The following is a 71,936-nucleotide window of genomic DNA, read 5'->3' as shown; positions in this document are numbered from 1 at the left end:
AAGAAGGTTCAGAACATCAACCCTGATGACACAGGTGACAACACTGTGGTTAGCGTTCGGTGGGGTGTAGGGGAGGCAGAGCCCCAAGAAAAAGGAACAATGGGAACGACCAAAGGAAGGCATCAGGGGAGGCAGGACCAAACAGTGTCCTCCCGATACAAACATAACCATCATCAAAGACGTGGCAGGCGAGGCCCCTGGGGAACTGACCCAAAGTCACCCCAATAACCAGGCTGTTCCACCCAACCAGCCATGGCAAGGTTCGAGAAGAACCCACATGCATGACAGTCAGCGGAAAGACACAGGAGATTACAATCTGTTTACATTTTTATATTATACATTACTAAATGCTCCAGTCAGGCTGTGCACTGGAAAAATACTACGATCACCCTGTCTAGAAACATTCTGAAGCAGGACAAGCCATAATGAGTAGATGTAAAAACCAAAAGGAGAGCTGGAAGGCAAGCATTATAATGACAGTATCACATGATTATTTAAGTAATTTAAACTGTAAATTAGGTAGAGTTATTCTTATAAAGATGCATAGCAGAGAGATGTCAACAATATTCTTATCAGCCACATACTTAACCATGTAACTGTGTAAGGGTAAAACATTTATTAACTTAAATTAATAAAACTGTCTATATCCAACCCCTACAAAACCCAGGATTCACACAAATTTCAATTTATATCTTGACTATACAAACACCCTATATCACAATCCTCAAACTGAGACATCTAGGTAATGAATACTTCCAAATGGCCCTAAGTCTGTCCTTTTCCCAAATGGAACATGAAAAAAGGTTTGCTCTTTTTACATCAAGTACCTCTGCTTACCATAAGTGTGGTAATAAAGTACAACAACAGATGTGCTCTCTCAGATAACCCAGACTTAAAGTATTTAGGACTTAAAAATAAATTCCACCTGCAAGGCCACAAGAGGCAAGTGTAACTCAGAACTGACATTACATTTTCTCAATGTAAAGCTGTGTAATATGCTATATTAATGCTGTGTAATAATTTGGATGTATGCATTTACCCTGATAAGTAACCTACCATATTTTGCTGTTGCTATGTTCTCTGAATGCTTTCATAGTATAGTCCTGCATGTTGTAGGACTCCAATTTTGAGGAGCATATTTTAGGTAAGGGCAATAGTAAGAAAAATGTGAAAAAGCAAGTTTGCCGTTTTTTAAGCATGGATGAAAGAAAACAGTCCATCTTTGGTACTAATTAGGCATCTCTTAACAATTTTGTTTTATAATTAAAGACCCCTGGGGTTGTAAAACCAATTCATAATTTTTGCTATGCCATTAGTTAGCAGTCCTTATAAAAATCTAACCAATGTTTTGTTGTGTCTCCACATTTGCTGTTATTACTTCTCATATCTGGACTGACCCTTAACCAGCCTTCCTTCATCACAGTTCCTGCAGATGTTGGCTCATCCATTCTGCCACCACAATCAGACATAAAACCATATAGCTAGATGCCACCTGTATAATATGGACACCATAACTCATACCTCTGCTAACTCTTCTCACAGCCAACTTCACAAATTGAGTAAAACAGGGGTTCTCTGGGGGTACATGGAAGGATACTAGGGAGCACACGCAGGCAGGCAGGGAGAGAGCGCTGCCACCTCCCAGAAGCAGGGCCAGGTGGGGTGCAGGCGAGGGCAGCAGCACATCTGTAGGCCATGCAGGCACTGCCTGGTTAGCTGGACACAGGGGGAAAGGGAAGTTCACATGCTGACGCTGCTTCCTACCACCCTGCGCAGCCACCAATCTGCCTGTGGCTGCACGCCACCCCTTCCCCCCACTCCGCATCTGGCCACTGGGGGTACACTTACTAAAAGAGGTTGAAAACCCCTGGAGTAAGATACACAGAGTACCTAGTTTGTTGTTCTCTGTATGAGAATCTATGAGATGGACAAACAATTGCCCATAATCAACACCTTGGGCCTTCGACTTCAAAAAAGTGCAGTGGTCCGCAACATTCTTGGCTGAAGTGCCAAAATCAGCCCAACCTCCGGCAATGTCACGAATGGAAGTGCCAGAGATGGGGGAGCCTCAAGGGCCTGATCCTCATTGCTGGCAGTGCCTGCATATATGCCTCCTGGTGGACAGCAGGGCAGGGGCCAGGTTTGCACTGCCCCAGCCCCTTCCCCACCATGTGCTGTGAGCCATGAGTGCACTCACCACTGCCACAGAGCTGGTGTTAGGGCTCCAGAGCCCAGTGCAGCTGTTTGCAGCCAGCCAGGGCTCTGGACAGCTGTACCAGGTGGCTGGGAGGCTGCAGACAATTGTGCCAGGCTTTGCAGCCCTGGCACCAGCTCCATGGCAGCTGTGCATGTGCTTCCAGGTGGGGAGGGACCAAACCAGGGTTCTGCTGCCCCAGCCCCTTGCCTGCAGCACAGAGCCAGTGCCAGGGCTCTGGAGCCCAGCACAGCTGTTTGCAGCCTCCTGGCTGCCTTCCACAGCTGGCCCGGACTCTGGGCAGCTGTAGCAGGCAACTGGAAGGCTGCAAACAGTTGTGTTGGCCTCCACAGCTCCAGCACCTGCTCCACAGTGAAAACATTTAAACACGTGTCTATGGGCAAACAGTGGGGGAGGAGCCAGGGTTGCACTACCCCAGGTCCCTTCCCAGCCATGCACCCAGAGTTGTACACCCAGCTGCTGCAGCCACATAACTGATGCTGGGGCCATGGAGCTCCCACGCAGCCGTTTGCAGCCTTCTGGCTGCAGCTGGCCCAGGGTCTGGGCAGCTGCTGGCAGAAGTTGCTCAGAGTCTGGATCAGCTGTGGTATACTGAGGAAAATGGCCTTTGTGTGAGAGTGGTTGGTATAGTGTTATCATAATCTGTAGGCCTTAGAAGTATTGACATTACTTCATGAGCAACTGACATATGCATCAAGATCAGCATATAATAAGTTGCCTTTAACCAAAGTCAAAAGGAGATGCAATACCTGCTGTTTAACAGAATCACACTGGGAAAGGGACTTCTGTTTCTAACACCCATGGATTTTAATAAGCAGTGGCAATGTAAAATGCCCATGCAAAATCCCATCAATAAACTTTGTGTTGTTTCAGCACATCATTGCATTTTATTCACTTTTTACAATGAGCTTAGAATAAACTTTCAATTTAGTTGTGTAAGGAAAATATGTGCAAGTGTGCAGACTGTGAACTGAAGCAGGCCTGATTCTAAAAGAGTTATATGCAGAGATCATCATTTAAGATAATTTTATTTCTAGTAAGTAGCAAATTCCATAAAGTGAGATCCCAATAAAGTAGTAGAAACTGCATGTAGTACAATGCTTTTAGCATTTGGTTTCCATTCTTATATGTGGTTGTTTCTATTATGTGAGCTTCTAGTAAGCAGTAGACACTGTAGAGCTCTGCTTCCAATGGCACTCATTAATTTCTTTTCTGCGTAAATTTCACATTTGTTCCCAAATGGTTGGAGGTAAAGGAAATAATGAAGACTAAGAATATTGCCAGAGCCGTTTTGTCACATCCTTAACAATCTTTCTTAAAAATGGAACATCTGATACTACTCCTAGATTTTAAAAAAATGCTATCGCTACCAGGTGAGTTCTTAAAAGGAAATTTCATTAGTGTTTCTTTTATTTATTTTTTTAAAAACTTTATTTACCACATGTACCCAAATCAAAGAAAACCTCAAATATAAGATGACCCCCCCAATAATTAGACTTCACATAGATTTTTCACCTTTAAAGGAGAAAAACGCAGATTTCCTACTTTAAAGGAGAAAATCCTGATTTTCTTCTTTAAAAAAAAAAAAAGAAGGAATTCACAGGTTTTCCTTTGCAGGCTGGAAGAGTTCCAGCCTGCAAGGGGCTGAGGGGAGCAGGAGAAGGCCAATCGGATGTAGTGGGCACCAAGTGCATGTGTGGGCATATACATGCACATGGCCGGCAATACAGCTAGGCAGCAGTGGAGATCAGTTACCACAGTTGCCTGCAAGTAAATCTAAGAGGAAAATGAGGTGTCCACGGTGAGAGACACAGTAGGGCAGGATTAGTGCCTGGGGCTACTGCCTAGCTGGGGGGGAGGGGTGAACCCAGAGCCCAGTGCTGGGGCAGGAATGCATGGCTGTGGGGCCCAGCATGGTGCCCAGCCACGAATGCAAGGCTAGGGGAGCAGGATGGAGATGTGGGCAGCTCATCCAGAGGGCTGGCGGTGGAGCTTGCTCTTTGTTGCTGCATGCATTCGTGGGGAGGGGTCAGGTACTAGAGGTGACAGGTTAAGGAGAACCTGAGGGGCATGTGTCCCCACAGATTTCTGCACAGGGCAAGGGAAGATGTAGGCTGCAGAGCTCCCTGCCCTGCTGTCCTCCCCACTGGGGCCTCTGCAGCCCAGTGGGTGGGAACCAGGGCAGGAGGACAGAGAGGGCCAGGGAGGCTTGGGACCCCTGAGCCAGCCATGCTGTCAAGGTGAGGCACCCCCTGCCTCCCAGCAGCAGCAGGGGGACACAACTCTGTGCTGCTGCTGCCCCTGCTGTTGCCTGGTGGCAATGGGTGCCCCGCCAAGTGGTGGCACCAAGTCTCCCCATCCCGCTATGCCCTTGTACACCGGGTCCCATCTGCTGAGCCATGGAGGCCCCCAGAGGAAGGGCAGCAGGGTGGGGAGCCCCAAGCCCCACAGTGGGCAGCCCACATCTGCCCCCACTGGCTCTGCTTGGGAGCAGGTAGCCAGGCTCCCCACTCTGCCCGGCCGCAGAATGTGCTGCCTCCCATGCATAGCATCCAGGGCTTAGGTGCTGCTCACCAGCTGCAGCTGGCACCAGTAGAGCAGAATGGCAGCATTCAGCCACCAGGTCCTGTAGCCCTGGTACTAGGAGCCCCCCTCTGGTAGGGCTGGTGGGGGCAGGGAGCTGCAGGTGAGGAGTGAGGGGCCCTGGTGGAGACAGGGGAGCTGGGGTTGGGAGTGAGGGGCACCTGCAGGGGTGGGGGGCTGTGGGTTGGGAGTGAGGGACAACGGCATGGGCAGGACACTGGCACATAAGGGCTGCTCAGCACCACATAGCAGCCAGGGAGGACAGCTGCAGCTGAACCTGCATCCTGGTGAACCAAGGAGGGGGGGACCAATTCTTTTCTATGATAAAAAACTCCAAATCAAATGCCAAAATATACACATATACAGCATTTATTTTATTATAATGATTGATGCACTGGTAGGCTTCCAAACTGCTTTAAAATTCTAACTATATCAACAAAACATGGTTTTCAACTAATAACTATATATAACACTGTGTTTCATTTTAATCATGGAAAAACACAGATTTTGGGTTTTTTAAACATAGAATTTTGGATTTTTTTTTAATCTAAGTGGAACAAAGAGCCTGAGGCTCTCTGTTCCTCTAAGAAAGAAACAACCCAGCCAAGGAGCTCTACAGACTACACAGGGGGCAGCAGCTGCCAGTTACCAAGATAAGAGGGTCGATGAGGCAATTAGCAGACTCTTACAATCAGCCTACTAATCGGAAATGGGCAGGGCCCCTGAGAAGATAAAAGACCAGGGCTTGGGCTGGCAAGCTAATGTAGCCCTACCAGCCACAGGGTTAGGAGCTCCTGCCCAGGGACGATAGACTGCCTGCTTGGCTGTCTGCAGGAACAGTGAGGCTTGGGGAGAGCACAAAGAGCCCAGGCTAGGAGGTATAGCCAGGGCAAGGGGTGAAGGAAGATTTGCCCTCTTACAGGGGTAGATGGCTGCTTCAATTGTTGTTATTTATGTTACAGCCCAGAAGCTTAGTGCTTATGTTACAGTAAGCAGTGGTTTGGGTTGGGACTGTAAGGGGTGATTTACAAAGGTCCTATTGGTGCCCGAGGGCCACGTGATCGCCTTGAGACCTGCCAGGGGCAAGCTCAAGGCTTCAGGTCACTACTGAGCCCGGAGCAGACTGTGCTACATTAAGGCCAAAGGATGATACAGGGGCCAGGGACTCAGCGACTAGAAAGGCACCCTACTGGTTTTCACTGTTCCCCTAGGCACCTCACTGGGCCCAGGCCCCTCACTGATCCTCAGGCCCCTCATTGGGCTGCCTAGGGGAACAGTGAGAACCAGTACTGTGCCCAGGAACTGTAATGGGGTTCAGTCAGACTGAAGCCATGCAAAGGCCTGTGGGCAGCCTCCCTATTTATTATATTTTCAACAAGGCATGGGAGGAGAGAAGGGAGGGTACCCTAGGGATGGAGCAGGGCAGCTGCGGAGCCACCAGAGGGTATCACAGCCACCCCTGGGACCCCAACTTTGCAACACAGAGAATGTGAGATTTTTAAAGAGAGAAAACTAGGATCCCCAATATATAAGTAGACCTAATAGCAAAAGCTAGCAAGTCATAAATTCAACATACATTACTTTAATCTATATTAGGTTCTGTGCAGAAAATCCCGGTAAGTTCTATTTCTTTTTTTAGATCCTGCCACTTAAAACTGGGTCATTTTCACATGCATCATCACTTCCCTGCTCTTACCTTCTCCCTCATCTTCCCCCAAAACATCATCTTCAGTTTCAACCATGACACTGGATATACAGCACTTCTTGAGGCATTTAATGATTGCCTCTGAAGATACCATTTCCCAAGAAGTCAGAATCCATTGGCAAAGCAAAGCTATAGTTGTCTTCTTAACCTTTCCATTAGGTATAAGTGCCTGGTTCCTTGGCAAGAGCCAGTCCGAGTGTGCCACCAGGCATGACTACATGATGACACTTCACTGATTGAATTTTTACTTTCACATCTGGTGTTACATGCCCCTTGAATACATCTAACATTAACATTCCTCTTTTCTTCAGCAGTGCCCGATGCAGATACCATAGCTGAATCTCATTCTTGACAGTGTCTTCACTTGGGCACAACTGCTTCCTCTTTGTTTTTTTACATGATCTGCCATGACAATGCTGAGGGTTTCCCTGCAGTCACTTGCCCTACAGAATTTTCGGTACATTTTTAAAGTTTAGTTAGTCATTGGTGACCAGCAGGTATCCTGGTTTTCTCTGATTTAAAAAAATTCCCAATTTTCTGTTTAAAAAAAGATAACTCCAAATCCAAACTTCTCCGTGATTTAAATGAAACCCCCCCCAATATATAGCTATATATAAGTGGTGTTTCATTTTAATAATAGAAAAATGTGGATTTGGAGTTACCTTTTTTTAAACAGAAAATTGGGGTTTTTTTTAAAATCAGAGAAAACCAAGATCCCTAGTGATCAGGTTCTGTATTCACCTTTTTTCTCTGCCACTGCTTGCTTTCCCTCTCCCCCACGCTGCTGCTCTCTGCCCACAGCACCAGGAAGACAAATGGCAGTGCAGAAAGAATCGGATTCTGAGGCCTGATCACTAGGGCTGTACAAAGCTTCAAGTGCTGATTTAATTTGAAGGAGATTCGGCCTGATTCAGCAGCTGAATCTGCAAATCCAAATCGAATCAGGAGACCAATAAAAAGGTTGAAATCGATTCAGAGATTTGGGCAGTCTCCGCTTGCTGCTGCAGGGAGCTGGACCCAGGCTCTGTGCCAGTAAGTAGGTGGGGGCTGGAAGAGGGAGGAAGGCACCATGGGGGGACCCCCGCCAGGCCCCATTCCCAGCCCTCCTGAATGCTTCTCCACCCACTCTCCCTGCCCTGTCAATGGCTGTCCCACCCAGCCCCAGCATCCTGACTCTTTAAAAAAAAGAAAAAAGAAAAGAAAAAAAGCCCTGTACTCACCGGCTGCTGCAGTGGCTGTCAGGGCTTCTGGGGGCTCGTGGCAGAGCCCCCCGACACAGGGTGGAGCAGTGGGGGGCAGCAGGCATCACCCATCTGTCTGGCAGCAGCCAGTGGGTGCAGGGGTTTTTTTGTTTGATTGTTTTGTTTTGTTATTTTAAAGAGCCGGGATGCTGAGGCCAGGCAGGGCAGCCATTGACGGGGCTGGGAGAGCAGGCGGGAGATGAAGCCTGTTTGATTCAGAGATTTGGCTGATTCGGCAGCGGTCAAATCTCCAAATCAGATTTGGCCAAATCAATTTGGGACAGTGATCTGAATCACCAAATCAAATCACTGTGCCCCGAATCAGCTGAATTCAAAGCGAATACTAGCTGCTTCACACAGGACTACTGATCACCACTGTCCAAAATTTGTGTCACTGACTGTTCCTCTGTCATATACCAGTAGATGTTTCACACGCTTCACCACCTTCTGGTCCCCAGAAGGAGTTAAGCCAGGGGAAGTTTACAGATATTAACTCCCCCAGGAGCAACTTAAACCTGGTTGTTTCTGAGTTGTTTTTCTTCCAGAGTGGTCACTTTTGCTCAGGAAGGAAAAGCTTGCATATCTGTACGCTAGTAAACTAAGCAGAAGGATTAAGCCCAAGGAGGATATCACATAATGTAAGCATAAATATTTAGTATCACAGTATCAATATTGGGTGAAAAAATGGAAAAGCTGCTACAGGAGTCAACTGACAACAAATTCAAGGTTAGGAATATAATAAATTCTAATCAACACTGTCATATGGAAAATAGGTCTTGTCAAACATACCTTTTAACATTTTTTAAGATTACATCTTTGATTGATAAAGATAATTACACAATATGACATACTTTGGTCTTTAAAGGCTATTAGAATTTTCTGAAATATTAAATAAAAAACAGCATTCTGTAACAGCAATAAAGCACATCTTAAATGGATGAGGAACAAACTGACATAGCCACAACAGTTGTTAAAGAGAAATCATCACTGAATAAGGGTGTCATTGAGATTGATACAATGATACTAGCAGATAACACAATCAGAAGAGCAAAAACATTCTGATTAGGGCTGGACAGTCTTACAGAACTATCTTGATTGTCCAAGTGCAAAGCTATTTGCCTAGATTAGAACAGCAAGCCTTAAACACAGAATGGGAGAGCGTACTCTGGACAATTGAGAGACTGAAAAGAATCTTGGGGTCACAATGGACAAGCAACTCAATAAAAATACAAGTACAGTGCTGCAGCAAAAAAAAAGGGCTAATGTGCTCCTATATGTACAAACTGAGGAGCAGTGCACGGAAAGGAGATATTTTTTAATCTCTGTATATGGCACTGGTAAGACTGATAATAAACTACTATGTAATATGCTGATGTCAACATATTAAAAGTCAAAAAATGAGAGCGGGTACAGCAGCCAGAAAAAAGATTTAAGGACTGGAGACAATGCCTTGAAGTCAGACTTAAAGAAAACAGAAGCAACTTGATTACAAGGTTCAAGTATTTTAAGGGAGAGAGCATGTGGGATACAAAAGGGCTCTTCAATTTATCAGAGAAAAGCATAAAACCCCCAAATTGTCAGGATCCAAAAAACAGACAAATTTAAAAGTATCTAAGAACAAAATTAAGTGACAGTGATTTAAAAAATGGAACAAATCATGTCTAGATGTCTTCAAACAGAGATTAGGTGTCTTGTTGGAATATAGGTTTGGATAAAATTATTGGACTCCACAGAAGGATAACTGGTTGAAATCTAATGGCTTAAGATACGCTGGAGTTTAATCTAGATGACCTAATAATCAAACATGCTGCTCTATTTCAGAGAATAGAACAATTAAACATTTTTGCACTGGAAGTGAAATCTTTGAGCCAGAAACTTTGGCTGTTCAAAAAACACATCTCCAAATAGACAAAATTGGTATGGGGACACTGTTCTAACACTATTTAGTATTCTTTACATTCCAACCCAAAGTCACAAGAAAATCTTTCAAATCCCTTCTCAAAATCTGATTTGAGTGGACCTATTTCTATAGCTAACTTGTGAATTATTTTACCCAAGGCCACTTCGTATTTTGTCTGATCAGTATTCAATACATCTCTATATTACCTTGCTTATTTTTGTACTGTAGCTGTAATACATGCTATGTAAACAGATTAAAAAAAAAAGAAAGAAAAAGAAACTACTATTAGCAAATGTAGTATGGCAGCTCCACCTACAGGGTGAAAAATGTTGTCTACAAAAAATATTTTCAATGAATTACTACCCTAAAAGACTATTAAATTACAAGTTGATCTCCTTTTTAAAAAAAAAAACCCCTCCATTTGATTGTCTCAGTCCACTGACAAGTAGGAGCCTGACATTTTTATGGCCACTTTAATAGATTTCTAACACAAAACTTGATTCCCTACTTACAAAATATACAAGATTGCCTTTATCTTCAAGCAGTCTTTTGAGGTAACCTATCTAGTCTGAACTTACAAGCTTAAATATGACAGTCATAAACTATGGGCAGACCAAAATAATTATACTGTTATAAAGAGGGAGACTTATTTTTCATGAATGTATATCAACTGACCTGTTGCAATTTTTGTGCATTTGCTCCAATCCAAATAGTAAAGAAAGCTAAACCCATGCAACTTACACAATAATGAAACAGCTGTTATATTACCTTTGTTCAGCTTCCACATACAGCAGATAAAGTGGACACATGAACTGCTACAAGGGACTATCTGGAAACATTCTGAAAATATTATTTGAAAAATTCAACCACTAGGCTTCTCTGGCTTTGAATGTCTGAGGAGATGAACAACTGTGATAGAGAGCAGACATTCTTTGATTAACTGGGACTCTATTAGAAATTCCCACTGAAGTCACACACTGATTCCCATTCCCTGTCTTATAAGCACAAATTTGGACTAACACAGAAGGTGAAATCTTATGCAAATATCATCACTCATTTTCAGCATATTTATGGGAAGAATTCATTCTTGAAGACAGCAAAATATGAGGTCCAAATTTCATCATAATGGGACCCAAGATTAAGACAACCCTATTTGGATCAAACAGTGGCATAGCTTTAATTTTCATGCCAAAATGTTGTCACACTATTGTTGAAAACAACTTATTCTAGAAGTTTCTGTAATCAAGACTGTAGTGAAAACTTTAGGTACATATCCATGGCTACTAAATGCTTAAACTGATTACCCTCAGTGTGTAAAGCACCCCTCTGAGGCATAGCAAATAGTCATACTAATGTCTTTCGTTTCAACTTTTCTGTTGCTTTAATTAGAGAACCAAGACAACCTATTTTGTTTTTGCTTCCAGCTCTCTGGAATGGCTACTTAAGGCCAGACTTTACATATCCAGTGCAACAAATTCTTTTTTTTGCCTTTAGGCACTACGATAATAGATATGATTAGCAAGAGAAAAGTAGCAGGATGGAGAGCTTAATTATTAAGCAGCACTTAATAAGCATAAATGTATCAAGATTTCTGAGAAGAATTTAGCATTTATATCTTGAAAGTAATATACAATAAATTCTGAGTAGTGCTATAGATTCATTATGTATTCACTCTGAGCAGAAGGGACTTTATTTAGAGAACTAGTAATATTATGATTAGTCTTAAACACTCACTTCATACAAATATCCTGTCTCAAGAATTGTAGATAATCTGCCCTTTTTATTTTATGAGAAGGGAAGAGCACACGAGAACGACACGAGAGCTCCTTTCTTTCCCTTTTAGGTTAAGTTAAAAAGCTCCAACACAAAATGTTTGGCAACCGTTAAGCCTTCTGGATCATGGCATATGTATGAGAGGTCACCCAGACCTTTAATGCATATGCCTAGGCAGGAGGGTTTTGGAGAAGTGAAGGCTGCCCAGACCTTTCATCTCCCCTTTGGGGCACTGAGACAGAATCCAAAGGCCAGCCTGGGTCCAGATGTTTGGTACCTCCTTGTTCTGTCATCTGCCAAGGCAGAACAATTTAGCTCTATCTGCTTTGTAACCCCCTTGCAAGTAACTGAAGGCTGCTATTAAATCCCCCATCAGTTTTCTCTTCTCTAGACTAAATACGCCCAGTTTCCTCAGCCTCTCCTCAGAAGTCACATGCCTCAGCCCTCTCACCATTTTTGTTGCCCTCTGCTAGACTCTCCAATTTGTCTACATCCTTTGTGTAGCAGGGGTGCAAGCCTGAACACAGCACTCCAAATGTGGCCTCCCCAGTGCTGAATAGAGGGGAAATAACAGGTACTATTTTAATCCACTGTAATCGGCACTACTGTACAGTAGCACCAGCACACATCTTTTACGTGATACTAATGCACATTAGATTAATTAGGACAGCTTTCAGCATAACACGCTAACGTGCAGTAGAATTAGACTACTGCACTTTTAGTATCTCATGTAAATGCCCCCAGTGTTCAGCAAATCAGCATATAAACAATTTGCAAATCTGCAAATGAACACCATTTTAAACTTCTGAAAACAATAAAATACAATAGTTAAGTAAATATTTATGTCAAACTAGTTAAACTACTGTATTTTCTCATACACAGCATGCACTCTTTCCCGTCTCTCCAAAAACAGTCATTGAAAATTGCACTGTGTAGCATGTGAGATAAATAGAATGGTTTCTGCCAACTAATACCAGTAAAATGAAACTTAATTCTGCACACAACTCACAGGGAGCAGAACAATGAGCAGGCTCTGCTCCTGAGCTGCTGCTACTTTGTTACTTTCTACAAGGAAAAAATCATTTTTTCATTTTGTCTTTAAAAAAAAAATGCATATATTACATTCTAGGGCATTCTGTATGTGAGAAAATATAGTTTATTACCCTTGAGCCTATTTTCTAAAGTTCAGACTTTTCATTCAAAATGAATGCTGGGTTTATTTGATAGCAAAGAAATCAATGATGCTTCATGCCTATAACTGAACAAAAAAAGCCAACATACCAATGCATAAATAATTCTACTGTTTTTTAAAATGATTTTTGTTATATCATGGAGCATAACCTGCTATGAAAAAAGTTTCATAAACATTTAAGACCAAATAAAGAGAACATTCTCTTTTTTTGGCAATTTTCTTTACAGACTAAATTAATTCTAACGTCATGCTTCTTGAGTATTTCCTATATTCTCCCAAGGGACTGGCACTTTATATCCCCCATGAATAGACTGCAACCTCTGAAGACAGAAGTTCCCTCCTGACCTAATCAGTGCCATTCAAAATGAAAACTGCCTATTGTGGGAAGGGATGGTTTTTTAACTGCTTCTTTCTCATCCTTGTGATCCCCTCCTTCTGAAAGTGCAATATTATTCCATCAATAAGTTTGAAACTCCTGTTGTCTAAGTTATTTTAATAGCTATTTGTGGCAGTGCACCTTTGGGTGCCTGCCACTTGAAGGGCTCAGTCAGGCAACTAGCAGGAGCCTGATGGCGGTGACCATTCGAGATCTAGGTATATAGAGGCTGCAGTTTGCTGCTGCTGCCAGCCTAGGCGGAAACATCGCCTGGCTAAGCTGCAGCAGGAACACCAGGGGTAAGGGCAAGGGGCTCCTGGTGGCACGGGAGCCTCCACAAAATGCCAAGCCAGTTACCATCCCGGTGAAAGGCGGGTTGAGGCCCCTTAATAACCCCAGCTTCCACAACTGGGTCTGTAACCCCGAGAAGGTGGACCCATATAAAAGAGTGTGAGCTAGCTGCTCAGAAGCCTGACTTGAGGCACCCTTGACTGGTCAATGCTGAGGTCAGGGCCAGAAGGGTCAGGGGCCCACTGCGAGGGATGCCCAGATCTGTGCGCCTGGAGTTCCAACTGGCCGTGGAGGTGAGGCCAGGGCCTGTGTGGCCAAAGGTCCCGGGGCGAGAGAGGGAAGACTGTAGGGAGCTTGGCAGCCCAGAATGAGGGCAGAATAGTCTGCCTGATGGGAAGGGATCTATTTGGGGTCCAGACCAGAGTGGGGCCAGAGATGTTAAGAACTTAGATGCCATCGGTGAGGCATGGGATGAGGTGTAGGGAAGGTTTCAGAGCTGCAGATAACATGCTCTGGCATTGAGGCAGGAAACTGGCAGCCTCCCGCCAGGTTAATATCTTAATCATTTTCCACCAAGGTGTGGCAGGTGAGAGAGGTGGGCAGTTAGCCCAGAAACAGGTGGGCAGGCCAGGGTCTAACTGGCCCCGGGGAGGCCCCCTGTTACACTATTCTTGAGTCTTAATACAATGCTTATTTCGACAGATAATATTTTTCTGACTGGCTCCACCACTTATGAAACACTCATAACTAGGGTTGGTAAGCTGGTCAATTGACCAGTCAAATATTGTCAATTGACTGGTCAATTGTCTGCATATTTTTTAAGCGGACAACAATTATAGCAATTTTACAAAAAATCCTACTTTTTTTTGTAGTTTTCTTGACAGGAATATTAATTTTTATTGTTTTTGACATGTTTCTTAATGGAAATTTGTGCTTTGTATGTATTTTATTTGGACCTATTAGCAATTTTTTACTGATATTTGACCAGCCAATTGACTGAGCTTTATCTGAGTGGTCAACTACCCAAACCCAACTCATGACAACTAGGTAAACAGGGTAGATGGTTAGACAACACAGGGTATGTGCAGATGTTTACTGCATCTGATTTACAATCACACAGCTTGCTTTAAGCCATGTGACTGTAGACAGGAGCAGCTTGTGCACATATTCAAAGGCTGGGAACCCAATTTTAGTAACCGGGGGGCGGAGAGGAAAAGCAGGTGGGAATCTGGGTAGGGGAGAGGGGGAGGACAGCAGGTCTGTCAGGGGGGTTTGTGGGATTGGAGGAGAGCTAATAATAACCCTATCAGGCTCTAGGGGGTAGGAAGAGCACACTCATGGGGCTGTGACAAGCAGCTAGATTTTTCCAGCTCTTGGGCTGTGCTCTGAATATGTGTACATGTTTGGTAGATGAGGCTAATCTATTCCCAATACACCTTAGTTCATCTCCTCAGGTGAAATAATTTAGATTGGGTTGTCCATTTTTTGCCCATTTTAACTTCCCCAAACATCTGTACAGATTAGCACTTAGATCAACCCAACCCTAGTTAGGGAGATCTAAACATAATATCTCCAGTACCCACTGTGGTTCTCAGTTTGGCTACTCAAGAACCAGTGTTAAGCATGGCAGGTAAATCTGATATAGAAAGGATTCAACAGCTATCTGTATACATAAAACAATTTGCAGGCAACAGGTTTAGCCAAGATTAAATTTCACATAAGCAGCTAAATTCCCTTTAAAACAGTGATATTAGAGACATTTTAAATGAAACTTACATTTCTTGCATTTCCATTTTTGTAGTCAGTCTTATTACATAAATATAGTTATTTGATTATAGTTGATTAGGTCCCCTCTACGTTACATATATTATACAGCTACCTGGTTTACTGTGCAATTAATTAAGATTCCTGCATGTACCAATTAAGTATGGTGCCTTCAAAAGGTCCAACCAGCTATAAAGTTATTGCTAGAAAATGTGTAATAACTTAAAGCTGGATGGGAACCAGCTATGAATTTGCATGTGTAGCCTGTGCCCTGACAGCTGGGAACTCTGATCAGCTGATAGGGCTTCCAACTGTGGGGCTCACGTGCATTTCCAAGCCTGAGAGCTCTCAGCTGATAGGGACCCCCATGTGGTGTACCCCTGCGGCTGGGAGATTGCATCAGCTGTAAGGGCATGTAGTAAAATATTGTGAAACAATTCCTAATAAGTCTGGTATCAACCCATATCACTCCTTGTGATAATAACCACTATATTACAGGCATGTCTGCTGTACACATTTATTTCTACTATGCTAGAACAAGCTAATATACGACTGAAAGGCTTTCAGTAATTTGTCCCTATATTTCTGAACAAAGAAACAGTGTCCACCATTTAAAGCAGGGGTGTCAACTCACTTCAATCCTGGGTCAGATCCAAGGGGATCCACGTGGGCTGGATCTGGACCATGTGGGCTCTTCCCAGGCTGGATCACAGCAGCTGCAGTGGGCCTGGGGCTAACAGTCTGGGTTCCCACTCAGGCGGTGCCGTAAGTCAGGGAGCAGGTGGCAGTGTGAGGTCCAGAGGCAGGCAGGGAGGAGCACAGGTCAGGGATTGGATGGTAGTGAGGCAAGGGAGGGCTGAATCTGCAGAGCTCCTGATCACCCCCCTGCTGCCAATGGCCATGTCCACTGGGGTTGAGGAGCCCTGAATTTTGCAGCAGGCCACGTCCCTAACTTCTAGCAGTCTGCTAGGCAATGGGCAGGCCTGCTAGAAGGGTTCTGTAGGCCAGATCTGCCCAGAGGCTCTATGTTTGACATCCTAGATTAAAGTACAGTAAAATCCCTGTTATTTGGGATTTTACTAACCAGCACATTCTAGTAAATGGAATTTCCAGCTGGCTGGCTGGACGTTGGGGGGGTAGGGGGGAAAGCTCACAGGTGGGTGCTGCTGCCCACCACGCTGTGTTGCATGTGTAACCTGTGCCCCGACAGCTGGGAACCCTGATCAGCTGACAGGGCACCCAGCTGTGGGGACTATGTGCATTTCCAAGCCTGGGAGCTCCCAGCTGATGCTCTGCATGCAGACACCACTACCCCAGCCCCTGCACTGCATGTAGCTGCTGCCACCCCTCCCCCACCCCATGCTCTGCATGTGGCTGCCACCCCGACTGCATCCAGCTGGAAACCCTGTGCCCTCAGGTAACCAGCATTTTTACATTACCGGCACCCTCCATTCCCCACTCATGCCGGATTATCAAGGATTTTACTGTAATTAGCAATTTATTCTAATAGGGGCAAAAATCAAAGAAACATATCAAAATGTAAGATGTACCCTTCCAAATAGTAAGCTATAATGATAAAAACTGAACAGACATACATAAATTAAAATAAAATAAAATCTTTAAATCAGAAAAAATTGTATGCTGCATACCTGCGGGTAGTAGTTTTCTTTTCTGCTTTTATTTCTTCTTCCTTGAATGGTAGTTTTTCATTTTCACTTGAATCTTTTTTCAGCTTTTTAGCTATGCGATTCTTTACTTCATTTTCTTCATTAGTATCAACTTTATTTTCATCCTCTTCATCATTACCTTCCTTCTACATTGATTTAAAATAAGTGCTTCAAATTTTAGCACTAATTTACTACATGATTTTTAAACATAGAAATGTTATCTCATCAGAAGAACTTATACAATACTTAAAAATGTAAATGCACATATAGACATATGTACATTAGGGCTGTGCAAATTTTGGCAGCCATTATGTTCTGGAGGTGTTTCAGGCTGTTTTGGCACCCAGAACACCAAATCTGAATCGAATCCATGATGCAGGGCTACACGGGGCAGACAGTGGCAGTGAGGAGACCCTGGCACGGATCTCTGCTCCCTCTGGAGCCAGGTTGCAGGGCAGCGCAGCGCTGGTCCCTGCTGCGCGACCTGGCTCTGCAGGGAGCAGAGACCTGGGGAAGCATGAGGCAGGTTTGGGGTGGTGAGGAGACCCCCAGCACAGATCTCTGCTCCCTGTAGAGCCAGGCTGCATGGCAGGGCAGTGCTGGCCCCTGCCGTGTGACCTGGCTCTGCAGGGAGAAGAGATCCATGTCGGGGGTCTCTTCACCACCGCCACCCACCTCACACAGCCCCCTATCGCTGGGGCGGCACGGGGCGGGCAGTGGCAGTGAGAAGACTGCCTAGCGCAGATCTCTGCTTCCTGTGGAGCCAAGTCGCGCAATAGGAACCAGCAGGCTTCCTTGCTGCTCTGCACTGCTTCCCTGCCCCGTGACCTGGCGTGACAGGGATCAGAGATCTACACAGACAGCAGCAGCCCTCCTGCAGACGAGCCACCTATGGCCCTATCCTGCTCCTCTCTGAGGCCCCAAGCCCCCGACCCCAAGTCCTGCCTGGCCGGGCAGTAGGGCTGTGCAAAGCTTACAGCCCGTTCGAAACAGATTTGGCAAAAACCAAACAGGACAGCGAGCGATCTGAAACATAATGAATCACAAAATGACCGAATCCCAAACCGAACTGAAATACAGCCATTTCGCACAACCCTAATGTATTTTGTAATGGTGTCCATATACATGAATTATTTAAGACTCAGAAATTTATGCTCTATGGCTTACACTCATGTGTTACTCTGCTGTGACTGCTCCAAATGGACCAGTTTTAGAGCTTTGGGAATTTCACTGGTTTTTAGCTGGGAATCTGATACTTACTAACAAAATCTTGTGGAGTATGTTTTTATGCAGTGTTATATTCCTCCTAAGAAAAATTTAATTCACAGGACATATGGAATGGAGTATCTCTAAGAAGTCCAAGTTTTGTTTGTGGAAGTGCTACTCACCTCACTTGAATCCCCTACTTCATTTGTTTTTTCACTAAAAGGAAAAAAAAAGACATAAAAGAGTTATTTTTCTCTATAAAGCATTTGGAATCAATCATTTTAAATGCAGAGCAGAATTTTAGAACAGCAGTATCTCTGTTAAGAATTTGATTAAGTTACCTTCTGAAACCAGAGTCAGAACTCTACCTGACAAGCCATTTATACCACACTTACCATAATGACATAAGCTGATTGCAACTTTCTACCACATGCTCATCATCATCTACTCTGGCTAAAAACATTTAAGAATGTAGGACAGAACAACAGAAACAAAGCACTGCCATGCAGAGGACAAATTCTATTAGTGAGTCCATCTCAAGTTATCCAGACAAACCATTATGGCTCTAAAAGACCACTTTTTTTGCTCTTAAACCAAGCAGCTCTGGTCCAAGTAAAAAGTACAATGAGCAATCAAAAAGAAGTTGTAGTCAATATAAACCCTTAGATGTTGGCCTATGGATCCAATATGTATAGGGCTGCAAAAGGTCAAGTACACGTATATATAATTTGACTAAATAAGGACTAGAAGTCAAGTTACAAACTGGAAAAAAAAACCAACACAGAAAGCAAAACATATGACATCCTTGTATACGGTTGTAAGAAAAGCTAGTTGTACTATACTACTGACTCATATTCAGCTTGTAGTCAGGTATAACCCCCAGGTCTTTTTCTTAAATAGTACAGCCTAGGCATTTTACCCTATCTGCATATTTGATTGTTCTGTCCTAATCCCAGTCCTATTGTCCAAAGTATCTGCTGTCCCACCAATATAAATGAAAGCAAAGCAGTTCCGTAGATTAAAAGTGGTATAGTAACCTTTTGACAGCAGGAACTGAACTTAGATGTGGATCATCTTTCAGCAAGTCATGGCTACTTTTACTTTTCCCCTTCATACTCTGTAAAATTAACAATAAAATATTTGTTACAGCAATGTTTATGTGAATATGGAGTCAGGACAACTGATACAGTAGAATAAACAATAATTTCTTTCCTGTCATGTTTAAGCCAAGCACTGGCCATATATGCATCTAATCACAAAAAGAAAAAGAAAATTCTCTTGACATTGCTCCTGTTACAGTGACTATTTATCTGATTCGTCAAATTTTAAAAGCTCTTTGAACAATAACAACGAAGAAAAAGAAAAAAGAATACAACACGAACGTTTCAGAGGAACAGCCCTGTGGCCAGCAATGCAATATAACATAAGGGTGAAATACTTAGATTGGGTATAAACAATACTGGATAAACAGGTAAGGAATTCTGACTTTCTTACATCTATCTAAGCTAATTCAGACAGCTGGTATGTACAGCAATGGTATCACTCTACAGAACAGACAGAGTAGATTCACAGAAAAACAAAAATTAATAACCCATATATTAGCATGCAGTAAACAACTGCCAAAAGTACCACTCACACAACTTGACAGAATGAATCTAAGGACCTGAAAACACACAACACCCCATGACAGGGATTCTAATGAAGGGGTGTAGGGTCAGGGGAGGGAGTGGATTAGATCTTAGTCAAAGAGGCAGGTGAATACAAACTAAGTCTGGACAGATACTGAAGCCTTTATGAACCAGAAAGCATAAGTTTCTATGCAGGATCTTAAGTGCCTCCATAGTAGATACTTGAACACTAAGTACTTTACTGAGGCCATTCTATATTACGTAGAAGATTAACACACTTAACAGTGTGAAAAATTTCAACACTGACTTCTTCATATGTTCAAGAACCAAACTAGACATGGCATGGGTAGCTGTAGGCTTTGCCAATTGCCTAGACAGGGATGGCCAACCTCTGACACAATAGCCTCTGTCTGGCACACAGTAGATCAGGTAAGGAACAAATAGCACAATAGCAGAAAGAGCAGGAATAGAGAACAGAGGAGCAGATCAAGCCTAGAGCAAAAAGCAGAGCAGCAGGGAAAGGGGATCAGCGGAGCACTTGGAGAAAATGCAGTGTTAATTTGTGGCACACCTGCCAATAAAAGGTTGGCTCCCACTAGTCTAGAAGATTCTGCAAGAGGGGGAAGATGGAGATGTGAACTTAGAAGAGAGATAACCAGAGACAACCAGAAAACCAGGAACAGTAAAATGTAAACAAACTCTATGTTTTTGGTGATAAATACTATTAGGAAATATCCGAAATTCATCCAACACATGGTGTTTTTATTTATTTTTAAGAACAAATTTATTAGCTTGACAGTAATTAAGGAGGGGAACATCTTCCATATAATCATATAGCGATGGTTCTCAGTTCTGCAGACATTCTCTCTTACATCACTGGCCCTCTCAGGCCTCAACTATCTACCTTTGTAAAGCTATTAACATCCACCTTATCTAACTATATATAATGCTGCACTTCTTCACAGTGTTTCATAATTCTGTCATGTTCATCTCTAATCTCATTATTTTCTACGAGATCCAAGAGAGGTAGTTAGCTGGGTAGTTTAAAGCCCGGCAGAAGGCAGGGCAGGGTGGCAACTTAGAAATTAAATGGTTCAGGGAGGCATACACTTTCATAGACAGTGCACCTGACAAAATATGCTGTTGCCAGATAGGCTTATGCCTCTGAATCAGTTAGTCTCTAAAGGTGCAACCTGGCCCTCCCTGCTCTCTACCTAAAAGAACTCTAGTTATCAAGGGCAGGGTAAGAAAGGTAAGTGCTACCAAGAGTGAAGGAATATTCATTTTTAGAGCTGTAGACATGCAGACATAGAAAACAAGTCACTGAACTGATAGGCAGTCACCTACATCTGTGTCCCAGGGGAATAAGAATGGAGGCGCCAGAATGGCCTCCCACGGCAGGACCCAAGGCAGGGGTAACATGCCCGAAGAAAGGGGGAAAGAGCCCTGAAAGGAAGAAATACTTACCTCACACAGGGAAGAGCGAGCCACATTGAGAAGGGCCACTGGCGCGGTTTATCAGCTGCTTTTATTGCCGGCTGGCGGCAGCACTGGCAGATGACGTCATGAAGAACCACTGCCCGGCAGATTTAAAGGCCGGGGGCAGAGACATGGCAGGGGAAGCAGCAGGGACACTGGAGGGCGAGAGTGCTCTCCAGACAACGTCCCAGGGAGGTCTGCAGCCCCAGTAGGGGCAAGACAGAGATCCCTTAAGAGGGGCTCACCCCCACGCTCGTGGGGCCCACCACCTTGATCAGCAGGACAGCCGAGGAAGAGAGGGACGACATCGGGGGACCAGAGAAGGTCTAAGACGGTGGACCCGTGAGTGGGGTGGGCAAAAGCCCACACCCAGACCCTTTTGTTATTTTTTTATTTTCCCTGACCTCCTCTATCTTGGAGGGCGTACAGGGTGGTGACCCAGGAAAGACCCTCTATGGGTCCAGGGTCATGGAGAAAGATTTGAGGCAAGATTGGGAAAGAACCTCAGAGGAGGGGCGGGTGCAAAGGCGGAGATAATTGTACACCCCACGGTCGACAGGAACAGGCAAGCCGAGGAGCAGGCCGAAGATCCACCATCCAGCGGCCCGGAAGGTTGGTGCTTGGTTGGGGTATCGAGGAGGTAGAGCCCCAAGAACATCTCCGATGGGTGATGCCAAGAGTAGCAAGAAACCCCAGGAGGGAGCCTCAATATGGGAACACAGAAGATGAAACCATGGCAAGTGACTGTCAGGACTCCCCTCAGGGTGGAGCACAGCTCAACACGTGACTCCTGGGGACACACCCCTTGGATGGGGTCATGTGAATGCTTGAAGGCCGCCCGCGATCATCTACATGAAGCCCGATGGGGGCAATCTGAATAAAGTATTTTCTCACAACAATAAAAATGGACTGTTATAATTCTCAGTCCCTCTGGTTATATGTAGTTCAACTCAGTATGAATGAAGAACGAAGACTCATCAATGAACCAGAGAGACAGGAGACCTAGAGATGATAATGGTATGACTATGCACCAAACTGCCTGCAAGGTATGGTAGGGTGTGAACTTGCAGCATATCAGCTTCTCCACAATAGCTGCCACCATGCACATTCTTACTCTTCAGTATGATGAAGCTCACCCCTGAAAGTGAGACATGTTACCTCACACTTACTTCTGGGTGGAAGCATTCATATGTGCAATTAAAAAGGAGCAGCTGACATACTAAGTTTACACCCTACCTTAGCCTGAAGTAACTGCCTGTAGCCATACCCAATTTCAGGAGTCTGAAGGCAGCTATGATCAGCATCAACAAAAATGGAGAATATTGAGAGGCTCTGTGGTTTGACAATTAGTAATCCTGACATCAGACATTTTAGTTGAGTGGGAAGGGGGAAGGCTAGAAAAGAGTAAACTGAGGGTAAATTTCTTTTAAAATATACATTAGAAATTATAAATAAATGTTTAATTGACCTTATATAGCTGATACATTCAAATCATAAAATGCTAAAACTGAGGTTATTCATGCAACCTTAATTCTACCTACTTGCATATATTCACAATGATATAACGTTTAATATATAATCTTACACTATTTTCTTCATGAGATCTCATCCTCAGTAAGTGTACCTGAGACTGGATTTCAGACTACATAGACCAGTGTTTCTCAACCTGTGGTACACGTACCCTCAGGCTACACAAGTGCCATGTTTTAAGTTTGGCCTGCCCCCTGCCCAGCAAGTTAGAGGCATCTTTGCCTGTTTGGGCTGGAAGTTTTGGCCACCACTGCTGTTGCCACGTCCGGTGTCCTGGGGCTTCCACTCCCCAGCAGCAGTGTGCCAGGGGACAAGGAGGGAGGCCCTGAGTAGGCTGCTTTGCCGTGGTCCTCAAGGAAAAAGTGGGACTCGGCTTGCGGAGATAAAACCAGAAGTGCCATGGTGGGACTTCTGGTTTCGCTTCTGCCGCATCAGTTGACATAAGGTACCAAAGGTTGAGAACCACTGACATAGACGATCAGAAATCTAATATTTCCTTACTTTCAACTGTATAATCTTTCCATCTAAATAACATTATTTTAATATATTTTATATACTTATATCAAGTTTATGTGGACTATAAACATTGCAAGATGTACAATTTTCAAGGTTTCAAACTAGCAGTTAAGAAAAATAGGAAGAGGAACCTTACCTGACTAACTTTGTTGACTTCTACCTCTTCTTCTTCAGCTTCCTCTCCAAAGGAAAGCAAGTTAAAATTTCTTTAAAATACAAAGCAAAAGCCACATATTTTGTTTTAGTAACCCTTTGCACAAAAAACACTGTATTTCAAAAGTCTAATAAAACAAAATATCTTCAAAAACAAGTGGCCCTGTCTCAGATTTCATACCAATCATTTCTACAAAATTATTTGCTTCTTCTAACCATACCAACTTAACAAGTTGTTCTGCAATAAATAAATCATCAGTATTGAAGAGACTGTATTCCTATTCAAAATAGATGGCTGCTTGAAATAGTTAGCTTAAGTGCCTTGTCCAAGGCCACAAAGAATTCTAGTAACAACAATGAAAAATAGAAGCTAGATCTCCCAATTCCCAGTGATGTGCTTTAATGACAACACAATCCAAGTGAAGAATACAGCAACTCTCAGCTTGCCATCACGCACTATTTTTCAGAGAGAAAAGTCTGACATTGCAGATGAACTGCATATGGCTCCATATCCAGTGCAAAAAAGGGAAAAATAATAAGTTTTAATTTCTTCCAAGAGCCATTATTAACATAAATTGAACATAATACTTATTAGGCTGAACTGATAATATTACCTACAACAGCAGTTGGCACTTCCCATTATATGACCCTATTTTCAGATGCTTAACAACTTTGGCAGATTTCAATCACTTGAACTGAAGTTTTCCTTGCCAAGTAACTATGTTGTACTGATTTTTCTGGGAGCGAGGTGTGGAGTAAGTCTTAGAAACAAATGGACCATTTGAACTAAGAAAGAGAACAGGGAAAAATGCATGCTGTTTTGCCCATATACATACAGTTATGCTAACAGCACCTCAATTTAACACAAGAGCTAGAAATTCAGCAAGTGTATGGAATGTGCCTTTTCTCATCCTCATAAAAATTAACTTAAATTCAGCCAGGTTTTAAGCCCCTGAAAAACTAGTTCATGTAGTGCTAGTTAGGCAGCTCTGTTCTACAAAGACTATCTGCTTTGACTGCACTATAGCTTAGAGCTGCAGAAGCAAAGCAGGATTTTCCCTTCAATTGTTCCTCCTTGCTGTTGGAGTCCATGATACTGTCTAGTATAGGAAAAAGGAGTAGAGCACTGTTTCTCGAATTTTTGATACCTGGAACAATCCTTTTTTTCTGAATTAAAATTGGCAGCACTCTTCACTTATGTCTGAAAAAGTGGGCCAGATTAGCAGTCCATGGACACAATACTGTAATGTAGGGCTGGTCTAGCCGGGATCTGATCTTCTTGTGTGGGGCATGGAAATTTGGTGGTAGAAAAGTGTTGGCAGTGTTAATTTCCAGTGCTCACCCAATCCTAAATGTCTGGACCTTTGGGGAACAGCACAAGCCGGATGACATGGTTCTGTGGACCAGATACTGGCAAAGTATCATTTTTCATGGCACACTTCTGCTGCTCTCACAGCACATTAAATCTGATGTGACACACCCTTTGGAAATTGCTGGAGCAGAAAGTCTGCTTATATTCAGGCACTGAAGAGTAGGAGGAGGAAGCTAACAGAAAAGGTATGGGTGGGAACAAGGAGAGAGGCAGGCTGGAGCTACAGTCAAAGGGTCCATAATCACCATCCAATGCTCCCATCCAGAACCTGAAATAAAATTTGTCAGGAATCCTGAGCTTTCACATCCCTCTCCTATCAGTAAAGAGCTATGAAACTCGCAGACAAATTATGTTTTGCCTCATCCCACTGCACTCCCCAGTTCATGTGGATGAAAATAGCCTGATTCTGCTGCCAATTATTCTGTTAGCATTAGTATGTACAAAGTAGGGCAGGGCAGCATCTTAGAAACTAATGGGTTCTGAACAAAATGAGCTTTTGTAGGCAACAAACTATTTTGTTAGATGCTTGCTACCATAAATATTTAAGGACTAGGCTATGGATTTAATGACCCAAGAAAGGGGTCAAATGTGTTGCATATGACAATATGAATTTTCTATTTAAATTAAAAAAGGAAAATACTTTAGAAAACTGCATTTTTTGGGCACCACACTTCAAAAAAAAAGATGTGGAGAATCTTGGAAGTGTCCAGAGAAGGGCCACAAGATGATTAAGGGCCTGGAGGACAAACCTTATGAGGAAAGACTAAGGGATCTACAACTGTTCAGCCTGTGGAAGAGATGACTGAGGGGGTACTTGGTGGCTGTTTATAAGTATGTAGCGGGCAAATATCGGGAGCTAAGAGAAAAACTGTTCACTAGGGTGCCCCAGAGGAGAACAAAGTGCAATGGCCATAAACTGTTAGAGGATAGTTTCAGGGTGGATGTAAGGAAGAACTTCTTTATGGTATCTGCAATAGACTTCCCAAGGAGATGCTACAGTCCTCAACCTTGGAAGTCTTCAAGAGGAGACTGGATAGACACGTTCCTGGGATCATTTGATCTTAGCAGTATTCCTGCCCAGAGCAGGGGGATTGGACTAAATGATCTTTCAAGGTCCCTTCCAGCCCTTAATTTCTATGATTCCATAATTCAAAGTCAGACACTTAAAAGTTGTTCAAGCATCCTTCATTTGTCCTTCTTGTGTGCATTCGTTATGGCTGCTTCCAGACATGAAAAGAAAACAAAACACCCCCCCCCCCATGCTTTATCAGAAGCAGCAGTGGGGTAGTTCAACTCAACTCTGCAGGATCTGTATAGATTGGGCACTTCAGCAGGGCTTTTTGGTGCTTTTATCTAATAGCTGATTTAATCAGCTATTAGATAAAAGTGCCAAAAAAGCCCAACTAAAGTGCCCAATCTATACAGATGCTGCAGAATTGGGTCGAACTCATGTACTGCCCCTTCTGGGCACGTGCTGGGCTTGGCATGTGAATGCATCAAGTTTAAAGCAAAGCACGGTTTTTGCTGGGCTTTTTTCATACATGCAAGCAGCATATAATGCTATCCAACTACATGATCACAGAAGAAGCCAATCTCATTCAGTAATCAGACTTCTAGTCATTCAGTATCTCTTTTATTCCACCTCATTCAACAAAACCCCAAGTCTTATTCATTTTATTCAAATCCTACTCCCAAAAACTAATTATTAACATTCTCATGGATGTTTCTGTAGTGCTCTCAGACTCTTAAAGATTCAGAAACAAGAATTAATTTATCTTCACATCTCAGTGAGATGAGGCAACAGTATTATCACCTATATTAATTACATGGCTTTACAATAACAAAGATTAAAAGAACATTAAAGGTGCAATCTGGCATAGAATCATAGGGTTGTGATTAACAGGCATCTGAACCCAAACCCCTGCACAGAGGCAGGATTCCTAAATAATCCCTGTTCCTAAATCATCCCTGCCCAATGCTTATTCAGCTCCTCTTCCAATGAAGGAGATTTTACCAATTCCCTGCACGTTCTATTCCAAAGCCTTACTAATTTAATTCTACTTTGGAACAAATTAAAACCATTGCTTTGGCCTGCCCTGTGCAACAAGGGATAAAAGTTGGCTCTCCCTTTCTTTGTGGAAGCCTTTCAAATATTTGAAAACTGCAATCACAACCTGCCTTAATTTCCTTTTATCCAAGCTAAACATACCTCACTGTCTCAAGCTTTCCTGATAGAACTTGCCTTTTAGCCCCTTTATCATTTTTGCCACCTGTCTCTGAACCATTCCTAACCTCTGCTTAAATTGTCGACCTGAGAACTGCATACAATGCTCCAGGTGAGGTCTAACCAAATAGAATAGCACTACTACCCCTTGTGCCTTACAACTACTACTCCTGTTGATACAGCCCACAATAACATTTGCTTTTTTTTTGCAACTGTCTCACATTGCTGACAAACATTAAATCTATCATTCACCCAAACCCCAAGATCTCTCTCAGCAACCCTACTGTGCAATACTTATCTTCCATTTTGTATTTCTGCATTTGGTCATTCTTCTCAAGGTGTACCTCTTACATCTGTCTGAACTGAACTTTAGAGAAATTTTCCAATCTAGCAAGATTGAATCTATTACGCATATAAAACACTAAAAGTTTATGCCTTAATTTATACATGGCAGACAGTTATTTTATGCATCATCATAGTGTTCAGCACAAATAAATCCATAAACAGACACATTTCTTAAATGCATGAGTTTTTACACTTGTCCTCCAAAGACATAAAGAGAGATCTCTATCAATCTTGTAAAATCTGGTGTTATTTTTAACTTACCATAGTTCTGTATGAGGGCACCAACATTTCTGAGCCACTGTGGTCAATATGTTAGGTATTGGTCTCTCAGTGCTGAGACCACTGCCTATCACACTGACCAATACTATTTCCTATCTGTTTGTATCCATCTGTTTTCTCTTCTCTTACGTTTACATTGCAAACACTTTAAGCCAGGCATCATCTTTTTGTTCTCTGTTTGTATGTTTCCTAGTCTCTGACTAATACAGCCAGACACTATAATAAAGTAATAAATGATTTTATACTTAGTGTTGTAAAAAATTAAAAGAAAACAAAACCCCACTTATGGAGGTAAAATTACTTTGTGCCTTTGGACTTGGACTTTTTTACTTCTTCTTCTGGTTTGTCCTTTTTCAGCTTTTTATTTGCTCTTGGAATGATATCATCAAAAGGATTAAACAAAACCTGTGGGGAAAATATTGAGTATTTTACACAAATATTTTAAAATCATTTTGCTATAATTTATACTGATTAAACCTTTCACAATAAGATTTTGGAAGAAATACATTATTCTTAAATTACCTTTTTTTTTTTTTTTTTTACCAGTAATACAAGATCTATTAAGATAAATTATTGCCAACATGCCTTAATAGAACAGGTGCACAAGAAGAGCAAAAATTATTCGTTGAGTTTTAAATTTTAAATCATGGTATATTTACCTCACTAATTTTTATTTTGTGTGGGTTGAGTGGTCTTTCTTCCTTGTCCGTTTCTACTTCAGCCAGTCGTATCATATTATATATTGTGTCCCCAGTAATCTGTCAAATTAATCAGAAAGTTATTTCAAACCCTGTAACTTTGTGATAACTGTTCAAAATTTAAAGTATTATATAAATCATGAAGTTTTATATAAATTATGAAGTTTCTTTATTTTAAGCTATGTATGTGTATCAACAACATCCATTTCTAGATACAAGGGTTTTTTTATCTGCCTTCAAACAGCCAAGATAACCATATAATTGTAGAGTCCAGAAAAAAGAATCACTATTTAAAAATTTCTCATTGAAAGCTATGAACCGGAATATAAATGGCCTGTTTTAGAGCTAAGCTATTCAACAATGTCCACATTTAGTTGAAACATCTGATTGCTTTCATTTGTTTGGACTGTTATTTTATAATGGTAATTTAAAAAAAGAGTTTTATTAACTTATTGCTAATAAAAGAGAAAATACACTAAACTGTTCACTATTAGTGTAACTGAGGAAGGATAACTGGGGCAGCTGCCCCACTGATAAATACCACTGCCACCACAGCCATGGAACTGTGTTAGTAGTATGGCAACAACCAGAAATTGCCTCTGCCTTAGGTGTCAAGCCGTGTTGTTATGCCCCTGCTGATCACAACATAATTGTTAGGGAGATTATTTTGGTAAACTACAGGAATTTATACACACATCTTTTCATCCCATGATGGGCCAGAGATCCAGCAGGTCAGAGCAGACTCAATTAATCGAGTCTGCTCCGCACATGAGCTGACGCGCACTGAGCTGAGTCGCGTGCAGTTGTATAAGCAGCAAAATGCATGTCAGCGAGCAGAAAATGGCAGCAGTACACTTTAGAACTAAAATATCTCTAATGTGTTTTAGTTCAAAAGTGTGCTGCTGCCATTTGCTCAGCACTAACGTGCATTTCACCTCTTCTACAACCGCATGTGCTGCAGAACCAGATGCTTTTAAAAGCATGTGTACAAATGCCCTACAAAACATAAATATCATTCAGGAGAAAAGGAAATGATGACAGGAGTTATGAACAGAAAACATCAATGTCAGAGATATGTATGCAACAGGTGGACTTAATAGGTAGTGAAATAACTTTGAAAGTAGCAAAATAATCTTGAGATGAACACAGCAGTAAAATAAGAAAACAGCTGCTGAATTCAAAAGAACGTCACTGAGTTTGACAAAACCACAGTTCCAGTTATAACTCCGAGCCCTAACATACCTTGCCAAAGATGGTGTGCTTGTTGTTAAGTTCATCTGCACGACCCAAAGTAAAGAAAAATTGACTGCCATTATCATGAGGACCAGCGTTTGCCATAGCAACCAGTCCTCTTCGATTAAAACGCAATCGTGAATGGAATTCATCCTGCCAAATAAAAACGAATATTGTTTACTTAGGCAAATTTCAATGTTTCCCTTGTTTACAGCCAATCTGACATGCATACACAAAATGTCCCATGTTTTTAAAGTTTTAAAGCACTGTAAGCAATATAATCACTCCTTAGTGCTAGCATTGTACTTTAATTATGGCATCTGACAATAGTAAATTGCAAAATATTCTAATTGTTCTAATTACTTATATTTTCACAAATTGAGAGAAAACAGCCTCAATCAGAAAAACCTTCTCTTAAAAAAACACAATGGAAAATAAAAGAATATTTCCAGATCAATAGTGAAACAAATAACTGAATAATAAGATGCAACTAGAAATATACTCTTAAATCCTTTTTTCAACTGTTAGCCTGGTTAAGTATTTGTCAGTCCTAAACAATATTTTCTTCCCCTCAAGAGAAACGCATTGTTTAAAAAAATCTTGTCAATCAGACAGACTAAAAATCTACATCTTGTTATCAAAACTATCATACTTTTAAGGTTAAATATTGTATTTAGGAACAAATCCTGTTTCCATTAAAATCAATGAGAGACCTACAAAAAATGTTAATGGTACAAGTATTGCAGCCCTCCTATGTGCTTAACTACAACTTGCTGAGCAAGACAAAAAAGAAGGGATTACTTCTAAAGTAAGAAAGTATGCTGCAAGAGGCTGAATCAGACTTTAGATTAATAATGTATATGTGTACACACAAACACACCAAGAAACATACATGTTTTATGTACATGTATAAAAATGTATGTAGCAATTATGTTAAAAGTAAGTTACTTAAGACATCGGGTGTAAAAAAAAAAAAAAAATCAAGCATTCCAAAAGGAAGGAATGCAAGACAAACTTGCCCAGCTAACCTTTTCTGTATATAGTATGATAACATCTTCAATGTCATGATTACATGCTATTTCTTCCTCTCCACCACACTTGACCTTTTAGGCAAATAAATACCCAAGCCATAGCATGACACACTGAGTCAATATATATATGAATTTCTACTATTATAGAAAGAGGGAGACCCTGAACATTCACAGAAAGTTTGGAAACATAAACCAGAACAAAACCAAAAAAAAATGTGCCTGTAATTATGCAAGTGCATGTGACTACAGTAAAATCAAGTATACATAAACAAAAAATAGCCTGCTAACTCAGTCTCTGTGCATGCCAGAAGCCATGTTCTAGATCAGTGGTTTTCAACCTTTTTCATTTGTGGCCCCCTAAAAAATGTCCAGAATCAAAGAAAATTTCATTATTTAAAATCCCTTAGCTCTTCCCTGTTGATAAAATTATCTGGTCTCTTTAATACTGCCTTCACAAATATATGGAGGTCAAGCCACCAATATTTGGTATAAGACCTAAAGACACTGTATCCCGCCCTGTCTCACCTTTCAATGGAATGCTGCACAAGATCAGTGCAGGCTCATGGTCTAAGTGGGTATCTTTTAACTTCATAGGTGTATCAGAAGCCCAAGGTTTAAGAAATGGTAGGCAGTTGTCATTTTAATACCAGAGTCTGTAGGAACATGCTGAGATGTCAGAGGGATCAATGTGACTGACAATGAGGATACGAGAAGAATAGAAGCCCTGCACAAGGGACGTAATTTCTAATGCAAGTTTGACTAAAATGTACAAACATCATCACCACGCAAAAATCAACAATATAGCCAGACCAAATAAGTCAACCCTGCTCAGTCTTGATACCATGTGATAGGGTTTGTGGGACATGGAGCCTGAATCTCAGTTAATTCAAACAAACTCTTTCCAAAAGCTATTGTATGAACAGTTGATATGAACTCCCCTCTGCCCCCCCTCCAAAACTAAAGCGACATGTGTTAATTGTGGGAGGTGAAGAAAAAGAACAGTTAGTCAACAAGTGACATTTGTGCATTAGCATACAAACAATACATTTACTCCGGTAAATAACCTCAGGTTTTACTTCAAAGTAAATATACTCTAAAGACAAACAACCACTTCTTCCAAGTGACTGACTAAAGTAGGCACAATTACAACGCCTGGTCACTAGGTGGCTGAAGAGCCTGTTTCTTTTAAGCAAATGCCCCAAAATGAAACTGACAATAGTAGCAAATACGACATGTATACTGGTATAACTTTCTGTGGAGTAAATTTATTTCCAAAGTCCTTATAATACCTTAGGGGTGTTGGTTGTACTTAACACGGAAAACAATGACTCCTCTGGAGTAAATGCTGTATGTCATGTGTCCCCTCCACTTTTCCTCCAAAACAAACTGAGAATAATCTAGACTTAACATGTTTTGTCTCTGTACCCTAAATCTAATGGCCAGTAAGACCTGCACTCAAGAAGGGAAAATGTCTCCTTGGAACCTGGAGAAGAGAGAAGAACTATACCCTGGACTGAAAAAAGCAAGGCACAATTTACAGAGACCTTGACTATAAATATTTCAAGTGAAAAAAAGAATTGTACACATCACATTAGGTATTTCACTGTTGCTGAACAGATCGCATATAGAAAATAAAACCTTTCCCTGCATGGTGTCAGACAAGCATTCTGTTGGAACATCAATAAATGAGTGAGAAATTCAAAGAGAATGCAAGCAAAGGAGAAGCTTCTAATTTAATTTTGGAGCCATAAAGGATAATTATAAAGACATTAAACACCAAATATTTAGAAGTCAACTAAAATACATCCACACATCTTAGACACTCCAAAAATAGGTCTTCAAATACCCCAGGGAACATGTAAGAAGGTGGCAGTTCACACATGCGTGTTAATCAGGATCTAAACTTGCATAAGTATCATAGTATTTCCGAAACAAAATTGACATGTGCAAACTCCTCATGCCCTCCACATCTCCAAATCTAGTGCTGGACAATGTGTAGTCCAACAAATATTGGAAAGCATAATTTAGCTATTTGTAGTCTTCCTGAAACATTACTTAAGAAATTTAAAAGCTGTTACATTTTCCTTTTATTTTAACATTCAGCACAAGTTTACTTGGTACTTTATGAGTGTCCTTAGGTCTGAGCAAAGTCTAGTAGGAAAAATACTAGGGCTGTCAGTCAATCTCTGTTAACTTGAGTGATTAATGCATGAACCAATTAACGCATTAATTTTTTTAACTTATTAATTGCATGTGTAGTTTTGGAGCCTGTGCCTGGGCTGCCCTCCCCCACTGCCGTCACTGCTGTCTCCAGGCCACGCACTAGGACAGTGGTGGCAGTGCAGAGGAGCCATAGGGCAACACAGGCTCCAGCTTTAGGGAGCTGAAGCAGGAAGGGGACGGAGGGGGGGCGCACCCACACATATACAACCCCCTTCCAGGGTCCTGAGCAGCCAGGCTGGCAGCACCAGAAGCTCAGGGAAGGTGGTGCTGAGTCGCAGTGGGGCTGCCTGGCATCCTTGGGCGCACGGCTCAGGCTTGGGGCAGGTCAGGACCACCTGGGAACTCGAGCACGAGCTGCCTCCAGGCCCACAGGTTCCTGGGCATCTCTGGTCCAGGCCCCTGGGGAGTGGCAGTGACAGTGGCCTTCCGTCCTGTGACCCTGCTGAGGCAGTCGCTGCCAGAGGGTAGGGGTAAGACTCCTGCAGAGCCACCTCCTGCAGTCCGTGGCTCATGCCACGCCCCATGCCCAGTCCCAGCCCAGCGCCGCCAGAGCCCAAGCTGCCACCTGGGCTCCCACCAGGACCCACACAGAGTCACCAGGAGCCTGGGCAGCGCAGAGAGGAGAGCAGCAGCTCTGCCTGGCTTGGCAGTGGTGGTGGTGCTGGGTGTGACTTGGGCTCCAGCAGTGCGGGCTGGGCCCAGGCATGCAACGTGGCATGGGCTGGGGAACATGGGAGGTGGCTCTGCGGGAATCCCACCCCTGCCCACCAGCAGCAGCTGCTTCCATGGGGACACAGGGATGCTGTCACTACTGCTCTCTGGGCAGCCTGGACCAGGGATATGCAGGGACCTGGAGGTGGTTTGTGCCAAAGCTCCCAGGTGGTCCCGACCCACCCTAAGCCTGAGCGTGTCACGGCAGCTCTGCCACGACAGTTCCATGTGGGTCCCAGCAGGATGCAGGCTCTGGGTGGTTGCAGCAGGAAGGCAGGGGGCACACCCACCAACCCACAACCCCCATCAAGGGCCCTGAGCAGCCAGGCTGGCAGCTCTGGGAGTTCAGGGAGGGCCGCACTAGGCCACAGTAGTGGCCACTAGGCCTGGCACCCTTAGGCCTGGGGTAGGTCGGGACCACCTAGGACCTGCTAAGCAAGTAATGGGGGAAGTTTGAACCCAGTCCGAGGCTGGGGCTCAGAGCAGCTACCCCCAGCCCCAGATGCCCACAGCTGCTGCTGCTGGGGTGAGGGCAGGGTAAGCCTACCCCCACTGGGATCATACTTGCCTGGGGCAGCCCCACAGATCTGCTACTCAGATTGGGTATCCTGCCAGGACATGTGGGGGTTCTCCCTCCCCAGGCTCCAGGCCCCCCAGGGGCAACCCACCCCCAACAACCTCCCGCACCTTCACAAATTCCCCCCACACACACCCTACCCTACCATACAAAGTACCTGCTTAATTTTGAGTTTTTCTGTGCATAATTTTGAGTTTTTAGCTGTGTGATTAAAATCGTGATTAATTGTGACTATTTTTTTTAATCGCACAACTAATGACAATCACATTTTTTAATCATTTGACAGCCCTAAAAAATACCCATACTGCTGTCACCTGGACGATGGTTTGGTTTACTTTACTGAACCGTCAAGTTTACACTTACCTCTCACATTCAGCATAGAGGATGATGCTGCCTTGAGCAGGAGGCTGGACTAGATGACCTCATGAGGTCCCTTCCAGACCTACCTCCCTGTGATCCTAAGATGGCTATATTTTAAAACCGTGCATGCAGAAAATGAGAAACATGTGCAAGAAAGTGCTATACGCAAGTACAGATGTACATGGTTTGCTGTACCAACCTCTCCCATTAGTAATATTGCTTGAAAGTTAATAAAATAAATTTCAAATAAGTCAGATACCTACCTTGAAGGGAGCCCCATAAATCGACTCTCCACCTGATCCAGTACCAGTGGGATCACCTCCTTGAACTATAAAACCAGGCACAACTCTATGAAATATTGTGTTGTTATAATAATCTGAAAAGGAAAAAAAGGAATAGGACTATATATTTTTAAGAGATACTAAACATATAGTTATCTAAGGGCTAGAGTTCCATAATGTAAGTTAGAACACCTGGTTTCCATTTCTGGCTTTGCCATTGGCTTGTTTGGTGATCCTGAATAAATCATGTCACCTCCCTGTACCTCAAGTTCCCCATCTGTAAAATGGGGATAATGATACCTTTTTGAGATTTACTGATATACTATTACTATACATCAAGAAGTTAGGACTCAAGCTTTTACTCAAAAATCAGTAATTAGTTGAGTTTCCACTCTTGAATACTCATTGAGGTTGGTTAGAGCAGAGTTAGGCAACCTGTTCCTGCTGCCAGCCAGAATGGCCCACCCCAGGTTGCCTGCAGGTAATGCTCATTCCTGCAGCATAGGAAGAGCACCTCCAGCCAAACCCTCACAAAGCCAAACACTCTTAAAGTCCCATGTCCACAGGTTGGATCTGGTCTGCAGCCTATATGTTAATGACCCCAGGTTAACGAGTACCCTAGGGTTCTAGGATCATATAAACATATTACAATTTGTAAGACAAAAGGTTTCAACATTAAACACGTATATACAATACTGAATAGTCTAGGTCAGGAACTAACTCATCTGATGTAGTGGGCTGGATAAAGAGAATGGAGCAAGGGCCATGGACCACTCCATATGCTGGTCCAGCACTTGCTCTACAATCTGCATTATGCATGGTGCTCCCCGCACCATTCCAGCTACAGCTATACCACCAAGCTACAGCAAGTCCACAACCTGTGCTGCATGTGGCCCCGACACCACTGGTCCAGTGCTGAACTACACATGGTGTGCACTCCAACTGATCTGGGACCTGCATAGCAGCAGGTGCCACATGTGGCATGTGTCTTGTCTGGTGGGGCGGGGGGGTAAAGAGCAGGGGACACCACATATGTAGGGACCACTGGAATTTGTGCCAGAAGTATGCTGAGCAGTGGCTCCTTTAATCTTGCAGGTTCCCCTATGCTCTCCCCACTGCTGATTGGCAGAGGGGCCCCAGTGGCCCCACGGCTTGCTCCTGACGGCTGGGAGGTAAAAACTGGTTTTAAATATGCTGTGGTTTTTTGCCTCCTGTCTGGTCAGCAGCAAGTGGCAGGGCCACCAGTCAGCAGCAGAAGGCAAAACTGTGGCATATTTAAAACTGTGGCTTTTGCCCCCTTATCAATCAGAGGTGAGTGGCAGAGCCCCTCTGCCAATCAGCAGTGGGGGAAGGGGTGCCTGTCCTGAACCCTGTGCACAGAGCTAGCCCAGTGTGTGCTGTGTAGATCAATATGGACCCAAACACAATACTGGGAAAGGTGGCAGGTCTCCACAGGCTGTATCTTGGACAAGTCTAATATATGTCATTACCACTTCATTTTATACTTAAACCTGTATCACAAAAAAAGAGCAGCGAGGAGGAAGCATCCACTTTTCATATTAACAGTTTTTTAGGGACTGAAGTAGGGTGGAGTAGGATTGCATTTGGGCACCTAAGTTTATTTACACACCATCTACACAGGTGGAGTAGCATATGGCCCTACATATATTGATCTTATATGCACTTCAGGACACCCCGATGCTCTACGCCAGGAACTGGCAACCTTTTATCAATGGTGGGCTGCCACTGCAGGCCACCAATCCCCCCATACTGGGTAACCAACTGCACTGATGAACTTCTGAGAGACTGGCAAAGTTCAGGGGTCACACCCAGAAGCCCCAATCCCCTCATCAGCCTCATGCCCCACACCCCTAGACTCCCCATGGGAGACACGCTCCTGCAGGGGGAAGATGCCAGCACAACCAGGAGCAAGGGGGTTATCACAGCAGCAGCACAATGTAGGGACTCTCTCACTTCCTGCTACTTCAGCCACCGATATTCACCCCTGTCATCGAGAGCTACCAATTTACATCACCAGCAGCAATGTACAGGAGTGAATTTGACTGTAAGAAAGGCATTGGTTTCAGCAGAGTAGCTACATTAACCTCCTGTCTTCTGGTGGCACTGACATGTCCCTCCCACAGCAAGCAACTCCCATTCTGGGGGGCCAGGAAGAGGGAACGAATGAGGGGACCAGGGCTACTGGGACACTATGCCCATGATACCCCAGCTGCTAACTGCCTCAATGCTCCCAGCCCTGAACACCAACCCCTCCCCCACCCCGCTACCACCAGTGGCTACAGTGGATTCAGCAGCACAGCAGGGCAACACAGACTCCCTAGGGTGCCTCCATTCTGCTACCCTGTTAGAGTCTGAGGCTCATGCCCTGCTTTCCTATCCCTAGCTACACTACTGGCTGGCACACTGGAGCAGAACTTTGCAGGACAGATCTGGCTTGTGGACCACAGATTGCCTTTAATGATTGGGATGGACTTTGCTGGCCTTATATATTCTTTTTTCTAGTGGTCACACCTCACATGACAGCACCCCAAATTGAACTCTCTGCAGGGTTTGAATCCCAGAAGTCTGAGTTATATGTATAAGCATTCATGTGTTTGTGTGAACTAATGGACAAGGGCTGTTAGCTCAAACCAGCAGAATTATAAACCTCTATGTATGGACTAGTTTAAGACACTGACTTGTGAGAAAGGCAATGCCAGTTGCACCTTATATGACAGTAGACTGTATCCAAGAAATATTGACATTGAAAAGGTCCTTGAGATTACAGTGTTAACCAACTAGATCTGAAGACTCAGCACATTAAATTTGCTAAGAAACCTAATGAAATCCTAATGACAAAGGAGCAAGATAGTAGGGGTGTGACAAGCTGGCCATATTCAATTCGGATTCGGCCCGATGAACGGGACAGTGATTTGATTCGTTCATTTGGATCACTGGCCCAATTCAATTCGGCCGCATTTGAAGATTCAACGCTGATTCAGAGAATCAGCAATTCGGCCATAGACACAGCTTTAAATGTTTTTTCTACATACTTCGAGGTACCAGGCGCAGCTTGTCAATGCTGAGATGGCGGGGCAGGTGGAGCGTCCCACATGAGTGCAGGGGGGTCCCCCGCCCTCCTCGGCTCAGTGATCAGCCTCAGGCGGACTCTGGGTGCCCCCCCAGACCCAGGAGGCACCAGTCGCCGAGCCGGGGGTCTCCAGCACCCTCCATGGAGGACCCAGAAGTGGACCAAAAGTGTTTCTGGTCCACTGCCGAGTGCATGAGGGACTCCTCTGCATTCCTGTGGGACGCTCTATCCACCCCGCCATCTCAACGTTTACAAGCCACCTGGCTTTACGTATAAAGCCAAGTCTATGTCCGAATCGTTAAACCCCTCCAAATTGATTCAGAGGGCTCTGATTTGATTTAGAGAAGTTAAAGGGTCTCCTGATTCGATTCAGATTCGGAGATAAAGCTGCCAAATCAGGCTGAATCTCCTCCGAACTAAATCAGTGACCAAAGCTTCACACAGCCCTACAAGGTAGTATTGCCTATTTATATGGCTTTCCTGACAGACAGTGTTACTGTGTTCAGTTATCAATTATTTTGATTAACTTGGAAAGAGCTCATAAAACAACTACAACAATTATTTCATCAATGAGGCTCAACAGCCAACAAAAGGTAAAGAGGCAACACAATTACGTTCTATAGGTATCTACAAGAGAAGAACATTTATTTTAGTGGAATGGTCTAATTTATCAGTCAGAGGCATAACAAGATTTAGTGGCTAAAGGGAGACTAGACAAATTCAGATGGAAACTGGGTGCATTTTTTTAACATTAAAAAATAATTGCCTCCTGGAACAGGTTACTAAGGCCAAAGTAGTTGAATCCCCAGTATCTTAAATTTTAACATCAGTCTCATCTCTTTTTAAGAGAAGTCTTTTAGCTCAACAAGAAGTGTTGTGCTTCCGGAAGAAATGTGCCTTCAAAAAAAGTCTATGACCCAGGAGTGAGAATCCTTCTGAATAGACAGATGTTATTTTCAGGAAATGGTGCATCACAAGGAACTCTTACTCCTAGCAGATATGTAAATAGAGCAGTGACACCAGCTAAAGGTCCTCCTTCATCTGCTTCTGGGAACTTTATAATTATGACATGCACTGTTTCTTTGATCTGTGTCAGAGACAGGGCATGTCTCAACTTGATCTTTACTCTCACCAATTTGAAATTGCAACAAATTAAATATGATAAAAAATGCAACAAATACGTTTGAAAGAAAAGGAACACACAAGCACAGAAAGGAAATTAATACAAAAGCATTTCTGAGGAAGGTTCCATAGAGTGCAGTGTTACCATTTCACAAACCTATTGAAAGCATGCAAGCCCACAACTAAACGGTGAAAAGCCCCTGGTGCTTTGCAACCAGGCAAACACAATTTGCCACTGACTTGATTTAAGAAATTTATTTAAAATGTATTTAAAATGTTTACTGTAGAATCTCTCTTTATGAAGTCCTAAAATTCTTCTAATTTTCCTGCACATCTGGTAACTGTATCTTAATATCAATGCAGCAGTGTATTGTTGTGGTGACTCCTGTTTTAAGAATCAAAACTCTACATAAAACAATATGATCAGCTACGACTGTTCTCTTCAGCCATTACCTTCCATACAAAGCTGGATAAAGTTTCGGCATGCTTTTGGTGCTTCTTTTGACCAGAGTTCAATGTCAATGTCTCCAGCTGTTGTCTTCAGTAAAACCTATGAAAATATATAAAAATACAATATTTATTTTAACTATAAAATCACAGATAATAATAGGGCTGGAAGGGAATTTAGAAGGCCATTTAGTGTCCCCTGCTCCAGACAGGGTCATCTCTGTCTACAGAATCCCAAATAAATGTTTGTCAAAATTCCCTTAACATTTTTCACTGGTGGATATTTCATAGTCTCTCCAACCTGTTCCAGAGCTTAACTACATGCAACTAAGCCTTACTGTTTGCAATGTAAACCTATTACTTTTTGTTCTGTCCTCTGTGGACACAAAAAATATTTGATTGTCTTCCTCTGTATACCGCCTTCTCTAGACTAAATAACATCTGAGGAAAGGTGTGAAAGAATTGGGGTTATATGTCCTCTAGACGTATAATAATTATGTTGCTCTTCTCTGTACTCTTTCAACATTCAACATTCCTGTACCACTTACTTTTTTATGAAAAAATAAAACACCATAGACTAATATGACACGTGAGAACAACTATAACTTGAGTCATTTTCTGTTGTACTGAAACTAGCCAGTTGTACGGTTGTACTGAAACTAGCCAGTTGCCACCATTTTCTCTCTCTCCACTTGACTGTTCCTTCCTAGCCATTCATCCTTACAGAAGGACATTCTAATTCAGGTCATTTTCCAAATGTAACAAGATCATTTTTACTCCTAAGTATATACGCCATAGTGTCTGCTATTCCCAAGGGGGAGCATGGTAGTGCAGTTGTATGCTCCTCTGTTGCCAAGAGCTCTAGACACATGCACAGAGCTCCACCACCGTGTCCCCATTTTCAGCATTCCAGATCTATTCCTGCTCCCAGCTGACATGGTATTGCCTACAAATTTATTAAGACAACATTCAGTTCCATCCATTAATGAAAATACTGAATAGTACTAGTCCCAAGACAGACTTCAGGGAAAGTCATGACTTGCTCTTGACAAATCCATGCTGGCTGTCCCTCGTCACCTTCTAGGTGCCTACAGATTTGATTCTTTGATGCTATACTCCAGTATCCTTTCAGGTATTAAAAGTGAGACTACCCAACCAGAAATTCCCTTGCTCTCCCTTTTTAAGATGTGAAATACATTTATTTTTTCTAGTCTTCCGGGACCTCAACAGAGACAACAGTCAATACACTGCAATTATTTCAGCCAATTATTTGAGCACTACCCTTAATGATACCTATACTGTAGATGCAGGATGGTTCTCTCTAACTTGTTCTTTTCTTACGTGAAACTGACTTTCCCCCTTCCTCATCATTGGTATTAACTTTGTTCCTCATCTAATAGATGACCTTTTCTGTGCGACCTTTTCAGGCTCTGGGAAAAGTGTAGATGTTAGAAGATATTAAAAAGTCCCCATAGGTAGGAAATACACTTCATTTTTGCACAGAGGGAGCTGAAGGTGGAAGGCTGTCCCTCTGGGTCCATGAGTCTCTCATGTCTCTCTCTCTCTCTCTCTCATGGACCCAGAGGGACAGCCTTCCATCTTCAGCTCCCTCTGTGAAAAAATGAAGTGTATTTCCTACCTATGGGGACTTTTTACCATCTTCTACCATCTACACTTTTCCCAGAGCCTGACGAAGGGACTTTGATCTTGAAAGCTCGCAGAAAAGGACAATTTTCTTGCCATTTTCCAGTTGGTCTAATAAAAGGTATCATTTTGGAATGGAGAGTTCTTGTTTTTTGTATGTCTTTTTGTCTCAGACCAACATGGCTACCAAGTACACCTCTTAAACACTTTAGGCACTTCTGCATCATGAAATATTGGCTTCTACTCTCTTGCTCAGGAAGGAACCGACACTTTTCTTATCCTTCCTCTTCCAATGTACTTCCACAATCCCTTTTTGTTCCCTTGTAGCCATGTTTCTATTTTTGTAAGATTCCTTTTTGAAGTTCGAAGAAATTGAAGAGCTCAATATTTAGCCAAGCAGAGGCCTTGCTTCCTACGACAGCATGCTCATGCCCTTTATAGTGTATCTTCAAGAAATAATAAATCTTTCTGATTTATTTTTTCCCCATAAGACTTGCCTCCTATGGCATAGTATTGATCAGTTCTCTGAATCTGTTAAAAGCTGTTTGCCTTTAGCCCAATGTTTTTATTTTACTGTTTTCCCATCCTTCTTTCCATGTGCTAGTTCTCATGACTTGATATAGAGTTCACTGTTTCCACCTTCAGATTCTCAACCAACTCCTCCCCATTTTTAAGTAATAAATTGAGAAGATCCTCCTCTAGCTGGTTGTACCACCATCTGTACCAAAAAGCTGCCCCCAGCACAGTCTAAGAACTTGCTGGGATGTATGTGCACTGCCGTAATACCTTATTTATTATGAGACGTTCTAGGAAGAGTCCCTCATGAACACACACGTCATATTATTTAGATACTTGTTAGCCAGTTTTGAAAAGGCCTTACCCATCTCCTCCTCCTAATTTGGTGGGCTATTGTCAGGGTGACCATATTATTTTGAAGGAAATCTGGGATGGGGGGGAGGGAGGGGTCACACACATGTACATACCCCAGACCTGCATGCATGCACCCCTTCCCCCACCCAGAGCCCTGAGGGTCGAGCATGGTTGGGTGGGACAGTGCAGAGGCCCAGGGTCAGGCTCTGTTCCTCCATGTGCAGAGGCTGGACCCAGCTAGAAGAGGCTCCTGTGCAGTGCCCTGCAAGCTCTGCCAGCTTGCGCTATGTAGCCACAGTGCCTTCCCCCAGCCACTGTCAGCCACCTGGGGCCGCCACATGAAGCCCAGACCTTGGCAGCAGCAGAACATGAGGCTGCTGGTGGCCATGCCCGTTTACCTTGTGCATGTTCCTGAGCCCCAGCCCCCCTCCCTGGCACTGTTCCAGAGCTCCCGCCTCATCTCAGCCCATCCCCACACCAGGCAGGAGGGTCAGCTCAGATTCCATGCTCAGTTCACCCCTGCATCCTCCAGAAACTCCTCAGGAGGAACAGCACCAGGTACATGTGGGCAGGGTGCTGTCTCTAATCCTGGACTTCTGCGTCAGTTTTAGTCAACTGGCTGGGACAGCCCATGAAATCGGGGACTGTCTTGGCCAGAACAGGACATATATCCTAGCTACTGTAGATACCCACCAGGACAACCTCCTTGCTGTTTTTCTCTTTTACCTTAAACCCAAGACTCTAAACAGGAACTCAGAAGAAGTGCATGTATTATTAACATGCAAAATATACTGCAACTGAACATTTGCAGATTAAGTCTCTGATCAAATCACACCATAGTTTGAGTCAAAAAAGATTTTCCTTCTCCAATGTGCGAAATGCAGAGGCAGAAATGGAAGATTGGTTTGGATTTGCAGCAGCAACAGCAGTCGTAATATACTGGCTGTTGACTTTTCTACCCGCAAAGTGGTGCTGATACACAAGATATAGCTCTGAATAAAATCATGTGATAAGAATTTATCACTGGTGACTTGGCATGTAACACTTGTGTGCATCATTTTATCTCATTATACAATGGGTTGGCAACCTATGGCCCAGGGGACTGACATTACACTTGTGCTGCAGCAGCAGAAGAGGCATCCACAGGCTCATACCCCCTGCCCTGTTCCATATTTCCTCCATAGCACCTGCTGATCACCAGCAGACACAGAGATTTGTGGGTCACAGCAGAGAGATGGGTTGCCAGCAGAAGCTTGTAATAGCAAAACACTGCAAATCCATGCTCTATATCAACATCGTCTACTTCTTTTCTTTTGGCATCTTTCCGTCTATGACAGATGGTGGATACTGCAGCCTATGACATAGCTCTGAGGTTTTCAACCTTTTTAAAATAGTGTACCCTTTCCAGTGGCAGGGCTGGAAATGGGGCAGGGGAGGGCTGGGCTCACACGTATTGGCTGCTGCTGCTACCCACCACCCCATGTTTCCACTGTGCCCCGCTCTCCCACAGCCAGTCGGACGTGTGGCTCTGCAGACTGCAGACAGGCCTCACGCACAGCCAATCGCGCGCTGCCTATCAGCAGCCCATGGAGCTGCACGTCCATAGGAAAGCTGTGCATGGCAGTGGCAGTGGCGTGGGGTGGGGTGGTAGTGGCGTGTGAGCTCCCCGCTCCCCTGCATCCGGTCAGCCAGGCTACACCTGTGCCCATGCATATCCCCTATGACCTCTCTAAGTACCCCGAGGGGTACACGTGCCCCGATGGACAACGCAACAGATGGTTTGCAGTGTCTAATGTGACTGCATATCCTGTACTAGACACTGCCCATCTCTGTGCAGGGCACCCACCTTCTGGCCTCCCATGTTCGGACCCTAGAGTGGCCAACCCTCCAGGACTGCCCTACAGTCTCCAGGAATCAGATATACATCTTCAGGAGACTGCTAAGAGAGTCACCTGGGAGATAAATGATAGGGCATTCATTAAAATAAATATGAAATGGTAAATCTAATTTATACAGTAGTCCAGTGAGTTTTTAAAATGCAATGGTAACAAGGTACATTTGCTTTCCTGAGCACGCGCGGTACAGCAAAGCAGGCATTAATGTCATTGCATCACGTGATGAAGCCTCAGCTTCACACACGGCCGCTCACCCCGTCAGATCCGCGCGGACTAGCCGGGCCCAGGCCTCACCCCAGCCTGGGACCACCCCTGTGTCCCGGCCCCGGCCACAACCCAGCGGTGCGCAGCCCACCACGGGACTGGGCCTGCACGGGGATGTGGAAGCAGGGAGCGGGCATCCCGGACGGCAGCGCCCGCGGGGCGGATCCGGCTCCTGGTTTCCCCGGGGTGCCGCAACCACCCTAAAGGAGCACAACACAGCCATTCCCCGCTGCCCCGCGCCCCGGCCGCACCTTGCCGTGCGTGGGCGGCTCCTGGATGTAGATGTTGCTCATGCTGCCCCCACCGCGGTCTGGCCACGCCGCTCCCCTTCCCTCGAGGGCCCGCCTAGTCCCGCGCGCCGCCCGCCATGTTGGGCCGTACCACTCGGCTCCGGGGGACGGGGACGGGGACGCGGGGGGTAATGGTCCTGTGACTGGGCAACGGACCGCCTGAGCTGGGCGACGCACTGGCCCCACCCCGCACCTCTAGGCCCCGCAGCTGCCTTCCTTGGGCCGCCCCCGCACCTCCCCTCCTCCTCCTCCCCCCCCGCTTGGGCGAGTGGTGCGGCCCACGGCGCGTCGCGCTCAGCCTCGGCCCGGAACAACGCGGCCAGAGGAGGCGGAGGTGGATGATGGCGCTGCCAGGTGGGCACCTTGTTTGTGAGCAGCGGGTGGCGGCCCCTTCCCTGTGCCCCAACCCCCGGCCGGGCTGGGAGCGCCCTCTACGAAGCCTGGGCTGGGCCGCAGCCTAAGCTCCTGGATGCAGGGGCTCCTCCTCCGCGCAGAGTGCGGGGAGTCGTCCCCACCTGTGGGGCGTAGGGTTGCCAACCCTCCAGGATCGCCTGGGAGCCTCCAGGAATTGGAGAGTCACCCGGGAGACAAGTAATATGGTGTTTAAAATAAACATTAAATGTTGTGTCCAGGTTAGGGCCGTGGGGTTGTTGTTGTTGTTTTTTTAATGTAATAGTAATGTGCATTTGCCTTCGTGAGTGCAGTACAGTACTTGTCATTAATGGTCATTAATGTCACTACATCACTTGAGGAAACCTCCCGGAATAGATTCAAACAGAGTTGGCAACCTGAAGTGGGGAATCGCCTTCCTCTGTCTGGCCTGGCCCTCTCCCGGGGTCTCCTGAGCGAATGCTGACTCCCTTTTACAGCAGCTGGATGTGGGTTGCTGTGTCTCTTGCTCTACCTGGGTCAGGTGAGGGTGCGAGAGCTGTGGTGTGTCAGGTGAGCGCAGGCTTGTGCATGCACAGTTTAGATGTGGGTTTGTGCAGGATGGTTTGGGTAGGGAAGATCCTGCCTGTCAGGCAGGGGCTGGACTAGATGACCGATGGGCATAGTAAGCAGTCTAGATTATTTTCTGGTGGTGTTTTCAGCTCAGTTAAGCAGTCAGGCAAGAGCATCAGAAACGGTCACAAAGTGAACTGTAAGTCACTTTCAGAAGGCAAACGTTTCCCAGATCTGTACAGAATACCCCACCTGTCAGGGAAAGAAGTTTTAATCGCCAGACAGGGCTTTGTAAGGGAAATGCTGTGGTTTTAAAAATGTTTCCATGCTAGTTTATTGGGGGACTTGTTTCCTTCCTGCCTGTGTGTGGAGCTTTAAGTGGAGTACAGTTTGCACTGACTGGCCCCGCTCTTTAGGCCTGAAACTTATGTGCCGTGGCCTGGTGAACTAGGACAGCTGCAGAAAGATCTCTAAGCTGTAGGTTTAATTTTGGAGTATCCTTCTCCTAGGTAAGTTCCCAAACCAGGGCTAAAGATTTCCACCTGCCCTAGTTATTGCGGTTGGGTCGCTATTTGTCTGAAGCCTCACCTTTCACCTTACTGTCATGGGATACCCTACCAAAAAAAATTTCAAGATGGCAATGTTCTTGGGATCATCAGGGCACGCAAGCCTCTCCACCACAACATGGAAGAGGAGTTTATTGCTTCATAACAAATCAAGCTCATTCTGCCATCAGTGCTGAGTGGAAGTATTGGCCACAATCACAATACAGAGTAATCCTGAGTTCAGTATAAACTCATACAGAAATTTTAAACTTTCAGCAGTCTTTTATAGTTGGTTTGGGCTTTGCTGGCCTTATATTCCTTTTTCTAGTGGCCAGACCTAACATGACAGTACCCTGAATTGAACTGTTTGCAGGGTTTGAATCCCAGAAGACTGGGTTATATGTCTGTGTGAGCTAATGGACGAGGTCTGTTTGCTCAAAGCAGCAGAATAATTATAAAGCTCTATGCATAGGCTACCTGCTAGAATAGAACCAAGGGGTGTGTATAAAAGTTGTTTTTTTCATGACATAAAGGGCTTTATTGCCATGACTGGGGGATCTGGGTTTCCCATTTGCCACAGGGAAAAATGCAGGAAAGTGCCCATTTTTGCATTTTAAGGGGAAAACCCAGATTTTCTCTCTTCAAGGAGAAAAACATGGGAAATGGCAGGTTTCCCTTTGCAGGCTGGCAGAGTTCCAGCCTATAAGGCACTGGGGGACCAGGAGGAAGGTGATCAGGCAGGGAGCGCCACCAGCACGCGTGCACAGCAGCATAGAACAGCTTTCCACAGATAAGCCTGCTTGGAGGGAGGGAGGGATTGAGGCTCCCCTAGTGAGGGAGGAAGGAGTGGGGCTGGAGCTGGGACTGCTGCCCAGCTAGGATAAGGCCTGGGACCAAAATGTGTGGGCACAGGGTCTGGGCAGGGAGTGGGATGGAGCCTCAGGCAGTTCATCTGGGGGGCAGCAAGGGGGCTGGCTTTCCACTGCTGCCCAGACTCCCAGGGGTGTTACAGGGGACACATGTTCTCCAGATTTGCGCGCAGGGCAGAGGTGGATGTGGGCTTCTTGCTGCTCTTCCACATGGGGCCTCTGTGTCCCAGCAGGTGGGACTTGGCATGGCAGAGTAGGGCAGGGAGGTGCCACCTCTGGGGGGATGGGACTGGAGACACCTCATCATGGCAATGCGAGGCTCCCAGATGTGACACCAAGCCTCCCCACCCTACTCTGCCTTTTGTTCAGGTTCCCACCTGCTGGGCCATGGGAGAAGGGCAGCAGAGCACAGAGCCCCAAGCCTACAGCGGGCATCCTGCATCTGCTACCACCACAGACTCCACTCCAGCTGTGGTCCACTTCATGGCTGCAGTTGCTGCCTCCCACAGGCAGCAGCCTGGGCTAGGGTGCTGCTGGGGGTGGGAAGGTAGCTGTAGATCTGGGTTCCTGTCCCTGTAGCCCTAGCAGCTGGGGACCCCCCGCTGGCAGGACTGGGTGCGGGCAGGGGGCTGTAGGTTGGGAGTGAGTGATACCGGCAGGGTTGGGGTGACTGGCTTGGGAGGGAGTGGCGATGGCATGGGCAGGACACTGGCATGTCAGGGTGGCTCTACACCTCAAACCAGTGTGGGGAACAGCCACAGCTGGACTTGCATCCTGGTGAGCAAAGGAGGTAGGGGAGCTCTGATTTTCCATGATAAAAAACTCAAAATCAAATGCCAAAATTTATAGGTATTTATAATTTATTTATTATAGTGATTGAGGCTTCCGAATTGCTTTTAAATTGTAAATATAAAACATTGTGTTCAACTGATAAGGAAGAATTTATTTTCTGTCCAAGCCCCCAAGGTCTGGAACAGCCTGCCATTGGAGGTGGTTCAGGCACCTACATTGAACACCTTCAAGAGTAAATTGGATGCTTATCTTGCTGGGATCCTGTGACCCCAGCTGACTTCCTGCCCTTTGGGTGGGGGACTAGACTCGATGATCTTCTGAGGTCCCTTCTAGCCCTAATGTCTGTGAAATCTATGATACCTATATTTATGTAGTGGTGTTTCATTTTAACCATGGAAAAACATGGATTTGGGGTTTTTTGATTGGAGTCTGCAGCTTTTAAACAAAGAAAACTAAGATGCTTGGCCATGACTTAATAGAAGTGTATGGATTTACAGTACTTTAAAAATGCGTACATCACTTTAAATTAACCCTTGTTAAATGAGTTATTATATTTGAAGCACTGTATTTTACAGCATTTTAGGTTTACAGTGCTTTTAAAAACTTCTGCATACTGGTCAAATTTTTGACCAGTGGAGAAGACTGAGGTGGCTATGGAGTGCCCCCTAACCTGGAAAGTGCAGTGAGGTTCAGAGACCTTTCCCCCCCTTCCCCTCCAAACACTGCACATCTGTCATATTTAAGAACACTGTAACTATAGGCGCCAACTTTCATTTTTGCCGGGGCGGGGGGGGGGTGTGGCCAAGATGATGGAGGTGTGCCAGCCCCCAGTATGTGGGGAATGGGATGGGTATATGGGAAAAAGGGGTTGTGGGCACAGGTAATGCGCGGGGGGGTAGGATTCCTGTGCCAGATTCCTGTGTGCAAAGCAGGGTGTGGGGCTGCAGCCTGGCCAGACCAGCCTGGACAGGATCCACTTCAGGAGCTCACTGGGCAGGACCCAGTACAGGAGGGAGCACCACACTGCCCTGTCCACCAAGGTGAGACACCCTCTGGCTTCAGCAGCAGCAGGAGCGCAATTCCACGCCACTTCCGCACCTCACCTTGGTGGCCAGGGTGCTCTGTCCTGCACTGGGTCCTGCCTGCTGGGCCAGAGGCAGCTCCTACCTGGAGCTGGTCCACCCTGGCTGCAGCCCTGTGCCCCATGTCCTGCTCTGGGTGCAGAAATCTCGGGGGTCACATGCCCTCCTGCTGTGTCACCTTCCCCTTTCCCCCCTTCCCCAACTCCCCTCCACCACTGCCTGTGCTCCCTTGCTGCCCTGATGCATTGCCTGTGCTCCCCTGCCCCTCTCTTCCACATTGCCTGTGTTCCCCCTCCTCCCTGCCACATCACTCTGGCCCCCTTGCCCCTCTGTGCTGCATCACCTGTGTACCTCCACCCTTCCTAATGTGTCACCTGTGCCCCCTCATCACTCACCCCCATAGACTTACCTAGAGGGAACTGTTCTTCATTCACCACTGTTTGGCTGTCATGTGCATGTGGCACCCCCTTCCACCTGTAGCCCTTCCTGCTCCCCCCTGCCCCAAGCAGCTCCTTGTAGCCTACAAAGAGAAACCCTCTTTCTCATGTTTTTCTCCTTTAAAGGGGAAACATTATGTAATTTTCTTCCGGTTTAGGCCCCAACAGCCCTCTTCCCAAGGGGAGCCAGGGCCCTCAGGCCCATACATTCTCAGCACCTATGGCTGTAACTTTATAGCTGTATAAAAACTGCTGTAAATTACAGCACTGTAAAACAGTGTGCAGATCACTCCTGTACACACCCAAGAGCTACTCAAAGAATTGCATTAAAGGTTTTCAGTAGAGGAGGTGGTTTGGGGCACTTTGACAGGTGATTTTAATACCACTGTAAGGACCTATCTACAAATTACACTTAAGGTGTGATTGATTAACCAGCTAAGCAGGCCTTTTAAGTAGTCACGCAGCCACACGTTCAATCACTTAATGGCATGATAAAAAACTTCAAAGTTTTTCCACAAAATACGTGCTTTATAACTGTTTCCTATTATAGCATTAAATGAGTGTTCTGGGAGGCCTGTCAGCTGATTGGAGCTCCCAGCTGCATGTGTACCCCCAAGCCTAGGACCTCCCAGGCAGGAAGGTTCACCTCTTCAGGCAGCAGAGGTGCTTGGGGTACCCCTGTGGCTGGGAAACTTGTCAGCTGAGGGGACTCCCAGCTGTGGGAGCTTGTTTCTTGCTGGTTCAAGAAAGCTCAGGATTAGGCTCTGCCTGCACTGGCAGTAAGCCATAATGAGAGCTGATTTGTGATCCCTCAGTCACACCTTCTGCCGTGCACATGTGACATTGCAGGAGGTGTGATTGTGTGGATTGTGCATTAGATCCCATCATGCCTTTAACTGCACCTATAGAGGGGCCCTAATATGATGGTGGTAAGGAATCTGGAGACTTCCTTGCTTTTGGGGATGTAGGTAAGATGCACTAATGCAGTGGAGGCCAAACTTTATGGCAGGTGTGCCACAAACTAGCCTTGCAACTTTCCTGGGTGCCATTCCAGGCCTTTCTCCTGCCTGATTTGCTGTTCTACTTTATGCTTTCTTCCCTATGCTCCCTGCCCTATTTGCTTTCTCCTTCTTGCCTTCTCTACAGATGTCCTACTTGTCCCCTCCCTGAACTACTGGGTCTCACACACAGGCTGCCTGTGCCACACCTGATCTAATGCAATTTTAATTCTCCAAAAAGGGTTATAGGGAAGTATGTGCACTAAAGTAAATACAGTAACAAGTAAGCCACTTTCAATTTTTGCTGCAATATGTTTTGCCTGATATATTGAGGCACCGTTAATAATTTTTTTTTTACGTTTATAATACATTTTTTTCTTTATTACACAAATTCCAAATACAAAATGTATATATTCTGGTTCACTTAATGTACAATTCCTTACTACAAAAATTTGGCGTGTTTACTATATAACAAGAGTAGGCAACTCCCAGCATGGGTACCAGTGTGGCATGCAAAGACATTTTGCTTGGTGCACAAGCCTCAGGGTGGATGGCAGGGAAGGGGCCAGGGCTGTGCTACCACAAGGAAGATCAGGCCCCTTTGCAGCTCCTCTCCCTTCCCCCCCCCAACCCTTCCCGAAGTCTGCCCCTGACATGCCAGCATCTTACAGGTTGAGGTTGCAGTTGTTTTTGGCACTCTGCCCAAAAATGTTGCCTACGCTTGATATATAAAGATTACATAGTTGATTTATTCCATTACAACAATTTCTGCTTTGTATTCTTGTATGTAGTCACCACCAAAATAAAAGATGAGATAATTCTGCTATATGGAATGGTTGATCATCTAGGTTTTAGTGTGCTAAGAAAAGTTGAAGAGTATCCAGTACTTTGCCTTGATAGCATAGATCATTACTTTTTTAAACCCATTAATAATCAGAAACAAATCTCATTGTTATTTAGAATGAGCATAGTGTACATTTGGAAATGACTAATTATGCTATAACAGATGATGAATTAACCAAAATGTTTTGTTTACAAATCAACAGAACTCTGGTAGGGGTTCGGTGCTTCAATTAATAAGACCATATTGATGATTTACCCAGTGACAAATTAATAAGATTTATGCCACTGTTCTTTAGGCTGTTTTTCTTTATTCTCGCTCACTGCTCATATAAACCACCTATTTTGTCCCCCTGTCCTGATGGAAGTGCTTAAAATAAGATTATAAGAGATTACTGTAAAATTAACACCACCAAAAACTGGTACACAAAGTATATCTATTGCTGTTCTCTACCTTCCAAAGGTCTGAAATATTTGTACCTGTAAACTCTAAAACTGCTAGAGCTTTGGAATACAAGTCTTTGTTTTTCACCACTGAAGTGTGTCCATGTGTGTCCTTCCAGAGAGAAAGCTACTAAATATATGACTTGGTCAACAGATGGTTAGAGATAGCAGTTTGTTTAAATTAGTTTTATAAGAGTAGAATAAATTCTGTACTGTGGAGAGCTACTGTAGTACCTTTTCTATGATGCTTTGTGCAACAAAAAAAAAAAGATAGGGAGGGGAAGGGAGGGTTTCATAAGTGTCTTCCATGACTAAATTGTTTCTTCTTGGCTGAGAGAGAAAGAAGCCTTTTTGCCCCTTAAATAAAATCTGAATATTCTCAGCAGTTGTACCAGTTGAGGTAGATCTTAATATTTGTTGATGCTAATGTTTTATTTTGACTAATATATCTTATTGTATACCTTCAGTGTTTAAATTATGGTATGTATAAACATTTAGCCACCTAATACAGTGTGCTAACTCCTGCAAACCAGACAGGTACAAATAAAACACAGTTTCATAGTTTCTAGGGTCGGAAGGGACCTGAGCAGATCATCAGGTCTAACCCCCTGCTATGGCAGGAAAGAGTACTGGGGTCAAACGACCCCAGCAAGGTGTTCATCTAGCCTCCTCTTAAAGACACCCAGGGTAGGAGCCTGCACCACTTCTCTTGGAAGTTGGTTCCAGATCCTAGCTGCCCTGACCGTGAAGTAGCGCCTCCTGATGTCTAGTCTGAATCTACTGTCTGCCAGCTTGTGACCATTATTCCTGGTCACTCCTGGTAGTGCTTGGGGGAACAGGGACTTCCCCAGTGCCTACTGGTCCCCTCTGACTAGTTTGTAACAGGCCACTAGATCCCCCCTCAGCCTTTTCTTGTAGAGGCTGAACAGGTTCAGGTCCCATAGCCTCTTCTCATAAGGCCTGCCCTGCTGCCCCCTGATCGTGTGAGTGGCCTCCTCTGGACCCTGCTGGACCATGCTGTCCACATCCCTCTTGAAGTGCAGTGCCCAGAACTGGACCCAGTACTCCAGCTGCGACCTGACCAATGCCACATAGAGGGGGAGTATCACCTTCTTGGACCTGCTCAAGATGCATCTGTGGATGCATGACAAGGTGCGGTTGGCCTTCCTGACTGCATCTTCACACTGCTGGCCCATGTTCTTCTTGGAGTCAGTGATGACTCCAAGATCCTTTTCCACCTCTGTACATATGGCAATCCCAACGATATTGGAATTAAGTGTGTATTTTAAAGATTAATATAGCATGACTTATTGCTTGTATACAGTTTATCCATAGATTCAAGTTGAGGGTGACGATGCCGTATGTGAAATGATGGATAATAGAGAGGTACAAAAGAGACAATGAGTAGAACACACATAGGGTGTTGAATTATTACTTTCTGTAGTTGGCATTAGTCTTAGAATATTGAAATCATGACATAACTGTGAATATATATTTTTTGTTTCAGTAGACAAAACAAAAATCAGGGAAAAGGGCAAAAAACAATTAAAACTGATTAAAACAATTTTTGGTTGTACTTCAGTGACAGCAAACACTGCATTTTCAAGTTTCAATCTATTTTTAACTTTTTGCAACTTTAAAACCAAAAGTCACTGTTTCAGAACAGAGTTGAAATAAATCATTTAATGTCAAAGCATTTTAGTTTGGAAATGTTGAAACAAAAATCTGGTGATTTTTTTAATTATTTATTTATTTAAGTTTCCCTTTTTGTTATGCTAATTATTTTTGTACTTAATATGAATAACTTATTTAAAAAGTATATGCAGTTACTGAATGTAGGGGATCCGTGTTAGTGAATGTAGGGGATCCATGCTAATTTTGACTTTCATGCAATGGGATTAGTGTTTGGCAAGTGCTAGGACCTAACTGATTTGACACAGAATGTTAAAATTAGTGTGACAGGGTCCCATACAAAAAAACAGACTTGAAGATATTATAACATCATTACTTTTATTTCCCTTTTACATTATGAATGCCAACCTTTTGGTGAGAGAAGGTGATTAAATAAATAACTTCCAAAATGAATTGCCAGTGCAGTACATCATGACTTGATCTAAGAGCATAATAAAATAAAGGCTAAAAAGAAACTGCATTAGCATAAGTTCTAGTTGATTGTTGTTGGTAATAGAATTCTGTTTTTCAGGTGGAAATAAGGATAACATCAGGGCAGGATGCAAGAAATGTGGCTATCGTAAGTATGCTTATAGCCCATCATTTCCCAAACTTATTAAAGCGGAGCTGCTGCTTCAGGAAAATCAACAAATTTCCCCTCTCCTGCTAGCCTACCTATAAAATTTTATACAACTTTTCACTTTCTGTTCTTCTCTCTAGTTTTCATCCCTCCTTCAACTTCGGGAAATCTTAGTGTAGATCTTTATAATGTACTATTGCTGTCTTACGTATTTCAACAAGAAGCAAATAGTCAACAAATTGGAATTTAAAGTTTTTGGTTGGCATTTGAATCGGCAATAGGACTGTGAAATAGGCCCTATTCGATTCAGATTCAGCCCAAATCGGGGACAGTGATTCGCTCCATTGATTCGGATCCCTGTCCCTGATTCGATTCGGCCAAATCTGAAGATTCAGTGCTGATTCATGATTCAGATACAGACACAACTTTAAAAATTTTTTTACATACCTTGAGGTAGCAGCATGGCTCGTGATCGCTACAGTGCTGAGGAGGATGGAGCATCCCGTAGAAGCATGGGGGGCTTCTGTGGGATGCTCCATCTGCCCCAGTGTGGGGAATACCGGGTGGGAGCAAGTGGTGGAGACAGTGGCTGGGACTGTCACCCCCACCCTGCCCCCTTCACCTCAGGGGGCCATGCTCTCACCCCTGGAGCAATGAAGGGGGAGGGACCCCAACAGGGGCTGCTGTGCCTCGGCCAGGCAGGCCCCAGCTGGGGTCCTGGGTGGAGAGGGGACAGGGGCAGGAAGGGCTGTATTCCCCCCTCCTTTGCCTTAGGAGGCCATGCTGGGTCTGGCATCTGGCCAGGGCCTGGGGTCTGGGATCTGGCCACACTTCCCCTTCTCCCCCTCCCAAAGCCTAGCAAAGGCTGCTTCCCCCCTCCCCCTCCAGGCACACCCTGGCTGGAGTCCCTGCAGGCTAGGGTGGGGATTGAAACCCCTCCCCAATCATGCTTAGGGTTGCAAGGGGCCTGACCCCATCCCCTGCCTCAGCTTAGCTTCTCTGTGGCCTAGCCACTACAGAAGGGAACGGAGGGCTCGCTCTAGTGCCCCCCCCCCCCCCAGTTTCTGGCCTGAGCCACTACAGGCATGTGCCTGCATTTCTGCAATTAAAACTCAATGTCTATTCACTTGCATGCTGGTTCAATCTATGCAGGTTAAAGTAATCTCCAGAGATTGAATCAGTTAAGGCTCGGGTTTTTTTGAATGTCTGTACTTAGCCTCAATGAAGCAGGCCATGCCAGGCAAGGTAAGCAGCTGCTGTAACTCTGGAGAGGGCCCAGATGGCTCATGTGCCAGGTGGCGGGGGGGGAAGGGATATGCAGAACGAGCAGGATGTGGGAAATGAACACGTGGAGTGACAGAAATGCAGTACAGGGAGGAACATGGGGGGAAAAAATGTGTGTGGTATGGGTGGGAGCACAGGGGAAGGGGTGCCATGGAGATTATGGGGGAAGCGATATGCTGGGCATGGGGAAGCACAGCGATAGGAAGCAGGAAAGGGGGAACGTGGAGCAAGCGGGGTGCAGTGGGAAGTATGGGGGGGAAGGGCACATGGTGTGGGGGCGAACGCAGGGAAAGGGCGTAAGGTGAGGGGGTGGAATGGGGAAAATGAGGGAAGGGGCATGGGGAAAGGGATGCATAGGGAGTGGGAGAAATAGAACATGGTGAGAGAGGAGCACAAGGAAGGGGCATGCAGTGCAGGAGGAGCATGGGGAACAGGAAAAGGGGAACAGAGCAGAGGATGCATGGGCAAGGGGAGCTCAGGGAGGGGCAGGCACAAGAGGTACAAGTGGTAAGAGAAGGAAGGCACCGGTGGCAGGGGTGCAGGCACAGGGGACATGTGGCAAGGAGGGACAGGGTTGTGGGCTTGGCTGGCTACTTCCCAGCTGCTGCTTTCCCTGTGACAGTGGTGGGAAGGATGAATTTAAGATGTCAGGGCCTGCATGCGCACTACACTGACTGGCTCAGCATGTGTCTACACTGTGCCAACAGGTATGGGTAACCCGTTGAACCCCATTCATGATGGGGATTGGGGATTGCAATTATTCCCCTTGAACGAAGAATTCCCAGTAAATGCAGATCATAAGCTCATGTGGATTAATAAACATTCGAACACTTACCTTGCTGGGATCCTTTGGCCCTAGCTGACTTCCATTCCCTGGGGAATGCAACTGGGCTCAGTGATCTTCTGAGGTCCCTTCCAGCCCTAATGTCTATGAAATCTAAAATGACATTCCAGTAACTTGTTTCTAGACATGGAAAATTAAAACAAATTTATAATTTTCTGTGTCTACAATATAATAATTGGAGGGGAAGACAGGTTGTCTTCAGATTTGAGTAAATATAGTATTTAAGCAGTTCATGCAGATAATGGCTAGGTACTGGCATTCAAAAAGCCCAAGGTAGAATCTATCTAAGTTGCACAGTTTTCTCTAAGCAGCGTAGTTTAGATTGGTAGCAGACTGAACACACATTTGCCCTGTGGTTTGGATGTGGGGGAGCAAGGGGCCAACTCTCAGATCAAGTTCTGCCATTTTTAAACCAGTCTGTGTGCCAAACATCTGTTTTGTTATGGGCATATGTTGGTTTCCAGTCACTTATACTGGTAAAATTGTGAACTCTGTACCTGACCAATGTTTGTTACAATGTAAGCAATAAGAAAAAAGTTTGGGAGCTGTGTAGTGTAAAGTAGTTAACTTACATGCCTAAAAGATAAGTGCATAATTTGGGTTGAATATACTGTGTTACCATTTAGCATTTCCATGTTGTGTGATGTGGATGGCTTGATGGCTACTCACTTTATAAATGGCCTAAATTTATTGTCTTTTTTTGGGGGGTGGGGAGTGAGGGGAGGGAATGGTCTAGTAACAAAACCGGCTTTACTTGAATCATTTTCTTAATTTTTAAGATCATTTTGTTGATGCCATTTTCAAACAATTTTAGTTCTGTGTTTAAAGACAGGTTATGTGGCTTGCTGAAATTTCAATAAATTTGTCACTCATTCACTGGGTTGATTTATTTATTTTTATTCCCTCTGAAGACTCGCAACAATTTCAGAATACTACCATTTAATATGTAAAATGTTGGAAACTTTCTGGAAGAGAGAAACTTGGTTAGGAAAATCAAGTGATTTATCTTTTGTTAATGTTCCCTACTGCTTTGCCTTCAGGAACCTATCTTTGATATGAAGAGTCTGTGTTTGTTTCAATAACTACCCTGGTTCCTGTGGAGACTTCTAGCTGGGTTCCTTTTTTGTATACAGTTAGATTATTTTTTCAGCTGACAGCTTTACAAAAGGTTGAGTTTAGAGCTCTGGTTTTCACATTTCCCCTTGTCTGTTATTTTCAGATGGGTTTTCATTTTCTTATCTGTTGCTGGGATACAAACTTGGGATTTTTGCTTCCTTTTAAAAAAATATGCATACGTATAGATAGCTGCTTCTGCAGATAAAGTCCTTTTTAATGAGCTGACGTTTCTAATAATTACTGCATTATAGAAGAATTAGTCAATTTACTGTCTCTGAGCTAGAAATGTTTATTATTGGTACAACAACCAGAGGCGGGTACTCAAATGTTTTATATCGCCTTTACCCTGGAATTTCTGATCTTGAGCTCATCCTAGAAAACATGCCTCAAATTTTTAATTGCTCCTATTGTCTTTCTACATTTCTGGTTTAATCTTTTTCTTATTTAAGTGTGTTTTCTGTGTACACTGTGTTCTTACCACCTGCTGTATCTTTAAAGCATTAATAACTGTTGACATGTATTCTCTATTTTAGAACATACAAATGACAAATAATAGTCTTCCACATTTTTTGGTTATTCTTTGGCTGGTACAGATAAAATTTGTTGCTGGAAGGGAAATAGATTTCACATTTTTCTCTAAAAACATTCTTTTTCATTTGCAAAACTTTACTTTTCTTTGAGTAAATACTTCAAAAACAAATAATACAAAAGCTTAGAAGGGTTTAAAAACTATGAGAGAAACACTGATGGATAGAAGGATATGCTGGGCGAACAAGAAAACTCATCTCCAGTCAACAAACTTCTTCCCCAGTGCACAAATCCCAAAAGCCCTGCAGTATTCTTTCAAATTGACCTTCATTTATTTCTCCACTGGTGGACTAAAATTTTAGTCCAACACTTTACCCTGTCTCCGTAATATTAAAATGTACACTTCACAACCCAAAGCAGCAAGTCTTCAGCCACATTGCTGCTTTCCCAGGAGAAACCCTGAGTATACAGATGTTTGGGAGTATTCTCCCAGAGCAAAAATTGCCACTCCAGAAATAAAAATAACCCTGAGTTAAACAACCAGGATTAAATAACAAGCAGGATTAAATCACTCCCAGGAGCATTTCTTGTGGAACAGAAAATGTCTGTACCTATTCAGTATCACTTCATAACAAGTCATGTTTTTCTCTCTGTCTTAACCTTTTTTTTATTTCAGCTGGTCATCTGACATTTGAATGCCGAAATTTTCTGCGCGTGGACCCTAAAAGAGACATTGTTTTAGATGTTAGCAGTACAAGCAGTGAAGACAGTGAGGAAGAAGAACTGATAAGACTGCAATCCATAGGAGAGAAAAAGAGTAAGCTCTAAATTAGTAGAACATTATAAACTAAAAAATAAATCTTTTTAAGTGCCGTGACTGTCACTTTATACTTGGAAATTTTTCCTTTGCTAATCAAAGCAGTTGCCTAAAAAGGCTTTTATTGTGCATCTTTTTAGTCTAGTTATTGTCTTTAGTTCCTAACCAAGATTTTGTTTGAAAGCAACTAGTGAATTGGATTTGAGAATTAACAGTTGGTGTTATATCTGTTCATGTACAATATGGAAAACCTACATTCGAGCTGATTTTGAATGAGAGGGACAGCTGTTTCTTCGGAATATGTAGCATGATCCTGTAGCAATATAAGTGAGTTAAATTACCTTAAACCTGATCCTGGATGAGGCAGTGTTAAAGTTTGAGAAGTTTTACAGAATCATACTGATATAACAGTTGCCGAGCAACAGGTTGTTATGTCTGTCTGGTGTCTTAGAAGAATAAACCTCAAATTCTCCAGAGAGAGAACTGGGTGGGATGAAGTAATTCACAGGTACTCAAGTTTATATAGAGATGGCGACTCTGGATGGACAAAGGTCTAATCAGAAAGATACCTCTCATGGGAGTCTGTCTTGGCATAGTCTGAGCCTACCAGTTTAGGTATACTGGGACATGGTCACCTGCTGTTATTTTGAAGTTGCTATTTATTATTAGATCAGTCTTATGTATACCAACCTTGATGCACTTATTATTTTTCATGCCCTTGCATTTTCAGTCTTAATTTTTTATACTCTTTTGTCTCCACTTTTATACTCTTATTATGACTCCACTTCCTGATCAAAACCTAACAGTTGGGCCATTAGAATGGAGGGGTAGAGATAGGTATTCTCCCAATATCTCCTGTATTGCTAGAACCCTTCAAAAGAAATGCTGAGACACCTGTTGTAGCATATTGAAGTGCTCAGCAAAAGAAATCTCCGTTTTGAAGATCTGGTCAGGAACAAGTTTGTTCACAAACATTAAGTAAATTTGAACCTGGGGATTTTTGCATCTGCTGCTGAGTTGGCCACTCATTTGGGAAAAAAGATAGTCCTGATGATGAAACAGCTAGCTTTAAGCAAACGTGTAGGACAGAATCTTTTGCTCTTTAGTATAGATCATCTGGCGAGTATAGATTCCTGTTTTGAATTGTGGAAGTGCTATATGTTTGTTGGCTTGTCTTCCTGTTTGATTCACTCAGCTTCAAAAAGTCAAGAGAATGATGGTTACACACAGATTTTTGATAGCCAGTCTAACCTAGCACAGAAAAGTAGATTTTTCCCTAAGAAAAAACAAGTTCTAAAGATGAAGGAAGTGCTATGATTAGATGGTGTAGTAATACATTTGATCTGCGTATTTGATCAAAATTTAGCATTGGGCTTTTTTAATTCAGTGCTGGCAACCTTACAATTACAATTTTTGAATTCATGGGTTTTTACATATCTGCATTACTAATAACTTGCAAAATACTAAAACTGAAAGCAACTTCCAAACTAGTGGGAAGGAATCAGAACTTGTGGCAGAGGTGATAGCTTTTATTAGACCAGCTAGATGTATCCTGTAAACTAGCTGTGTATTCTTCTATAATTATGCAGTTTTGTTGCTGACTGAAAATGGAAACTCAGCCATTACCTGTTCTTCTAATGAAATGCACCATAATGGCTGTGGATTTCTTTCAAATTATCAATCCCATCTCTTCCACCCCAACATCAATCTTCAGATGAGTGGTGCTAACTCAGAAGTGCTCTACCTTGTTAACTACATGAGAATGCATAGGTGTTGCTCTTAGGGGCAAAGTTTGCTGTTTGAATACTAGATAGCTTACAGTTAACTGTGGATCCAAGGTGCATTGACTTAAAGAAACATTGAATTAAAATCAACTTTAGATGCCATCAAAGTCATTTGCTTTTCTTTCTGGATACTTTTATAAATAGGCTTTGTGATAAAGTGTATGCAGGGTTGGATCCCAGAGGTGGTATAGCACCAAGGCCGTGCTCCCCTTTTGGATGTGCTTCACATGTGCAGTGAGCTCTGGTAGCTCACTAGAAAAATGCAAAACTCCAGAACTCTTGTTTCAGAGATGATACCTTTTATTAGACCAACTAAGAAATCACAAAAAATCTTTTTCTGCAAGCTTTCAGGTGCACACACTTTCCTCAGACTCAGGGAAAATTAAAGATGGTAAAAAGTCCTCATAGGTAGAAAATACATTTCATTTTTGCACAGAGGAAGGTGAAGATGGAAGTCTGTTCCTTTGGGTCCCTGGGAGTATCTTTGTCAGATAAGGCAGGATTCCTTCCCTGGTGGTGTCAGATGACAGACGGGCAGGGAAGTGTAGAAATCTTTCTTGTTGTTTAGCAGCCCAGCCCAATCCAGCTGCATGGGAAAGGAGTCATGCCTTGGCTCTGAACTGGCCCTATGCGGGGAAAGGGGCATAGCCCAGCTCTGAACCAGCCACACGGGCCTAAGCATGTGGGGGAGGAAGGGTGCATTGTCCAGCCTCAGGCTGGCCTGGTGGAAGGAAAGAAACATGGCCTGACTTACCTGCCACAGAACTTGGGATTTGCTAGTGGGGAGGATGGTGATAACATTTTGTAACCTGCCACCAAATTTTCTGACCCATTTGGAGCCCCGTGAGCTGGATTCCAAGGCTCCACAGGCCATGTTTGGCTCGTGGGCTGAAATTTTAGCACCCCTGATCTAATCCATCCACCAGTTCTAAGTCAGGACTAAGTATATTTAGACCACCCTAGGTAGCTAGCTAAACTGTTTTATCATGTAGTGCTCCTTAACTTTGTATGTTGTTTATCACTTAGTTCCCCTCTGGTGTCCTAGTTTCAGTACCAAGTTGTTGATATGACTCTCTGTCATGTTATAGCAGGGTGAAATATAGCCTTAGTGTCACACTGGTCATGGATGAGTCCTACTCCAGTTACTTTATTGAGTGTTTACATAAACTCAAACCTTGCTTTCCCAAATAGTATGGGGACAGAGAGAAGGAAAACCAGGAAGAATGTTTGGTAAATCTTGAAGATGTGAGTTTAAGTTTTACTGATAAAGAGGATATTCGCATGAGAACTGTGAAAGAGACATAAATTATAGAAAATTAGGGTTGGAAGGTACCTCAGGAGGTCATCTAGTCCAACCCCCTGCTCAAAGCAGGACCATCCCGAACTAGATCATTCCAGCCAGGGCTTTGTCAGCCTGGGCCTTAAAAACCACCAAGGATGGATATTCTACCACCTCTCTAGGTAACCTGTTCCAGTGCTTCACTCACCTAGTGATAAAGTTTTTCCTAATATCCAACTTAAACCTCCCTTGCTGTAACTTGAGACCACTGCTCCTTGTTCTGTCATTTGTCACCTCTGAGAACAGTTTGGCTCCATCCTCTTTGAAACCATCCCTCAGGTAGTTAAAAGCTACTGTCAGCCCTGCCCCCTCCCTCAGTTTTTTCTGCAAACTAAATAAACCCAGTTCCCTTAGCCTCGTCTCATAAGTTATATGCCTCAGCCCCCAAACCATTTGTTGTCCTCCACTGGGCTGTCTCCAATTTGTCCACATCCTTTCTACAGTGGGGAGCCCAGAACTAGCCACAGTACTCCAAATGTTGTTGGCTTTCTTGAGAGCAAGGGCACACTGCTTTCTTGTATCCATCTAATCGTCCACTGTAGCCCCCCAGGTCCTTTTCTGCAGAGCTGCTGCTTAGCCATTCAGGCTCCAGCCTGTAGTGGTACATGGGATTCTTCTGTACTAAGTGCAGGACTTTGCACTTGTCCTTGTTGACCTCATGAGATATCTTTTGGCCCAATCCTCCAGTTTGTCTAGGTCGCTCTGAATCCTAGCCCTAACCTCCAGTTTATCTGCTATACCCCACAGCATGGTGTCACCTGCAAAGTTGCTGAGGGTGCACTCTATCCCATCTTCCAGATTGTTAATGAAGATACTGAAATACAAGCATCCTTTCTGTGGAGACAGAAGCAGTTAATATACATGTCTGTGAATTAGGAGTTCTCACCATGTTTTTGTGCAAAACATATTTGGATGTTGCTATTTAGAATGTGAGAGGTATAATCAAAGTGCTTCTGCCCTGTAAAATCTCTTGTAATGAACAGATTGAAGAAGTAAGAGAGAATATTTTGGTCTTGGAGAAGAAAAGAATTTGGTGTTTCAAGTTTAGTATAAAATGTATTTTGAAAGAGAGAATATTTTGTTAAAATTACAACTTTTATACCCATAGGTACAAATGATGAAGAAGAAAAAAAGCAAAAAAGAAAAAGCAAAGAAAAATCCAAACTAAAGAAATCCAGAAAAAGGTAAATTCCTTATACTTAGTTTTAAGCTACAAACAGAATATTAATAGTACTTTTAATTCCAAAATGTATTTTTCAAATTCATTGTTATATCCCTTAAACATGTTAATCTTCATGCTTGCTTTTGCTTTCATAAAAACCCATATCTCCAAATCTGAACTTGTGATACAGAATTTTTTTGCTTTTCAAATATTAAGAGAAAATATGAATCTCTTACATTACAAATGGGGAACAAAACTAAAACTTAGCAAATATTAGAAACACTAAAAAAATGTGCTTCACAGAATGAGATGAAACAATTTTAGGATGGGTTTTGAATTACTTTATTTGCTTCCTAGTTAAGTGACAGCTGTATCAGGGCTCTGATCTATAAAGCAGTGGTCTTCAACCTTTTTAGGTTGAAGAAAACTTTTGGAATTTAAAAGGAACTGAAGATCTGCCCCCTGCTCAGCAGGTTAGTCTGTGGGAAGGGGAGGGAGGAGGGGAAAGGGCCATGCAGGGGGAGTAAGGCAGATCAAGCCCCCAGCCCTAGCCCCACTCCCTCCCTCACCAATCAGGCCTTGATCTGCCTTCCCCTCCTACCCCCTAACAGCAAGGAGGTAGAGAATGGGGCAGAGGCAATAGCAAGCCCTGTACAGCCAGTGCGGGGCAGGGGATGGAGCTGCGAGTGGCTCATCTGGGGGGGTGCAGGGAGGGAGGGTATGTAGCCTGGGAGGGTATGGGGGGGCATGTGCCCCCAGATCTGCCCATGAGGCAGGCTGGGGTTGGGGTGGCTCTGGCTCTTCCTAGCCAGGCTGCAGGGGTACTGGAGGCTCCCAGCACAGCGCCACCCTCCCCAAGCACGGGCCAAGCCCACAGTTGCAGCCCACTCTACCCCTCACCTGCCAGAACCTGTCCCCCAAGTTCTGTGTGGGGGCTAGGCTGTGCCGGACTTTTCTCGATGGGTCTGGCCTGCGCTTACATTTGGGGGCGGGTGGCTCTGGCTTTGGGAGTGGTGGTTGGGGGGTGGGGGGGATTATGGACCCTCCACCATGACCTCACTCCCAGCACTGCCACAGCCCAGCCAGTGCTGCCCCAGCCTTCAGCCCACTCTGTGGGCAGGTCCACGGGCACATGCCCCCTGTGCCCTCATGGGCTGAGTGCCTCTCCTTCTCACACCCCCGGATGAGCCACTCGTGGCTCTGTCCCCTGCCCCACACCGACTGTACAGGGCCTGCCCCATTCCCTACATCAGAGGTGCTGCAGCTGCCAGCGCTGCCCTGCATTTGTGGGGGGCATGTGCCCCTTCAGTCTGTGTGTGGCAGAGGCAACTGCTGTGGCAGACTAGGTCCTGCACCCCAAGCTCCACTGCATATGCCCCCCAGGCCTCTGCCCCTTCCCTCCCCCACTAACTGACTGCTGGACTGGGAGGTGGGAGGGGTGGGCACATGTTTATACACATGCACACTCAGCCCCCGCAGCCCAGGATGAACTTCAAGAGGCTCCAGGATCTACCGGTCAATTGAGAGAGAGCAGTTGGTGACCACTGCTATGAAGACAACCACATTCTCTAGGCTCGTGGAATTTGTGTAGCTCTATTATAGCCAGTCAGTGTGTTAAGATGAAGTCATGTTAATTCACAATTGTAGTAACCGCATTTCTCCTCTGACACTCATTTTTTGTCATTGATTATGAAAGAATTGTCTGTTTCCTGTAAGTGAAAGTTTGTAGCTCTCAGTACCTTCTGATGCCTATTTGTGATTATGTGCCTGTTTTATTTTCCAAAACTTCTCAAAACTGCTTCCAGTGAAAGTGCATTAAGGTTCCACATTCTATTTGAAGATAAGTGCCAAGAATTCAAATTCTATATCAAACTATAGAGTTCTGGGATACTCCTTCATCCTATTTCATTGTAGGTGCCCAAATAACTTTCCTTCCCTAAAAGTGCTGGGGGGTGGATCATAGGGCACTGTGCTCGGATCATTGCTGGTTCCTGCTTCTGCTGTGGCAATGCCACATATGCAGCAGGGGTCTGAGTGCCTGAGTCCACTTTAGCCTGTGCAGGCTCCCCTACTGGTCCCTCCAGACCTTATACTCCCAAGAATCCCTTCTACTGTTTCAACCTTCTTCCACACTGTGGTATCTCCTGACCTCTAATTTACATGTAGGTAGATTATGGGCCCTATCTTGAAGTTAGCTGGGTTCCAAGTGTTTGGTTTTCTCTGCTCTAATATGCAGTGTAGTTGCAGTTCACATCAAAATCTCCAACTGCATAAAAATTCCACATGACAACCAGAACCTGTCTGAGGCTTATCTGGGCCATGGACAACTTTTAAATTAATTAAAAATATATTTGTTTCAGAGGCTGGGAAGAACAGGCATGTTGCTGTAGTATGGTATGAGAGCAGGAGAAGAAAGAGACCCTGAGTAGAGGTGGTCAGAATTTTTTTTGACAAAATAGTTTTCTCATAAAACATCTTAAATTCAACAAATCTTTTATCAGATTGCTCACTGTATTTTCCTTAGAAATCTGCTAGCTTTCATTAGGGAGTTGATGGTGATCCAGGACCTTCCAGAGGTGATGGGGTCTGGAAAGCACTGCTTACCATGTGTCACGGCGCGGGGCCCGAGCAGCGGCCGTGATCTCTCCTGGCGCCCCCTGTCGTGCCAAGTTAGCATCCAGGCACCCTCGTTCTCGCCCGCCACGTCTTTGCTGGTAATATTGTTAAAGGGAGGCTGCCTTTTTGTCCCCTTGGACATGGTGTTCTTATTTATCCTGGCCCCTAATGAGCTGTATAGCTTGATCTTTGTTGCACCCTGCCTTATGGGCTATGCATGGCTCCCACCACCCCTTATACCACACCCCAAACCTCTCAGATATACCAGACGTTGTTGAGTCAGTTCCTATTGCCCGCGCCCTTGCGGATGCCCTCTGAGCTTATCTTCACCTCGTGGCCCACACCGGGGCCCTTCTGTGTACCCTCGCCCCCTCTGGGGCTTAACGCAATGCTCCTGCCCCCTCTGGGCTCTTATTCCTATACGGCCTCATTGGGCTTCTATTCTTGCGCACCCCCTGAGCTACTTGCATATGCACCCTCACGGGCATTCCCTGGTTTCTTCTGCATCTCCTGCCCGCTCTGGGGCCTTTTCCCCATGCTCGCCGTATGATTGCCCTGCTTGGGGCTTCCCTCCGTACAATTGCCCCCCCGGGGGCTTCTCTCACGCACGCCCCCCTGGGGGCTTCCCACTGTTGCCCACTCTGGTGCTCTTCCCCGGTTTGGGGCTCAGGTGGCCGTAGCCATGCCTGGCCCCCAAATCCCTTCCCTGGGACTCCTAGCTCTGTACAGCTCAGGTGGCCTTGGCATTACCTGGCCCTCAATCAACTGGGCCCCTTCTCAGGGCTGGGGTCAGTGCACCCCTGACTACTGTGCCCTCTCTTGGCACCAGGAACCCCCACGCTACTGGGGAGCTCCTATGAGGCCTCCTTCAACCCCTACAGCCTCACCCAGTCCTCCGGTGTAATAACAAACGGCAAACAAACAGAATGACACGAGTCAACCGGCTATAACTCAAACGAAGCCTCCTGGCTCGAACGTGAACCCAAACCATCTGGTAGCTTATCCTCTCAAATCCCTACCAGGGTTTCCTCCGCCCAGTCTCCTCGCAGGGGAGTTGATTCAGGCCCTTAAGCATCTATAGACTGCAATGCTTCCACAGAGCTCCCACTCCAGCTGCCAGAGGAGAACTGCCTGCTTGGCCTCAGCCTAGGCTGTTTATATAGGCCAGGCCCTGCCCCCTTCCGGTCAGCTGACCAACTGCAGTTACCCTGGCAACCAACACCTGTGTCTCTTCCTAGGAGCAGGGCACCAAAGTGCCCCTGCGACACCATGCTAGGACTCCTGGGCTCTGATGCTGGAGCTGGGAACCTGAAATCACTGTAAACCCTAGCTTTAACCAGGGCTCAGTTCTTGGCTCTACAGCAGGAAGTGTGAAAGACTTGAGAGCCATGCTCCCATGGCTGCCAGGGAGAAGCTGCTTTTGCAAAGGCACTCAGTGCCTGGCGGAGGAGAATGTCCCTTGCAAACACCTTACCCTGCCCACACACACCCCAGCATCTCTGCGGCAGTCCCTGCACTCGGGCCCCTGCTGCACACGTGGCATTGCCATAGCAGCAGCAGGAGCCAGTAATGATCCCTTTGTTGTTGAGCACAGTGCCCTGTGACCTACTTCTCAACAGCCCCTCTCCCTCCCACTGCTCACTGGGGACCTGTAGTCTGCCATGCACTGGGGCTGGCAGCAGGGCACAGGAACCAGACTTCTCAGCAGGGTGCTCTGATAATGTCTTTCCAGCTGATAATGTAATTTTTCCTTTTATCCATGCTGATCCAGTAGCCATCCAATGTATCAGTGCACCCCTACTGATCATGTCTCTGTTGCAAACTGGCTGTGCCAGACAGTGACTTACTCAAACACACTTCTGTGCACATTCAGTATCCCAACTAGAAGCCAGATAGCTGAATTAGCACTGCGGGTAGGTGCACTAGCTCTGACTCCAAGTTCTGCTAATCAGCCCATCTGTAGCACTATGTAAATGTAGATAAACTGCTTCTAGCCAGGGAGGTACCACAAGTGGACCAGTGCAGCATTTTGAGTACACTGCTGTTGGGCACAGTAAGTACGTTTGGTGTAGGCATGCCTCTCTCAGACTGTATTGAGCTAAAAAAATATATGGTGAACTTGTATATACTGTTGAGTAGTACCTTAGGAATAAAATTGGCTAGAAATGAGATTTTGTACTATTGGTAATATTAATTTTTTTCTTCTCCCTTATTATTTTACACAGCAAACTTCTAACTGAAGTATACAAAGACAATACAGGGGAGTCAGTCTTCAGTTGTCATGTTAAAGCTAAATTCTTCATATCTTACTTCACTTTTATTACATGTGAATTATTAGGGCCACCTTGTTGATTACAGTAAACAAGACTTGATCCATTTGCACTGTAACTTGTTTTTCAGTACAGAATTCTAGCATATACATAAAACGTTAAGATAAATCCGCTCTGACATTTAATTGAAATGGCCTTTTATGTTCTATAATACCTGCCATTCATATTTGCAGTAGTAAGGTGGTAAGACTTCAACTAGTAAGACTTGATGATATTATTGATATTGTTGCTATAGATTTTCTGATAGAACTTTCAGCCTTGTACATATCTCATTTTCATGCTTTTAGTCAATTTTCTCTAAATCTAAAAACATGAACTCTTTGGCAGCCAAAGTTTCAGCTATGAAATACTGATGTTTATAGTTTGAACAATGGTGTAGGCATAGGAAAAATCAAGTAGTTGGTTCAAACCAGAAGGATACAAATACTAGTTGCTTTACAAGGATGAGTCATCCAGCATTTCCAGCCATGACCTGTCCATTTCCTATAACTACATTACTAAAGCAATACCAGAAATGTTGCTGTTTATGGTATGGCAGCCCATCAGAGTGGCTGCTGTTTGGATGGACATGGAAGTCATGGGCTAAATTCTGCTTCACCACTAAGACATGTGGGTGGCATTTACTCCGTTTTTTAGACAACCAAGTCACAAAATAAAATTGTACTTCACCCAACAGTCTGAATCCTACTAAGATGTTCACATTTCTTATTCATCTACATTTTTTGCCTTTTGCAGCTAAGTTTTCCTTCCTCTACATGCTAAGTTCAATACAGCCACCAAAGCATTCAGCTTCATTTATGTTCCCTGCTCATTCATTTTCCATGGAGGTGTGTAAATGTCATGTGAGACCCTCAAAACTCTAGTTGGCAAAAAAGCATTTAGTGGCCTGACAGCAGGAGGTGCCTATCTTTTGCTCTGCAGCTTAGTGAATAAAACTGTTGTCTGTGATATGGCAAATTCAACTTCTGACCCCTTGTTCTCAAGAGAGGATATAAAACCGCATCTCCCACACTGCAAGCCTGTCCTAACTAACCACCAAGCCACAGACTAGATATGACTTGGTACACACTCATGTTGAAGCTAAGACACTGGTCAGCCAACAGAGAAAGATTAAGTGGAATAAAAGGAGAAAGAGAGCAAGAGAGAGGCTTTCTTTGCAGTCCAGAGAGACAGACAGCCTTTTGTCTAGGAGTGATGAACAAGGCTTTGTTCTGTGTATTATATACTCATTGGGAAAAGCTGCAAAACTACACTGGGAACCAGAGAGGAGGCTTTTCTGTGTGGTGTTCCATCTGGTTGAAACCCCGTTACAGTGAGACTGAAATATGTTATCTAAGATAGTATTTGGAAAGCCTTTAGTGGTAGTCCTCATTGCAGTAGTTCTTGATGGATGAAATGCTCATTCAAAGACACTACTCAGAATACTTTTCAGGAAGGAGCATGAACCTCTGTTTGGAGAAGAAAACACTAAACCTCAAGGTCTCTGCTTTCATAAAGATAAAGCCACATATGTACAGTGTCCAGCCTTCTCCAGCAATCTGTCGTTAGCCCACTGCATTATGACACATCAGCTTACTTTTTCCTACTTCAAATCTCATTTGGAATAGCCCATTTCTGTCACACCTCTTACTATACCTGACAGAAGGATGGAAATTGTACTTTCTCAATGGGGAGTTTAGAGGTGTGGCCCTCCTGGATAAAATACAATCTGTTTCTGGCGGTGCCTAAAGGTTGCTCACTGAGATGAACTAGAACTTTTTTGATCCTGTAGGGAGAAATCTAATGCACCTCTGGCAGCTTCTTATTAAAAGACTAGACCTACCCATCTACACGGGCAAAGTAGAATCATGCGCTGTGCTGGGTGACATTAGCACAGAAAAGATGGAGACTAAGTCAGAGATTTCTTAGCAGCAGAATAAAATTTAGTCCTATGACCTTTTATTCCTCACAGACTGATACGGAAAATCTAGATTAATAGTATGTGTGCAATTTGCCTTTCCTTCACTGATTAAGTTCCCAATCTTCATTTTGTGTTTTCATAGGACTTATACATCAAGCACCACAGAAGAGGATGATCCAAAGCCAAAAAAACAGAAGTCTCATAAAAAAGAGAGGAAAAAGGAGAAAAAGAGCAAATCTAAAAAAGGAAAACATCACAAAAAAGAAAAAAAGAAGAGAAAAAAGGAGAAAGATTCATCATCTGATAGTTCAGACACTTCTAGTAGTGACTGAGGAGTTAAATCATTCTAAATTTGTTCCTCTAATGGCTAAGATGATTTGCCTTTCTAACCTGTCCTATTTATGCTTTTGCAGTGTTATTGGGTTAAATATATATATATATATATATATATATATATTTTTTTTTTTTTTTGGTAAATTTATTTACAAATACCAACACTTTATTAAACTGAAACATTTGAAAATGATCTATATGCATTTACTTTTTGCCATTTTAATGCGATTTTATTACTACCATTTTATACAACTTGGACCAAGAAAATAAAATAGGGTTTACCTTTTTTAGTCCACTATCAACCGTTCTGCTTTGAATCCCAGGACATCACAGAATATAATGATCTTTGGATTGAAACAGTCCCAGAGAAAGATTTGAAACGATTAAGTTACTTTGCACTGAAACATTCCTTAATGAAAAGCATACCCATTTAAGTCATACAACCTCAATTTAAAAAAAATATATTTGGCACAATGTGCAACATGTGAAACACAAAAGCAATAAACACAGATATAAGAGAGAATTACTTTTGAACGGGCAATGTAGGGAGCTGTGACTTGTTACAAAGAACCACATTCTAGAATCAATCTGATAATGTGCTTTGGATCATATAGTCATTTGTTTTCCGGAATGCTCAAAGTGAGCTTGTCAATACACAGACATTTTGTAATTACTAGCATTCTTCAGAGTCCTTTTCCCTGGTTTTATTTCTTGCCATTAGACACCTTTCTTGCCTAAGGTAAATCTAAACCAGGGGTGTCAAAGATCCAGCCTGTAGGCCAGATACAGCCCATAGAGCCACATCATCCAGCCCCTGGTGCTGGACCTGTGTGGGGCCAGTTGCCAATGCCTCCCCCTCTTCCCCCCCCACAAACTCTGGTCAGTCCAGGATGAAGGCTGTACATGATGCCCACTCCAGCTGGTCCAGAGCAGGCATAGAGTGCAGTGCAGTCCTGGACTTGCCAGAATAGGTTCTGTATCTGGTGTGGAGGGAGGGAGGGGTTGCTCTGTAAGTCTCCTGTATGCTGGGTCTAAGCACCTGCTTTGGCAAGTCCAGGACCTGTGCTGCACACAGCATCCAATCCAAATGAGCTGGAGCAGGCACTGCCTGCAGCTCATGTTCCAGTCCAACCAGAGTTGGCACCACGTGGTATAGCCCTTGAGCAGCAGGAGTGAGTGCTGCAAGTGGTTGATCTGGCATGTGGGTATGAGGGGGAGGATCTGTGGGCCTAATCTGGCCTGTGGGGTTGGCACTGCTCCATTCATCCATCCCATGGACTGGCCCAGCGTTACTTGTCTGGCCCATGGGGCGAAATGAGTTTGACACCCATCTGGTGTTTATCTAGTGACAGTCAAGCCAGATTGCCTGTGGCAAGGGTGTCAAACTCATCTGGTCCCCCAGGCCAGATGAGTGGCATTGGGCCAGTTAGGCCAGACCAGACCCACAGGTTGGCCCTGCGTTCCAGATTTGGAGTGGGTGCCTCTGGAGTTGTGCTACACAGCCGCAGAGCCCCCACATGGCCACTCTGCTGTTTCAGAACACAAGCTGGAACAACCCCCAGGTGCAGTGATTGGGGCCATCCCATGCACCCTGCAAGCTGCCTGTGGGTCATTTAGAGACCCACAGCCAGTGCCTGTCCCTGACTGTTACAGCTCCACAAACCGGATTCAGCCCATGGACCACATCTTGGACGTGCTTGTTCTACAGCAGTGTCTTAGGTGTGTCAGTACTCTGTTAAGAGTACTTGCCCGCTCATCTTCATGAAAAGATAGAATCCAAAAACTGAAACTTTGGATAGTCTTGATAATCTACACCATTTTGTTAATAGTAAATGACATCAAACTTTTCTTCTGTGTAAACAAGGGTCTGTTTCTACCCCACTGAAATCAGTGGAAAAACATACCATCTGATACAATGGAAAGAGGATCAAGTACTTAAATACCAATATTTCTTGTTTTAAAAGATGAATAGCCCATTTCAAGGCATTCCTAACCCATACTTGCTTGGTGTTCTACTTCTACCAGTTCAGTTGCCCATGCTTTGCTATCTTTCAACAGTTTTTCTCATTTTCTTCAAACAGCAGGTGAAGACATACATCCTTGTTTGACTCTAGGGTGATATTTTGAAGAGAAACTATATTCTGTTGATTATTATGTTACAACTTAAAGCCTTTCTGTGATCTTGACTTTAAGCCATTGTCCATAGCTTTAATAATGCTTACTATTTTGATGGGAATTCCACAGGTGTGTGATATTTTCCATGGGATTTCCCAGTGTATGGAATCAAAGGCCTTTATTCCTCAACATGGTGTATTTTGAAAAGTGGAGTTCCATTCTGTGCTTTGTTCTGATATGCTTCTAAATATAAAAAAATTGATCTTAGACTTCTTTATTTTGTTTGAATCTAGCCTGTTCTTTTCTAAGTCTCTAGCATTTTGCATTCTGGTCATGGTTCTACAGAATATTTTGCTTGCAGCTACAACTAATGTGACACATTTGCAGTTGTT

General features: G+C 44.2%; 2 protein-coding genes across 3 annotated transcripts; one reads left to right on the top strand and one right to left on the bottom strand.

Moving 5' to 3' along the window:
• Positions 1-16,649: 16,649 nt before the first annotated feature.
• On the bottom strand, positions 16,650-44,291 carry LOC109307957 (peptidyl-prolyl cis-trans isomerase CWC27 homolog). 2 transcript variants are annotated; one of them, XM_019532133.1, is made up of 10 exons: positions 44,138-44,291; positions 39,220-39,316; positions 34,536-34,648; positions 29,380-29,523; positions 28,099-28,197; positions 27,741-27,844; positions 23,203-23,272; positions 18,951-19,030; positions 18,096-18,129; positions 16,650-16,853 (listed from the first exon to the last, which is right to left on the bottom strand). In XM_019532133.1, the coding sequence occupies exons 1-10, from the start codon at positions 44,177-44,179 to the stop codon at positions 16,665-16,667; spliced, it is 972 nt and encodes a 323-aa protein (XP_019387678.1). In that variant the 5' UTR covers positions 44,180-44,291; the 3' UTR covers positions 16,650-16,664. The 2 variants fall into 2 exon arrangements, with proteins under 2 accessions (XP_019387678.1, XP_019387679.1); XM_019532134.1 differs by lacking the exon at positions 44,138-44,291 and adding an exon at positions 43,574-43,603.
• A 126-nt stretch (positions 44,292-44,417) lies between these two features.
• SREK1IP1 (SREK1 interacting protein 1) lies at positions 44,418-69,535 on the top strand. Its single transcript, XM_019532137.1, has 5 exons — positions 44,418-44,530; positions 53,329-53,376; positions 57,825-57,965; positions 62,197-62,272; positions 69,239-69,535. The coding sequence occupies exons 1-5, from the start codon at positions 44,515-44,517 to the stop codon at positions 69,426-69,428; spliced, it is 471 nt and encodes a 156-aa protein (XP_019387682.1). The 5' UTR covers positions 44,418-44,514; the 3' UTR covers positions 69,429-69,535.
• Positions 69,536-71,936: the final 2,401 nt, after the last annotated feature.

This window comes from Crocodylus porosus, unplaced genomic scaffold, assembly GCF_001723895.1.
Source record: "Crocodylus porosus isolate Cpor-Errol unplaced genomic scaffold, CroPor_comp1, whole genome shotgun sequence".
NCBI classification, from domain to species: domain Eukaryota; kingdom Metazoa; phylum Chordata; order Crocodylia; family Crocodylidae; genus Crocodylus; species Crocodylus porosus.
This window is presented reverse-complemented; position numbering and strand designations above follow the sequence as displayed.

What these genes read in the sequence shown, in the direction of transcription:
- LOC109307957 (XM_019532133.1), bottom strand. Translation starts at nt 44,179, where the DNA reads ATGAGCAACATCTACATCCAGGAGCCGCCCACGCACGGCAAG. An exon ending in AGCACACCATCTTTGGCAAG is followed by an intron (nt 28,198 to 29,379) that starts GTATGTTAGGGC and finishes TTAATTTGACAG; the next exon opens with ATTACTGGGGACACAATATA. An exon ending in TCCAAGTCCAAAGGCACAAA is followed by an intron (nt 23,273 to 27,740) that starts GTAATTTTACCT and finishes TGTATTTTAAAG; the next exon opens with AAATTTTAACTTGCTTTCCT.
- SREK1IP1 (XM_019532137.1), top strand. An exon ending in ATGCAAGAAATGTGGCTATC is followed by an intron (nt 53,377 to 57,824) that starts GTAAGTATGCTT and finishes TTTTTATTTCAG; the next exon opens with CTGGTCATCTGACATTTGAA. An exon ending in ATCCATAGGAGAGAAAAAGA is followed by an intron (nt 57,966 to 62,196) that starts GTAAGCTCTAAA and finishes TTATACCCATAG; the next exon opens with GTACAAATGATGAAGAAGAA.